At 41.6% G+C, this 72,089-nt stretch overlaps 1 pseudogene across 1 annotated transcript; it reads right to left on the minus strand.

The window, feature by feature from the left end:
* Positions 1-15,791: 15,791 nt before the first annotated feature.
* Positions 15,792-44,534, minus strand: LOC148146492 (Ig heavy chain C region-like; annotated as a pseudogene). Its single transcript, XR_015760768.1, has 7 exons — positions 44,528-44,534; positions 34,897-35,205; positions 33,635-33,703; positions 22,290-22,595; positions 19,232-19,537; positions 16,632-16,940; positions 15,792-16,186 (listed from the first exon to the last, which is right to left on the minus strand). The product of XR_015760768.1 is annotated as an Ig heavy chain C region-like (transcript).
* Positions 44,535-72,089: the final 27,555 nt, after the last annotated feature.

The raw sequence follows: 72,089 nt of genomic DNA on the forward strand, positions 1-72,089 counted from the left end.
TCAGTGTCCTTTTCTTCTCAAGCCTTTTTTAAATAGAATCCGCACAGTATGGAAACAGGCCACTTGGCCCAATAAGTCCACACCAACCCTCCACAGAGTAACCAATCCAGATGCATTCTCCTACCCTTTTACACTACTCTATCCAAATCCCTCATGATTTTGAACACTTGTAAAATGTCTTATTTATCTTCAGTTCTCCAAAAAGAGCAGCCCGAGCTTCTTCAAACTATCCAAATAGTTGTCCAGTTGCTCATCTCTGGTACCATTCTTGTGTACCTTTTGTGCACCTTCTCAAATCCCTTCCTGAAGCGTGCTGAATAAATACTAGACATGAGGGTAAAGCAGGACTGTTTATAACCATTTGTCATAATTTCCTTATTTTGCATGCCACGGTCCTATTTATAATATTCAGAATCCTAATGATATCTTCAATCTGCACTGCCAACTTCATAATTTGTGTGCATACACACAATATGTATAAAATGCATTAAATATTAGACTGGGATCATTTAAGGAAGCATTGATCCTTTTATCGAAAGAATTTAGCTTGTGTATAAAATGAACAAGGAACAATCCAGAAACGTTCTGAGTTGGAGGAGGGCTGAATTCAATGGGCCAAGAGGGCATTTGAGCAAAAATCTGGGCAATGTTCAGCTTCAGCTGTACAGTACAGCTTAACATTTCCACAAGCAGGAAATGGTGGCAAAAACAATACTCTAATTCCCTGCATGATGCTGCAAAGGATATGGATTATTGTTAACCCCAGTGAGAACTATACTAAATATAGACAGTTCAGAGGGGAAAAAAGATTAAGGGAGACTGACAGCTAACTTTAAAACGGAATCTAAAAGTCATCATTACTCACAAACAGTGAAAGGGTAGCAATTGAATGAGTGGGGCCAATTATCATGAATCCCCTGTTTAAAATTCACAGGTGCAGGGGCCTGGCTGTGGTATTATGAAGAGGAAGTTCATGCCCAGTTCATGGTGAAAAAAAGTAGTTGAGACTTGGATGAGATGACGTTTGACAGAATTTTAGAAAGGCTAAAATAAATCAAAATTGTTGATACTGGAAATCTGAAGCAAAAATGAAACTGCTGGAGAATCTCAGCAGGTTTGGCAGCATCTGTGGCGGGAGAGCAGAGTTAATGTTTTTGAGTCCTGTGACACTTGAGCATCTCCAGCTGTTTCTGCTTCATTTAGAAAGGCTGATTGTCATTGAGTGTTGATAACTGACAACAACTGAATTGGAGACATCTGAGGATACAGAGAAGAGGAGCATTGAAGCTGCCGCGGTAATATCCACAACAACCTAATCCTGTTCAAATAGAGGCATGGAATCAGAGACTGGAGAATCACAACATTTAAAATATTTTTGATCAAACTTGTCTGGATAAATCCAGCAACCAGATTCATCTTAGTGGTGGGAAAGCTTCTAATGAACTGTAATCTCAGCCTCAAGCAACAATACTGGGGAATCATATGGACTAACTCTATATGCTGACTAGAAAATCTAATGTGTAGCCTGTTTACCTAAATCATCTGATGACGGTTTATAATTCTGAATCTTCAGTTTTCTTGGGTATTTAAGCCGGTTTAGAAACGTAGAAAATAGGAGCAGGAGGAGGCCATGCAATCTTTCGAGCTTGCTCTGCCATTCATCACGATCATGGCTGATTGTCCAACTCAATAGCCTAATCATGCTTTCTCCCCATAACATTCGATCCCATTTGCCCCAAGTGCTAAATCAAGCTGGCTCTTTATTTGTAGTTGAAAGTGCTTGCCTGAAGTGTCTTAATTTGTCCTTACGTTCAATTGAAGCTGAGAAACAAACACGGAGTCCAAACTCTGTCCAAATTCTGAGGAAGTTGACAATTTAAGTTCACGAGAAAAGAAAGTGACAGTCAAAAAGTAAGTTTGATCCAATGTACGACCATGTTATGCTTCAGCATGTGTTCAGTCTCTTTCTGAACCTGTGCCAACCTTCAAAGTTTAAGTCTGTAGGATGTTGCTTGATTGAAACAGCATTTCCTCAATCAATATTATGTGTAGTGAGATTAGTAATTCCCAGGTTATTCCCACATATCTCCCCATGTGATTATACCAACTCTTTCAGGTCATTTCGATTTTCATCTGGAAGGTAACTCAGCAGTTTATTCCAGTTTTCCAGAACTTCCTCGCTGTTCAAATTAATTTGAGGAATGTCTAATTCACAATTATCTTGATTAGCTTTCGAACAGAATACATCTCTTCAAGCCACAGAATGGTCACAGAAATAGGTGGAGCAGTAAGCCATTCAGCACCTTAAGCATGCGCTGCTGTTCAAAATGATGATGGCTGATTATCCAACTCAGTATTCTGTTCCATTATTCTTTGATCCCTTTAGTCCGAAAAAAAATCTATTATGTTTTGGACTCAATCAATTTCTATGACAGTGAATTCCAAAGAGTCGCCACTGTCAGGGTGAAGAAAAGTTTCCTCATTTTAGTCCAAAATGCCCGAGCCAGTCTCCTTAGACCGTGAGCCCTGGTTCGGGACTCCCCAGCCGTGGAGAACATCCTTCCTGGTTATCTAATTCTGGACATAAACACTGGCTTGTGCTGCATCTTGTGATCTTCGCCTGGGTCATGTATGGGGAGGGTTGTTCTCTGTATTGCCATACTTTGACAGTGCAAGTTAACCTCTTGCTGACAGCAAGCTGGAAGCAAGGTAGCCATTTGTTGCTAATAAAGAGATAGGACTGAGTGCTCACTGCCCATATTCAAAAGGGAAGAATGACCTACTGAGGAGAGATATTAGAGAACTTTTTATAGCTTTAACGGTGTACACTGATAGAAATTACTGACTCCAGTAGAACACACAGGGAATCAGCAAAGGTGACCCAAAGTGCTGATTCCTAATTACACATATTACACTTTCCAAATGATAACAGCCCATTGCTTGAGAGGTTTTGCTTTTTTTTAAATTAAAATGTTCAGCGATGTATGACACACCTCTGGAGTAGGTGGGACAGGAATCCAAGTCTACTAAATCTAATTTAGGAACTTAAGCCAACTGACCAAGGGAAGGGAGACTATCATCAGAGGTCTGTTTTGCATCTCATACAGAATTGATGCAATTGATACTAATTGATACTGCCACGGCAATGCAATCCTGAGATAATCCTGCTCATCAGACGTATATGAGGCATTAAACCAAAGCCACTCTGCCCTCTAAAGGGACCCTTATTACTTTGAATTAAAGTGAGATTATATCTGGTGTCCCGGCCAATATTTATTGCTCAATCCCGATGAGCAGACCATCTGGTCATCATCTCCTTCCTGCTTTTCTCACGGTACACAAATTAGATATCACATTTCTGACATGTGACTACATGATCAAAAGTACTTCGGTTGTTGTATAGAGTATATCTGATTGAAAATTGGCTTTGTCAGAACCTGCATGTATTATTACTCAACTTGGCTGTTCATTTTTCACTCTCTTGACCTTCTGTTGTAAGAAAGCGCTCCTTTCCAACTTCCACCAAAGGAGAATGAGACAAAGCTCAGTGCTTTAACATTTCACTTTGTACTAACATCTGGATCAAACTGAAATACCATTCAATGCAAATATAAAACGAACTGAACCAGTTTTAAAGGATTAAGACAAATTATATTTTTCACCAAAGGAGTGTTTGGAAATATTTCAATAGTTCTCATTGTGTCAAGTACAAGCAAACAGTGGAGTCTGTTGCAATCTATTTTATCTTGTCTAAAGAATAGGCGGAGGAAAAGCATTGCAGGCTCTTTAAATTCGAGAATGAGGAAAGGAGTACAGTGTGGAACAGTGACTAACGGCAGGAAAATTATTCTTCAGATTAGAATAGATATGTAGTGGAATATATTAAATGATAGAATGAGAGAAGCTAAAGTGGGATATTGTCAGCGGAATGTTTTATAAGCTTGTTAATATCGGGTCAGTCAGGATCTTAATGAATGGTGGAACAGGCTCTAAGAGCCAAGTGACATATTCTCATTTACTGTTCATACCTCGAAAACATTTTGCTAGTTACTCGAACGGAGGTGTTAAACACATTTTAAACTGTTACATGGGAACATGCTGATATTTCCGTCTATGATTCCCTGGGTTTGATAGTATGTAGTTGACAAAGGCCCCAGGGGTTCTGCACTTGTTTCAGAGATCTGGAAAGAGATGTTTAGGATACTCTGAGGTGGCATTAAGATGTTATATAAATGCGCAACTGTTCTACTCTGCTAGGGTAGAGAGGATTTTCCTCTCAATCAAACCTGTGCATCATTTGACTTCAATCTGCTTTTCTTTGTTGCATTATTGTATGGAGTTTATTCTCTTAAGTCAATAGCCTGGGCTTTTCCAAACTTTAAGAGGTTTTTACTCACATTGGTGAGTTTCTATATCCCATGAGATAGATTCATTGCAATCAGTAATGGGAAATATAGCAGATCAAATATAATGTTGTTAATTGTGATTACATCTGTTAACATGGATAACTATGTGCTGTCCATGAACCTCAAGATTTAAAAGCCTTTTCAGTGGAGCCACTGCTGTTTTAACCAATGCGCTATACTGGTGAACTCACTGATTCTGAAACCTCTATAATCTGGGACAATGATGAAATAGAAACTGACTGGAACTGCAACTTATCAAGAAACCTCGTGACCTGCGAGAGGTTGGGGCCGAAGCTCAGATCACAGAGGCACTGCAAACCCAAACACCCACTGACACAGTTTCTCAAGGTGAATTATGATGTGGTTCTACACTATTCGGTTCTGATCTCTGTGGTTTGTGGAAAAAAATGATATCTGCTAGAAGACAACTACAAAGCTCTCTTGCGATAATGTGACACAGAATCAAGTGAAATTTGGAGTTCTCCTTATGGGGCTTCTTTCATCCTTTCAAGTGGCAGCTGAATTTGGTGATCAGGTATCAGTTACTATCAAATTGGATGAAATCTTGATAGTGATTCCTTTATTTACATTTCCCTATCTCTGAGGTTTGCCCCATTTCTTTATTAAAGGGCCAATGTGTGTGAGATCTCTTTAGTGCTGTCCATAGGATAGCCGTGCTCCTGCCACTGTGTAACTTCATATTGATATCTGCCTTTAAAAACAATCTGAATCTATGGTCATATACTGGTGTCGGAACTAACCGGGATTCATAATAGAATGACTAATTCTTCAACTGCTGCAAACCAATATGGGCTAGATTTTCAAACTGTCATTATCACAAAGGTGCTTTTGGTGCCACATTCAGTATTCAGAATGACAATTAGGTTTTCTATTAGTGCAGAATTTCTCTCTATTACTTTAAATAATAGTGTGATGTGTGTATGTGCATGTGGTTTGTTTCTATTTATTTCTGTTCCTCAATGGCTTTGAAATTGTTGTTGTATAGGATCAAAGGCAAAGTAATGTCTCCACAAGGACATCGTTGCTGGTTTTCCTCTGAGACCAGAGCCGAACTTTACAAGTTCATTGTAGGCCTGATACATTATAGTTAAGTTTCACCTCTGCCAGCTGGTACAACATGGAAATTTGAGTATTGATGAAAATAAAGTTTTTTTATTTAAGTCTTTAATATTATACTTATCAGGACACTCTCAAGAATTCCAATGGAAAGGGAGAAAGCATTTAATCTATTTGGGTAATGAGTGCTGATTGGTAAAGGCATGGAAAGTGGACCAGGTGATGGTTGGCAGTTAACTGCCAATGCTTGTTGTGATTCGACTAAATTGGTGATGGCCATTCTCTGCCTCATTTGGCATGACAATACCTTGACCACTTAGGCAACCTGCCAATTGAAAACATAACAAAGTTCAGTTGCCAACTGTCCATCACCATCTGACCAGGCCATTTTTCCATTGGGAACATCTCGATCAATCATTGTGCACTTTCCAAAGCATCAGAACTCTTTTCTTGTTCAGTATAAAATGCTGTTTCCCTTTATGTCAAAATATTTCTGTATTTGCAAACAATCGTTTGAATTTGAGAACCTTTTGTTAATGGAGTATCCAACATCCAGCTGATATGATTAAAATGGAATCTAGTTTTCGAATTTGAAATGATTTAACCCCCTGACAAGCCCACTTTGTTCATGAAGATCCTCTTTGAATATTGTATCAGTCTGGCTGTTGAAAGGCAGCTTTGGAAAGTTGTTTACTTTAGTCAATTTCTATTTAATGAATTGCTGAAACGGTGCAAAATGCATTCTATTGCATTTACAAAACTAAGATATCTTGTGAAATCAGGAGATGTGCACAGTGCAAATAAAAATCCCATTTACTGCTGGCCTGGACAAGACTGGTAAACTTCAACTTGTGCTTATAGAGAAAGGACTGAGATCTGAAGTGGCTCATTATCATCTAATGTGTTGAGTTTAAACTTATGTCTATCTCTAAATTCTTCAAAGCCTTGATCCACGCTGTCTCTTGTACCCCTTATATACACACTCTGTTCTTTGGTTCTCTGATTGCTTTATATCTTTTTGTCCATGAGTATGGCCAAGCCCCCTTAATTAGCTGTACTTTACTGATAAACTTCCTCAGATGCCCTCTGGTACTCATTCTCTCTTTGAAAGCTTGCTTAAAAGCCGGTTTCATGTTTTTGTTCTTGGTCCTTACTCTTCTGATACATGCCAATAAATTTCCCCTGTTTGGCATTTGGTGCATCCTTTTCTAGTTTGGAAGGTCGAACTCGAATAAACATAGGGTTAAAGACAGGATTCTTGGCAGTGTGGAGGAACAGAGGGATCTGGGTGTGCAGTACATAGATCCCTCAAAATTGCCACACAAATGGATAGGGTTGTTAAGAAAGCATTTGGTGTTTTGGCTTTCATTAACAGGGGGATCGAGTTTGAGAGTCACGAGGTTTTGCGACAGCTCTACAAGTCCCTGGTGAGACCACACTTGGAATATTGTGTCCAGTTCTGGTCGCCCTACTGTAAGAAAGATGTAGAGGCTTTGGAGAGCATTCAAAGAAGGTTTACTAGAATGCTGTCTGGACTGGAGGGCTTGCCTTATGAAGAAAGTTGGAATAAGCTCAGACGTTTCTCTCTGGAGAGAAGGAGGAAAAGAGGAGACCTGATTGAGGTATACAAGATAATGAGAGGAATAGATAAAGTCAATAGCTAGACACTTTTCTCCAGTGCAGGATTGACTGGTACAAAGGGATTTATATTTAAGATATTAGTAGAAAGGTATAGAGGAGACGTCAGAGGTAGGTTCTTTTCGTAGAGAGTTGTGAATGCATGGAATGCATTGCCAGTGGTGGTGGTGGTGGAAGCAGAGTCATTAGGGACTTATAAGCGACTGCTGGACATGCACATGTTTATCAGTGAGTTGAGGGGTGTGCAGGTTGTTATTATATTTTACATTTGGATTAAACCTCGGCACACCATCGTGGGCCAATGGGCCTGTTCTGTGCTGAACTTTTCTATGTTCTATGTTAAAGCATCTCATATGTGTGAGTATTTAATGTCCACTTTGGCAGATTTAATTGATTCTAATTGGAATGTATCTGCCAAAGCTTTCGCAAAACTGAATCTGCAAACAGCTTCAAACTGTGCACACATCCATCATATAACATTGCTGCTCCACATTAACGTTTCAAATGCACTGCTCCATTCCAAATAGCGGAACACCCGTTCCCATTCATAGAAATTTGTTTCTGATGGATGGAAGTGGTTGTTTCTGTACTTCTGCCATTTTTATTGAACTCATCTCAAGTTACACTTAAGAATTTTACACTCAGGACAAGACTGTTTGTGTTAAGCTTTATCAATTTTGACCAGTTTGCCAGCTCTTCATGTTCTTGAATATTGGAATGGGACTGGGTTCTGTAAGCCCTCTAGGGACAGGCGGCAGGTCATTAGGTGGATAATAATAAGGGAAGGAAGGAGTTTCAGTGGCTCTCATATTTCCACCTCCGTAGTATTTTATTGATCCCAAATTAGGGAAAGGATGGCCACTCAGGTGGTCAATGTAGAGTCTGTTCCCGCCAATGCTGGCAGTTTGTTAGCAGTAGGTGGGTCCTCCATTGTGTGGGAGACCTCCTCCTGCATCCTAGAGACATGCCTGCAGGATGTCCCTCCTAATGAAGTACCTTATGGCTCATAACAGGGCATCCCATCTGCATACTGGAACAGTCTCCTGTCCATGGTGGCGATCATTACGGGAATTGGAAATCAGAGTAAGTGAGTGAAAGAAGCTGTGAGGGCTAGAGTGTTCACAACATTCCCAGGACCAGGTTGGCAGGTCCTACTGAGACCATTAATAAGTCATTAGGATCCCCCAATTGGAGCATGGACACTGGGTTACTCCTACTCCTAATAAGAGTACTGTGATTATTGCTTTTTCAGTGCTATCAAGCAAATAGTGAAGTGTGGCCATGTGATAAAATCATTTACATTCAGTGCTGAATACTTGAGACTTTTTTTGTGAGAAACTTTATAATTCTTCTCGATGTTCTTAATACACTTTTTGTTTCATACAATGGTGATTTTCTACATAGGATTACAGAGGAAAAACAGACCATTTGGCACAATCAGTTCATGCCAGCGCTTATGTTCCACTCAAGGTGTTTCACATCTTTCCTCATCTAAATGGCCCATTGTAATTCTCTATTCCCATCCCTTCAAAGTGCTCGCCTTGAAATACATCGAAACAATTGATTTCTACTATTCCGACTGGTCACATATTCCCCGTTGTCATCATTCTTTCAGTGAAGAGGTTTCTTCTGAATTCCCTTTTGGATTTCTTGAGGTACTGTCTTATATTGACAGTCTCTAGTTACGTTCTACCCCGTAGTGAAATGTTTTCTCTGTACCTTCTGTTTTCAAAACCTTTCATAATTTTAGAACTGTCAAGAGAGAAGTGAACAGCACAACAGCACACAAGGTCAAAACAGGAAATTATTTTTTACACGAATGATATGGTGAGATTATCCGTAGTGCAATCACTTTTGTCCATTTCTTTTTTGGTGCAGTTTATTTCCCCAGGTCTTTCTGTGCTACTGGTATGAAATTGAAAAGGCACCCATCCTCCATTTTAAGCTAAATGATAATAAAAAAAACAGCGTTTATATAAAATGTAACATGATTTATGAAAACATCTCTCTCGGCTTATACATATTCACAGCCATGTAGAGTTATACAGGGAGAGGCTGAATGAGCTGGGGCTGATTTCCCTGGAGCGTTGGACGCTGAGGGGTGACTTTATAAAGGTTTATAAAATCATCAGAGGCATGGATACAGTGAATAGTCAAGGTCGTTTTCTCTGGGGTGGGTGGAGTCTCATCTAAACCTCGTGAGTATAGGTTTAGAGTGAGAGGGGAAAAAGTTGAAAGTACCTAAGGAGTAACTTTTTCATGCAGGGGATGGTGTGTATGGAATGAACTGCCGCAGGAAGCAGTGGAGGCTGGTGCAATTTCAACATTTTAAAGGCATCTGAGTGTGTAGATGAATAGGAGGGTTTAGAAGGATATGGGCCAAGTACTGGCAAATGGGACTAGATTAGTTTAGGATATCTGGTCAGCATGGGCAAGTGAGACTGAAAGATTTGTTTCCAAGTTGTACATCTCTATGACTCTATGATCTACCCCTTTGCTCTTAATGTACTAGTCGAATCTCTTTGGATTATCTTTAACATTATCTCCCAAGGTTATCACATTTTCCTTTCTTGCCCTCCTCATTTCCCTCTTTACAATGTCCCTGCACTTCTTGTACTCTTCGGGATTCATTTGATCTCATTTCTCTACATCTAATATACGATTCATTCTTAATCTGAACCAGAGCCTCAATATCGTTATTCCTCCAGTGTTCCCTCCTCTTACCAGCCTTATCTTCACACCAACAGGAACATCACGCCTCCAAACTCTCGACATCTCACTTCTGAAAGCCTCACTCTTGCCGGCCGTCCCTTGAGCTGCAAACAGTCTACTCCAATCAACCCTTGAAAGTTTTTGTCTCATACTATCAAAATTTGCCCTCGTCCAATTAAGAACTTTAACTTATATATAATGCCAATCCTTTCCATAAATATTTTACAACTAATCGAATTATGACCCCGGCCCCAAAACGCTCCCCTACTAACCATTCAGTCACTTGCCCTGCCTTATATCACAAGAGTAGGTCAGGTTTGCTCCTTCTGTGATAGTTACATCTGCATATTAATGAAGAAAATTGACTTTAGCACTTACCAAATTCCTCACCATCCAAGCTCTTAAGACCATGGCTGTCCCACTTTATGTTTGGAAGGTTAAAATTTGCTATTATTCCAATCCTATTATTCTTACATATAAATAAGATCTTTCGACATATTTGCTACTGAATTTCACTCTGACTACCGGGGGGACTATTACAATCGCATAAAAGTAATCATGCTTTTCTTATTTCTGAGTTCCATCCACATAGCTTCACTCGACCATCCCTCAGAAATCCCTTGTGTTAGAACAGTAGTAATGTTTCGCCACAAGAAAAATTGACTCCAATCTCCTTCGAGCTCTTCCAACTTCTGCCGTACCTTTGATGATGGGAGGGGCTTTGAACATTAATTATTCAATTTATTGGTGATGGTTAGTAGCTGAAAATAACGATACTATGGGTGACTTGGGTGATGGGAAATAAACGGTTACATTGTGTGGAAGGAAAATTCTGGATAGAAACAAGAATTTTAGAAACGAACTCCATTCTGTCTGCCCAGGTCTTGCCTACACCGCTCTACCTCCAGATTACTTTCCTTTTATTTGATGAGTTCAAATTAATCTCAGCCGCTGTTTTGAACTTGTTAACCATTTGTTAACGGGTGTTTGCCGTTTCAGAATGTAGGTTGCCTTATCGTGTACGTTCTCAGAGTTCAGTGTTTGGAGTCCTTGTTGGTTCAACCTGTGCTTTGATCTATAATGCAAAATTACAGAAAAATATTAATAGCAATTTAAAATAAAATGTTAGGATATTGGAAGAACAGCTAAGAGCTTCAAAGCTTGACAGACGGCTTGTGGGAAAGGACATGGAAAGCAGCAGGGTTTCCAGAACTTCTAATCTCTGCCTTCCCTGATCGAAATCTTCCTGTGATTTATAATTATTGAGGATTGTTATTCATTAATATCGGTGTGTCAGATAGATCTCAGTCTCAGGGAGGGGTGACGTGCATCTTTGTTTTGTGATGAACTCAGGGGAACATACAATAGTAAGGGGGTAAACCCAAAGGGGTGCAGGAGCAGAGGATCCCCCGTGTGTATGTGCACAAATCAGGGAATGTACCATGACACAAGGACAGAAGAGCAAATAAACCCGACTTCATCACCCTACGCTGTAGAGAACAAACACACAGCAATTATGTTAAACTGAAATAAAACAGTCTCTTGTCTCACCTGGAATGTTGCATCTAGTTTCAGGTGCCACGTTTTTGAAAAAAATGCAAAGTTATGAGATTGGGTGCGTGACTGATTCACAACACTATTCCCGGGATGATACACCTCACCAACTCTGAGAAATTGGGACTGTTCTCCTCTGCTGATAGTCTCCAGACTCTGTGACCAGTTGCTATGATTGGTTCTCAATTCCGTCTTGCGTCATATAGATCTCAATGGCTGAATATTTCAGGTACTCATGAGCTGTGCCTTGCCTGATCACAGCGACCTCTGATTTATTATTTTTGAGGGTTGCTGTTCAGTAATATCCCTGTATCAGACAGATCTCTGTCTCATTTCCTGGGATTTGACAGGTATGGTGTGTCAAGTAGATCCCAGGAATTGTGCTCCATGAGATTTATGTGTGAGAAAAACTCCAGCTCTGAAAATCCACCCTTGGATTGTGCACGTGTTGTGTCTGAATAACTGACTGAACGTTGACATTTTTGGCTGATGAATGTTTCGTTGGGCGCTTTAGGTGGCGATTTCTGCATTACTAACCCAGGCTTCCCTGACATTGGGAGTACTTTTAGTTTAGACAGTGTAGAGTAAACTTTCAAACTCCGTTGTCTGCCTTTTTTCGGCTTCTGGTGGAGCCTATAAAATTATCATGAGGTGACCCGAGGCCGTGACCCTTGGTGCATAAGGGAAATGTTCTCTAATCTTTCTGCCTCTGGAGTGTTCCATCAGGCATATCGTGTGAAAGATGTATTTACATTAGTGGGCTGCATGGTAGCGCAGCATTAAACTAAATAACTGGATGTAACACAACCAAACAGAACAAGCGAAAGTATTTGGCTGGGAAAGGAGTAGGATGTGGGAAAATGTATTATTACTGACTGGCCTTGAAGAAAGAATTAAGCAAACTCAAGGTTAGTGCATATTCATTCGAGATTTATTAACCATTTCAAAAAGCATTTTTATCCAAAAGATTGATGTAAAAGCTAACAGAAGTGAATATAATGGCTGGATGCCGCATTGAGACGAGAACACATGCGCTGTGAGCTGGGAATTTTCATACATCAGTAACAGTCACAAGTCACAAAGGCTCATCAGAAAGGGTAGGCAACCATTCTGAGTAAGGAACAAATAAAAACAAAACAAACGGGCTTCAAACAACTGGGAAGCTACAAATTCTTCCAACCACAACCATCTCAAAGATATCAAAGTAAGAAGGAAAATCCATCAATAATTGTCTCAGTTACAGGTTGATAAACTGAAGTAATCTCACTGTTAGAGTCTGCAACAGGACAGATTGGAGATTGGGAATTCAGAGACCTTGATCAGCAGATCAGGAAAATCAAAGGGGTCCACAACTCATTCACTTAACCTGGAAAAGAGAGAGAAAGCAATGATGCAGATGTTTATGATCAGGGACTTTCAGATTTAATGTTTATTGAATGGCACACTTAGAGATTTCACAAAACATATTGGGCTGCTTGGCGTGAAGAAAGATGTGATTATTCTCACCTTCACCAGAGTGACGGCAGCGCTGTAGAAAATACTCAGGAAGAACAAGGTGATGAACGTGGAAGCAGTTGTCCAGATGTTGCTGTTATCATCCTCATAGTCTTCAATCCAGGTGCGATCTATTGAATCTATGAATATAAAGCCGAGAGAACGCATTGAGATTGTTTATTGATCCAGATCGATCTATCTGCATCCAAGTCATGTAATTGGAGACCATTACATCTTCATAAAGCAGTCAGGGATTTCTCAAGTGTGACTCTTATCTGTATCTATGAGTGCGTTATTGACTCAGCAAGAAATTACAAATACTAACTGCACATGTTCTTTCTTCATTGTCCATGTCAGAACGTTTTAAATTATTTTTCTTTTCATCTATTATTTAAGGATATTATTATTTGAGGAATGCTTATTACGAATGATGATTTTAATTATATCATTATATTTTAAATATAGGCTGTGACAGCACTTTAGTTGAAAATTGTGGCCATCACTGAATAAAAGTTCAAATGTGATTCTCGTCTTTTGTATTGATGACCAATTGCTTGGCAAATCATGAATATAAGTGACATCACAGTCAGGACATTGCTTCATATTTTTGTTTGAAGGATCTGTATATTTAGGAAAATGTTTTTGTACGTGTGTCCCTTAATTTATTTGATCTACTGCTTGGTGTGTTTGGCTTTCCTTTAATGTTTGTGTATGTGGTTATAAGAGTCTCTTACTTCACTCTAGCCCATGTTGGAGTCTGTGCATGAATAAACATATTCCTTTTCCTTTACTGCTGGTGTGCTCATGTGTTTGTGCACCTTAATTTTGGTCTTTTCACATTGTGTAAGATCATCATGCTGATATGCCACTTCGTTGCTGCCTATGCTTATCTTGTAATGTCTTTGTGAGTGTTCACTTTTCATGAGTGCTATCTAAAATGTGTGCTTATGTGCCAGTTTCAGATCCTACCTACACTGGGTTATTTTCATGTTTATGCTTAATAAATGTTAGCATGCAATGTTATGTTTTGATGGATGCTTATATTTAGATGATGATGTTTGCTTGTGTGGCAATCTTTCCCAAACCATCTCCTGATCAGCTTGTTTGTGCTATTGTTTGTGGATGCTTGCTGATCCTTGTGCCCATTATCCTTATTTAATAAACGCCCGTCTATTTGTTCATCTATGCACTTGTGTGTCTGCATGTGAGACTCTGAATTTGTGTGTTCGTGTGATATTGTATACATGCTGATCAATGTGGTTTAATAATAACTAATTAAGCTGCCTCTGTCATCGTATGTTTGTGATTCTGAAAATGGGAAAATAATAATATTAATGTTTATCTCTGTGCACCTACGTGCCTGTGTGAGTTGACATGTGGGAGGACATTTTTCAGATTTTGTATCTGTGTGTTCATGTGTGTATGTCTGTACGCATTGTGCTGTATGAATGTATATGTATTCATGCCCATTTGTGTGTTACCGTGTGTCGATGTTTCTCATGGTTATGTGTGAGTACTCCTGTTCATTTGTACAAATGATTTTCTTTCGGTGTATGTGAGTTTTTGTATGAGCAGAGGTGGGTGTTCAAGTACCACTTGCATGTGTGGCTCTGTGCGAGTATGCGTGTGTGACATCTTATCTATATGCACATTGGAGTGTGCACATAAATATGTGTCTTTAGGTGAGAGCCCGTATATGTGTCATTACGTGTGTATTTGCGATCATCTCTCTGTATCTGTTCTTATACCAGACTGCAATTTTCATTATTCTAATATATTGTTCTAATTTTAATGCATTGCTCATAATTAGATTTGACCTTGGTGTTACAGGAAACATTTCCCATCGTCGTGCAGAGATAAGCGTTTTATGAGCAACTCTTCTGTTGCAGTGATAGAACTTCTGTCTCTGAGAGAAAAGGCGTGAGTTCAAATCCCCACTGCTCCAGAGATAACATTTCTGAATATGTTTATTAGAAAATGTCTACTTGTGTTCTGTATGTGAAACAAAATGATATCAGGTATTCGAATACCAGAATTGATCCCATGTGCTCCAGAAAACTGAGACAAAACTATGGAATTCAAACTGGGACGATGCAAACACCAGTTTTGGATTATGGGAATCAATGTTAATCATTTGTTAACAGAGCCAAGCGTGTCTAACATGCTTCAAAGGTATTGTTTTGGATGGAAATGTTAAATCTTTGGACAGTAAGCAAGAAGTTGACTGTCCCTGTTAACAACTGGGTTACGTTACAGAGGACATGCACCATGAAAACTCTGCACAGGGAGCAAGAGGACAGACCATTCATCGTTCCCCTCCCCTCTTGCTCCACAACAACTTATCTGTTGATTCTCTTTGGTGTAAAAGTGAAGATACATTCTGTCAACTCATGCGCTGGCGCAAGATCCCTGGCAGTTCCCCAGAAACAAAGGTTACATTCAAACTGTTCTGCACTCTTTACGATTGGTATGTTCCAATCAAATTTAATTTTAAAGTGTCTTAAATTTACATTTCCAATTGGTGCAATTTGACACTTTAAAACTGACATGAATTTTGTAAGAATGTCCAATTGGGGGAATCAAAAACATCAAGTTCAAAACTCGTGCCCTACCCTTGACATAAAATGGACATTGTCAGATTTTGTCACAGAGGGATTTCGGATGGATAACGTTCTTGGCGGAATCCTGCAATGAGTGAGCTTTACTCTATCTCTGACCCAGGGTGTATCTGAGCAGAGAACATTAACTGCACAAGACACTCGTTCTAGACCTGTTAATAATCCACTTTAACTACACAGATGGAATGTAAGTCAGAGTGGGAAACAACTAATTCAGTATTTAACTCACAACTGGAGGAAAAAAAAACACTTCATTACTTCTGTTGAATTATTAAATGCAACTTTGAGATTTTTATTGACATGAATTAACAGTGTCCATCAGTGCAAGTGAAATGTTTACAAAACTCGGTTTTTTACCGCTGGATTTATCGACTGTTCTGTTGATGATCTTCAATGGAATCGCTTCATGTCCCACCACACAGGAGTAAGAAGCACCGCTGGCCCACTCCTCCGCTGTAATGGATAACAGGCTGTAGATGAAGAAGGAGGTGTTGTCACTCTCCGCCATCACCTCGCTGTTCTTGTAGTTACTGGGATTCACCGGCTTGTCATTGTTTGTCCACTTGATGAAGATCTCTCGGGGAGAGAAACCTCTCACTAAACAGGTGAGGGAGAGAAACCTCTGAGCGGAGATTTCTTCTGTTGGTGGCAGGAGGACCGACACTGATGGCTCCAGCGGATTAATCACTGCAGAATATTTGAGACAAATATAAATCAACCAAAAAAATCCTGAACCAATATCACAATTTCACTAAATATTATAATACGCCTGTTTAATTGGGATTTATTCACTTTCGATTTCTAAAGGAGCAGAATGGTACGCATACAGTTCAGTAAAAAAAGGGAAGTTTAATGTGAAAGTTGTCTCCAAGTTTCCAACCCACAACAAGAGCATTCTGTCCATTTGTCATTGCTGATGGTGACGTCACAACCCAGGCTTCTTCCCACCTTATCTGACTTAATCAGAATACAATATCCTTTGGTCCATCATTTTCTGAATCAGCTACTTAGCTATCAGATGCATCATTAATGCCCCCAACGGTGTTGGTTCATTACCAATCAAAGCCTGTCATTGATGTTACTGGATCTGGATTACACATGGGATCCTTTGTGCTTTAATCTCACCGCTCACCTTTCTCCTTGTGGATGGAGTCTCTCAGCGGAGTCGTTAGATTCTGATGGTACACCACACATTCAAAAGTAACGCCAATCAGCCAGGCTTCAGTAGAAATGTCTAATTTGCTGATCACGCTGTCGGGATTCTGTCCAGGCTGCTCAGCAATCTCTGATTTCAGAGGCGTCTTTTCTTGTTTCCAGGTCACATTGACTCCAGAAGGAAGATTGGACACAATGCAGGTTAATGTCACCGTCGCCTCCAGTAAGACTTGTTCTACTGGTGGTGGGAGGATTTTAACGGTGTTAGGGTGGCACTCGGTATCTTCTATGAAACAAAAATCAAAGTCAATGAAAAATGCCCATTTCTGATACAAACAGCCAATCTTCAGATTACTCCTTCACAGGGTGAAGACACCACCTTCAAAATGGCAACTCCAACTATTGCTGAAACGATGCTTACTATTGTTGATGTATTTTGATCTGTGAAACATTTGTGATTACCTATAACATACCCTGTGTAATTATTCCGAAAGAACACTGGCTTTGTAACAAGTGAAACCTGTGAAAAAAGTAAAATCTTCAAAGATACCATCATGTAACCCATGGAATGACCTTTCTTTCAGAGTTTGTCTCTCACCTAAGACCATCCATTGATACTTGTGACAAGAGTAATCTGAATATAATGAGTTCATTTCCATGTTCATAATCTTTAGGTGCAAGTGCTGCTGGTCACACTGACTGCCAAATCAAATCCCAAATTTTGGACAGATTATAATAAATAATAATTATTCTCTTTGCAGAGTTCTAAAGTGTTACAGAAGCAGTGAACAGCCATGGAAATTCTGTTCATTATATTTAACATGATTAAAAATACTTTGCGTTATTGGTGTGATGTCATTCTCTAATTTATGTCATTGTTCCTCGTGGGCTGTGTTTGGAATAGATCTGAAAACAAGACATTGAGTACAGCATTGGATATCGAGAAGGACACCCATCTCCTTAAGTCTTTCCCTCCATTCAGTTAGTTCATAACTGGTCTGTACTTTCACTTTATTTACCAAGCTGCATTTTTTAATTTCTTCATAGAGCAGGAGAGAAAATAAACAAACAAAAGCGTCTGAAATTAATCTACAAACGCGATGGAAATGTCACTAATTTTATAGACATCCACTACTCACTGTGTAAACATCGCCACCCCAAACCAGGCTAAATCAGCCTGTCTCGAGTTCCTAGTTCATTCATCCCTATTGTAGCATTCCCACCAGAATTTATTCTCCTGCCTCATCCACTAATTACAGAGAGCATCTTAAAGAAGCTCAGTGAGATCACGTTTATCCCAGTTCATCAAATGTGATACCCACTTGGTCTGTGGTCTGATCCCATAAATGAAGTTTAAGAGCTCAGTACCAGATAAAAATCGATGTCGTACAATGTCCAATAAACAGGTCATTCCTGAGCAGGGAATGAAGCATTGAACGCATTTTGATTTATTTTCAAGTCAGGGTCACTGCATATTTTAACCACGTCAATTTGATAGAGCATCAGAATAAGGCTGTTCGGCCAATCCAGAGTTTAGATCAGAATGATGCTGGAAAAGCACAGCAGGTCAGGCAGCATCCGACGAGCAGGAAAATCGACATTTCGGGCTAAAGCCATTCTCCTGCCTTCTCCCCATACCAAACAAGAGCCGATCTATCTCTGGCTTGAATACACACAATGGCCTGGCCTCCACAGCCCTCGGCAGCAACATGTTCCACAGACTCATCACCCTCTGGCTGAAAGAATTCCTCACCATCTCAGTTCGAAACGGTGCCCCTTTGACCCTGAGACTGTGCCCTTGGGTCCTAGTCTCGCCTACCAGTCAAACACTTATTCCACATTCACTCGACCTCAGTCTCTCAGTATTTTCTATGTTTCAATCAGATATCTCTCCAATATCCCCCTCCACCCCAAACTTATCCTTGAAGCAGCTACCAGGCAAGGATTCAGCACTTGTGGGCGGCACGGTGGCACAGTGGTTAGCACTGCTGCCTCACAGCGCCAGAGACCCGGGTTCAATTCCCGCCTCAGGCGACTGACTGTGTGGAGTTTGCACGTTCTCCCCGTGTCTGCGTGGGTTTCCTCCGGGTGCTCCGGTTTCCTCCCACAGTCCAAAGATGTGCAGGGTCATGTGAATTGGCCATACTAAATTGCCCGTAGTGTTAGATAAGGGGTAAATGTAGGGGTATGGGTGGGTTTCGCTTCGGCGGGTTGGTGTGAACTTGTTGGGTCGAAGGGCCTGTTTCCACACTGTAATCTAATCTAATCTAATCTAATCTAATCTAATCTAATCTAATCACTCTGAATGCCTCTCCCAGCATGGTCAGGCAACAAACTATTTAACAAAGCTCACTGTCTATATATCTATCTTCAACAGAGAGGAAACATGCTTTTCTGACTTGCCAAAAGGTTGAATTATGAGCAATGCTAATGTAACACTCAAACTGAAATGAGATACGTGGCATGTTGGGAAACGAGAAGCTGTACCGTGCTGTTTACTACGCCTGATAAATTAGTGTGTTTGATTCACATCAGAGTTCAGAGTGATTTGTAGCTCTCTCAGTCTGTGTCTCTTACCCTGGAGTGCGGTGATGTTTTTACTTTGAGTGCTCTCTCCATGAGTGACCTGGCAGGTATAGACCGCACTATTGTACAATTCACCAGAAGGGACCATCAGCCGACTCGTCACCGAGAAGTTCCCGTTCGCCTCACACACGGGAGACGTGAAGAAGCCAGAATCCAAGGGTCGGCCATTTTTCAACCAACTCACGGAGATTGACTTCGGATGGAACTCGATGATTGAACAGACGACGGTTGCAAACTTGCTGCTTGCGATTTCTTCACTGGAGCTCACAGCTAGGAGAAGAGTTGGTGGGAGAATGTCTGGACAGTTAGGAAATACATCGCATACATTATCCGACGAATTTCATAACAAATACAATCAGTTCTCATATATCAAGGTTTCTTGTGGTTAATGGACACAAGAATCATAATTGTGCAGAGTGCTGGAGAAGCTGGGATCCACACAGAAAGATCAGCAGGACAATGTGAAAGGCTAAACTTAGAGGACACAGCAAGGGAGTCAAGGAGGCACAGAAACTATAGGCCGGTAACATCAGAAGGGAGATAGCAACGTTGGATGGTATTCGTTTTAATGACAGAGTCTGATGAACAAGGCAGACGAATTACTGGCATAAATGAAGAAATGATGCCGTTGCTATCACGGAGACATATTGAGAGCCGGGCAGGAGTGGCTATTCAATATTCCAGCATTTAGTGCCTTCAGGCGAGACAGGGAAAGATGGAAAATGATGGGGGTGGGGGTGTGCGGTACTGAATAAAGCTTCTGTCGCAATTCTGACAAGAGTATTTTAGGCTGTAAAGAGAAATGAAATCATGGATACCTCCTCAAACAAAGGCAAATGGACAGTACTTCATAACCAAAACACAGCAAACATAACTATTGGGAGAGCAGGATAGACCTTACTATTGGTCCAAAATACCAAGTGCAAATACATTGGCAAATTTCAGAGACATGTAAATTAAATACGGGAATGAGAAATGAGGTTTTTCACTTCCTCAGCATAGGCTTGGATATTCATTTTGTCAAAAGTTTAGAGGGAGCACAATTCTGAAAATGCCTCCAGGAGAATATTTGAACAAAGTATGTGTTTAATACAGAGAATTTTAATCCAGACCTTGCAAGAGAGGGGTGAACCGGAACTTAACTTTAGGGAGTGAAGTCGACCCAGTGGGTAAAACATCAATGGTGGAGCACTTTGCAGACAGTGATCGTAAATCAGTTCGATTTCAGATTGTACTGCAAAGGAATAGAAATTGGCCCAAAGTTCTGAAAAGGGGAAGGACAGTTTTAGTAAGATCAGGTAATGACTTGACCAGAGTGGACTGGAAGCTGACACTTATTGGTAAATCTGAGTTAGAGCAGTGTGACACATTTAAGAAAGAGATAGGAAAATCGCAGGGAGGGCATTTCCCAGGAAGCCACTGCGTGGGACCAAGAATGCAGTGGGCTCTGGACACCAAAGGGCATGGAGGGGGAGATAAAGAGAAACAAGGGAGGCTTTCGGTCTATACTGAAATCTCAAAACAATAGAAACTAATATGGAGTACAGAACGTGCAAGGGGGAGTTTGAAAGACAAAGGAATTAGAAGAGCAAAAGGGACCATGAGAAAATAATAGCAGTCAAAATAAAGGAAAGTATTTTTAAAAGTTACAGACTCATTCATAATAAAATAATTATTCGGGAAACAGTAATGCCCATTAAGTGTTATTATTGGAGTGGAGCCGGAGGATTAGTTTGTGGTCAAAACGAATGTGTTGTGTCAGTGTTCACTAGTAAGAGTGACAATGTGGGGACAGAAATCATGGAGGGGTGTTGTGATGTACTTTCAGAAATTAGGACACATGACGTGATGTTCTGTGTTGTCTTGCTGAATGAAAAGTGGTTATATTTCCAGGGCAGATGAAAAGTATACCAAGCGGTTGAGCGATGCAAAGGATGAAATAGTTGAGTTGCTGACAATAATTTAGAATTCCTGTCTGGCCACAGCAGTTGTGCCGAGTGAGTGTAGATCAGCCAACGTTGCACTGTTATGCAGGACGAAGGAAGGGATAAATAATGAAAACACAGACCTGTCAAGCTCGTCTCAGTGGTAAGGAAACTAATGAAAACTGTCATGTTGGTAATTCATGAGCATAATGGCTTTAGATTGCAGGAGGATATAAAAGGGTTGGTTGTATGTGAAGAGAAAAGTTGCAAATGGAAATTATTCTGAATAAATGTAAGGTGATGTAATTCGGCAGAAGAATCTGTGAGGTATGACGTTTTGAATGGTGGAACCCTGGAAAGGCCTGAGGATCTTTGGTGCATGTACCCACCGATCCCTTATAGTACTGTGTCGTCTGGATAAAGGGGCTAAGAAAGTGGGAGGATATTTGCTTTTATTAGCCTAGACATTGACAATGAAGAGTGGTGAGATGATACTGGAACTTAACAAAACACTGGTTAGGCCATACTGAAGCGTTGTGTGCATGTTATGGAAGGAATGTGATTGCACTGAAGGCAGTATTGATGAGATTTGCCAGGGTCTTGCCTGGGTTGGAGGGATTTAGTTATGAAACTAGTTTAGATAGACAGGGGTTTTCCTTGGAGCAGAGGAGAATTAGGGAGAAGATTATCATGATATCTAGAATTATTTTAGGCATAGACAGGGTAAACTGGATGAAACATTTCCCCTTGATGGAGAAATCAATGCCTCAGGGGCACAGGGTAAAGGTAAGGCCAGGAGGTTCCAAGTGGATCTCAGGGGAAAACAAAATCAAACAGAGGGTGGTGTTAGCCTGGAGCTCAGCACCTATAAGTCATGTAGAGACTGAGCCCCTCATTATAAGTATGAAGTATCCTTGCAAGGGCAAGTCACACAAGGCAATGGATCGTGTGCTGGCACATGAGACTGGAATAGTTAGGTGGCTGTTATTGATAGGCGTGAATTGGATGGATCAAAGGACCTTTTTCCTGTGCTGTATAAGGTGATTCTGTGAAAACGGTTATAAATAATGCCTTCTTCATGTTAATCACAGACGATCTGTTTATCTCAGTTCCCACAACATTACCTGGACATGGCATTACTTTGCTCTTGTGTGTGCCGCTGTGTTGAACCTCACAGGAGATTTTGCTGGGGCAATCTACCGCTGACCCGGGCAGGGTTAACTGGCTGCTCAGGGTATAGGTTCCCTTCTTGTTTCTCACTGATGGGTAAGTCTTCAATCCAGTCGTGATTAGCTCCCCACCTTTCTTCCAGGTTACCTTGGTGACGTCAGGGGAATAGTCCATCGCCAAACAACCAAAGATCACAGAACCGGTGTTGTGCTCCTGACAGGAGGAGACCAGGCCATAACGCGTGGGGGGAAATGGTGTCTCTGCAATAGAATGACCAATTGAGCATGTTAGTTTCTGTTAATTTAACCTTATCAGTTACTCAAATGTATCCTCAGCTCTAAACGTTTGCCAGTATGCTCCCGCTGAAGTCTACAGCATAACTGGGGTTTATTTTTGTTTCCTACCAGTTGCTGATCATGATCATTGGTTCCCTCTTTAGAAACATGCCCTCGACCTTGACCATTACCATATAATTTCGGAAGAAGAACATCCTGATCCCACCCCAGTAACTGTTTGAAGATCTCACCAACTGACACTTTCACTGGATTGCTGTGAAGAGCAGAGACATTTCACAAAATACAAACCAAGGAAATGCAGATTCATCGAAATTCTACAGTGTGTGCAAACAGGCCATTTGGCCCAACAAGTCCACACCCACCCTCTGAAAAGTAACGCATCCAGACCCATTCCCCTACCCTATTATGCTACAGTTAACCCTGACTAATGCACCTAAACTCCCAATCACTGAATACAACATTTGCAATTCCCCCAACTTGCACATCTTTGGAGTGTGGGAGGAAACGCACACAGACATGGGGAGAAAGTGCCAACTCCACACAGACAGTCACCCGAGGCTGGAATGGAACCCGAGTCCCTAGCACTGTGAGGCAGCAGCACTAACCACGGAACCAGCGTGATGCCCCACGAGGTGCCGTGCTGCTGGAAATACCCAACAGCTGGCAGTACCCCCGGAGAGAAGTCAGAGTAAATCATAGAACATAGAACATTACAGCGCAGTACAGGCCCTTCGGCCCTCGATGTTGCGCTGCCCTGTCATACTAATCTGAAGCCCATCCCACCTACACTATCCAATGAACGTCCATATGTTTGTCCAATGACGACTTAAATGTACTTAAACTTGGCGAATCCACTGCTGTTGCAGGCAAAGCATTCCATACGCTTATTACTCAATGAGTAAAGAAACTACCTCTGACATCTGTCTTATACCTATCTCCCCTCACTTTAAAGTTGTGTCCCCTCGTGTTTGCCATCCCCATACTTGGAAATCAGGCCCAGTGAGCCTTCCTCACTTATCAATGCAAGGCAGAATGTTCTCTCTGGGAGGAAGGTCACTGCAGCAGCAGCACAGGCAGGAGCTGAGCACTGGGACGGGGAGGATGGCTGTCACGGCTGAACTCATGCCAATTGGCTGGAAGTTGAAACATCTCATTTACAATTATCTGAATTCTGGAGGCCTCTGAAAAATGGAGGACCATTAAGGTTCAGAGACTTTGGAGTGTTACAGCTGAGTATTTACGTAAATATGATTTGAGAAATGAACAAGTAATCTTTAACTTTAATAACTATCAGACTGACACACAGTTCACCACCAAACCTCATGTCTCAGACTAACCACTGCACTTACTCTGTCTGTACCTAAATTCCCACTCACATTGACAAACCCTACCCTGCTATACACCCATTCATGCCTGGAACACACAACCCCTATCACACGAAACACATCCAAGGCAATCCATATTGGTAGTGTAGCTGAGCAGAGAGATCTCGGTGTCCATGTACATAGATCCCTAAAAGTTGCCAGCCAGTTTGATAGAGTTGTTAAGAAGGCATACTTTGTGTTGGCTTTCATCGATAGAGGGAATGAGTTTCAGAACCACGAGGTTCGGCTGCGGCTGTACAAAACTCTGGTGTGGCTGCACTTGGGAGTATTGTGTACTGTTCTGGTCACCACATTATAGAAAGAATGTGGAAGCTTTGGAAGAGTTCAGAGGAGGTTTACCAGGATGTTGCTTGGTATGTTGGGAAGGTTTAATGAGGAAAGGATGAGGGTCTTGAGGCTGTTTTTATTTGAGAGAAGAAGGTTGAGAGGTTACTTAATTGAGACATAAAAGATAAACAGAGGGTGGACAGTGAAAGTCTTTTTCCTTGAATAGTGATGGCTAGCAGGAGGGGACATAGATGACAGATGCCAGAGGTTGTTTCTTTACTCAGAGAGTAGTAGGGCCATGGAACGCACTGCCTGCAACAATAGTACACTCGCCAACTTTAAGGGCATTTAAAAGGTCATTGGATAAACATATGGATGAAAATGGAATCGTGTAGGATAGATAGGCTTCAGATTGGTTCCACAGGTCAGCGAAACATTGAGGGCTGAAGGGCCTGTACTGCACTGTAATGTTCTATATTCCAGATGGACATATGATCTCAATTCCTTTCACTCATTTACACTCTTGCCGCCCTGCACCTGGCCCATGGTGAATCTGGCCCTGACTGGACCTAGCACCATCATTTTCACAACCTCTGACAAAAGCCCACTACCCACGACATGACCTCAGCCCTTGATCACTGACCTCTCACCTTATCCAAGTCAACCTGTGCACATTGCATCCCAGCTCCTTTCGCATCTGTGCTTTACCACCCACCATTTTGCCAGACTCCGAGCTTTGCATTTTGACAACACGTCCCCCTGTCACTTCATTACAGTGACCCTCCACCCCCGAAACATCCTGGCACTCTGCCCATCTCTGCACTAACCAGCCTGGCATGCTGCTCACCTCTCCATAAACCAGCCTGGCACTCTGCCCACCTCTGCACTAACCAGCCTGGCATCCTGCCCACCTCTGCACTAACCAGCCCGGCACACTGCCCACCTCTACACTAACCAGCCTGGCACACTGCCCACCTCTACACTAACCAGCCTGGCACACTACCCACCTCTACACTAACCAGCCTGGCACTCTGCCCACCTCTGCACTAACCAGCCTGGCACACTGCCCACCTCTACACTAACCAGCCTGGCACACTGCCCACCTCTGCACTAACCAGCCCGGCACTCTGCCCACCTCTACACTAACCAGCCTAGCACACTGCCCACCTCTGCACTAACCAGCCCGGCACTCTGCCCACCTCTACACTAACCAGCCTGGCACTCTGCCCACCTCTGCACTAACCAGCCTGGCATACTGCCCACCTCTGCACTAACCAGCCCGGCACTCTGCCCACCTCTGCACTAACCAGCCTGGCACTTTGCCCACCTCTGCACTAACCAGCCTGGCACACTGCCCACCTCTACACTAACCACCCTGGCACTCTGCCACCTCTACACTAACCAGCCTGGCACTCTGCCCACCTCTGCACTAACCAGCCTGGCACACTGCCCACCTCTGCACTAATCAGCCTGGCACACTGCCCACCTCTGCACTAACCAGCCTGGCACACTGCCCACCTCTACACTTGGCAGCCTGGCATCCTGCCCACCTCTACACTAACCAGCCTGGCACAATGCCCACCTCTGCACTAACCAGCCTGGCATCCTGCTCACCTCTCCATAAACCAGCCTGGCAAAGACAGGCCTCCTGCATTTCAGCTCAAACTACCCCTCACCTACCAAGCACAATTCGACCAAAGTATCCTGTGACCATTACCATTTACCTTGATGCCACCTTGCCAGACAGAGTGCATGCAAGCTTACCCAGCAGCCAGCCAACACCTCACAGCCGACCAGCCCAAACTCTCCCACATGCCTAATCTAGCCCCTCACTTGCTCACCACCTTCCAACTTTGAGCCTACTCCACCATAAAGTCAGTGAGTCATAAAGTCATACAGCACAGAAACAGTTCCTTTGGTCCAGCTCATCCATGCTGACCAGAGTTCCCAAATTAAACTAATTCCACTTGCCTGCCTTTGGCCCATATCCATCCCGACCTATCCAGTTCCTGGAGCTGTTCAAATGTCTTCTAAATGTTGGACCTATCTCTGCATTTACCACTTCCTCTGGCAGTTCATTCCAATGTTTTGGACAGTTACAACATGAAGCCCTAACTCCTGCACTCAGTGCTCTGACCAATGAAGGTACATGTGCCAAACGCCTTCAACACACTATCTACTTGAGACAACGCTTTCAAGAATCTATGAGTCTGGACCCTCAGGGTCCTCAGTGTTCAACATCACTACCCAGTGCCTTACCATGAACTCTGTAAGACTCTATGAATCTGGACCCTCAGGGCTCTGTGTTCAACATCACTATCCAGTACCCTACCATTAACCCTGTAAGACTCTATGAGTCTGGACCCTCAGGGCCCTGTGTTCAACATCACTATCCAGTGCCCTACCATTAATTCTGTAAGTTGTGACCTGATTTGTCTTCTCAAAAAACAACACGTCATATTCATTTAAATTACACTCAATCTGCCACTCCTCAGCCCATTGGCCCAGCTGATCAAGATCTCACTTTACGTTTAGATAACTTTCACTGCCAATTATACCACCAATGTTGGTGTTACGTGCAAACTTACAAACCATGTCCTATTCAATGTTTTCATGGCTTTCAACCAATATTGTACCCTGTTTGCCTTTCTCCCACATATCCGGAGCATTTTTTTAAGGATTGAAGGAATCTATCTCCTTATTGAAATCATTTAATGTTTTGTCCTCAATCAATTTCTGTGGTGGAGAATTCCAAAGGTTCACCATTCTTTTGCTGAACAGTAAACAATCAGGTTCAATGTTATCGGTGTGTTGGGAAGACTGGTGAGCAACAAGATTAATGATGATCCCATGAATGGAATAGCATTCTAGAGGGGCCGAGGGGCCTTCTTCAGCTTCCAGTTTGCATGCTGACATGTCCCTTCAGCAGCATGTTCCAAAGCTGTGATCCTTGAGGATAAGGGCGCACATGCGTGTAAATGCTTCACCTGAAAGCTCTCCTCCAAATTATACTTTAACTTGACTCTCAACTATTTCCCTGCCCGTTTCCTCTTCCTCAATCACAGCCATGGAACTCACTTCCTAACAGCGCTGTGAATGTGCTAATACCACACAAACTTCAGCAATTCAAATAGACTGATGATAACTGGTTTCTCAAGGCGATATAAAAAGTCTGACACTTCCACACCTGTCTAGGGCTTCAAACAACCACTGGAAGAATTGAAAATTATTTGAGGCACTTGTGTGTCTACACAAGATGACGTGGTTTCCTTTTGTGTGATTTGACTGTGTTTTCACTGAATGAACAGAGCTATTTCTTAATTATATAATAGGAATGAAGCTTCCCTCATTTTTAGCAGGGCAATCACACATTATATTTCTTTATTCCAGGGAGGTACAGTGTTAAATTAAAGAAATATGATGATTGGGATGTTTCAATTGGAAATTGTCAGAGATTTAAAGTTTACTTTCATGAGCAATTAATTCCAGCCTCATTGTGTCACAGTACTCACAGGAATGTCTTTCAGAAATGGTGTCTCCCTTTGTTACGGGCAGTGGAATCAGTAAATCTGGGATAGTTTTTGCTTGTTAATAAAAGGTGTTGAAGAGTTTTAGCCAAAGGGAGACCTGTGGATTTAGCTCACAAATGCTCCATGATCTAAGTAAGTGGTGGAACAGCTCTAGGGGCTGAGTGCCCTTCTCTTGCTCCTACCTTCCTATCATTGTGTCATTCATTAAGCTAGCACTGGCGGTGAACACTTTTTATTAAAATATTTCAACAAATTAATTGTTTCACACATGCTTTAGAAAACACCTTCTGTTGATTATTTGGAACGGGATCATTGACATTCTCTATTTGAGTGATCAAAATAACTTCCACCCAATTACAGCAGCCACTGCACTCTGGAGTGTGTTGTTATTTCATAATAGTTTCTTGTGAAACTACAGCTCGAGATCAGGGCGCTCCAATTCAATGATTCTCTGATATTTAATATCTCTGAACATTCGCAATTTGTTCAAATGCATCTTTTCTCTGAAGAATGTGTTTCATCGAACAGAACTTTTTTCAATGAAACAACAATCTTTAAATGCTAGAAAACCAAAATAAAGAGAGAAATTTCTGAAGAAAGTCAGCAGGTCTAGCAGCTCCTGGGGAGAGAAGGCAAGGTTAATCTTTCGCATCCAGAGACCCCCTCTTCACCAAATTGTTTTCATGTTTTTGGCACAAGAGCTCACACCTGTTGAGATAAACAGTGATTACGTTGGCTTGACTCCTGTTGGAAAAATAATTCTTAGCAGAGGTACTGGATGGTCTGAGATAGCAATTGAAGACCAACTGAAAAGCTTTCACCATCTGCAGCAAGTGTTAGATTCAGCGGAACTCCCACCATACTGAACAATCAAATTCAACTCCAGCACCGGTTTAATATAAAGTAAAACAGCCTAAGCATAATCTCATCAAATATGCTTCGAAAATGATTCATTCTGGATTAGTTATAAATGATATTGTGAGAACAGCAAGTCAAAAGCTGGGATTTCTTTGAGCACTTACTCCATTAACCCCATCTAGCGATGTCCAAAAGCTTGTGAACAAATATTGATCTGGAAAAAGCTGCTAACCACCAAACGTCTGTTTAATATCTAAGAGACACAAGTCAGGACAGCGATTGAATAGATTTCACTGGCCTCTGTGAGTGGAATTCCAACAAACACCCAGACATGTCAATCTGCTTTCTTGCACTGAAGTAACCTGATAAGAGATGGTGTTACATACCTCTCTAAAAGTTTGTAAATGAATACAGGCCACCTAGCACAGAATCAGGGACACTACTACAAATCACAACAGACCTGAACACAATGAGCTTGACAGTATCACGGAGGACACAGCCCACCGGTTTTGACAATACATAAACCATGTTAGTTATTAACACCTTCCAACAACCACGGACTGTTCCAGAATATTTGTACAATGAAAGTAACATTTCAACATTTATCCAAGAATACTTTGACAGCAGCTCCAAATTGTTCAAACTCTATGGGAACTACAGAGGAATAAATCTAGGAATTGCATTGCCATCAATTCACTCACTGGATTCCAACCTCGAACTCCCTTCCTCTTTCCCCTGTGAATGTTGCTGCACCAGACGGTCTACTTAGTTTGGAAAAGATTAAAATGTTTTGAAGTGTAATATGACCGTTGCCAGTGACATTAAAAGCTGATAATAGGTTTTCAAATAATAAGATGCAAAAAATTCTGATTCTACATTGTGCCACGGAACATGTCCTGCATAACTGAGGCACAAAGAAAATATGCAGCATATTTCCCTCTGCCTCACTCAATCAAATATCTCTTGTTTCCAACAACCAATTTCAAAATTCTTGCTATCTGCCTTTTGTTCCTGAAACGTTCATTCTGATTGGAACAACGTAGTCAGGGCTCTCAATACTGTGGCACCGAATCGAATATTGTATTTCTGGCAGATAAAAGTGGTTTTGAAGCGCGAGATGAAATTGAACTGTCTGAGATTCAGGTATCCAAACTGGACAATTTACAAATGATCAGGACCATTGACAAGTTAGTCAGACATAGCACTGAAACAAACTGCACAACAGACTTAATCCTAGAGGATACATTGCTCAACTCCTCACGTCAAATATATTCACTGTAATTGAACATTCATCAGAGGAACTAACCAGAGGATTAATGTGAACAAGAATGTGTTCACAATGAACATAAATAACCACTGAGTTAATAAACTTAATAAGTCATTGTATTTAACAAAATTATTGAGGTGGGAAATATCGCCAATTAAAGCACAGATCCGGAGGAAATGGATTATTCTCTAAATTATGTTTACATATTCTTAAAACGTTCCTTGAACTGTGGAGATTTTGCATGCACTGCATAAAGTCAATACTGCATTCCAGTGTGGAAAGCATTTCTCTGGAAGGAATTAGGGCAAGGTCATTTTCTTGTTAACTGCTTTTAATGAACGAAAATGTTTAAAAAGGTATGAATTGAAAACATGCTTCTGTCTGGAGTTGCCCGCTTTAGCGGTTGTCTAAATAAATGTGGGCACTGCTGCCTCACAGATCCAGGTACCCAGGCTCGGTTCCAGCCTCAGTTGACTGCCTATGTGGAGTTTACACAATGTCCACTGTGTCTGTGTGGATTTCCTCCCACAATCCAAAGATGTGCATGCTCATGTTATATCGTCCATAGTGTTAGGTGCATTAGTCAGGGGTAAATATAGAGTAGGGGAATGGGTCTGGCTGGGTTACTCTTCAGAGGGTCGGTGTGGACTTGTTGGGGCAAATGGTCCGATACATACTGCAGGAAATCTAATCTAAATGATTAGTTAAGTGTGACAATGTGAGCAGATTCCTTCCGATCGCTACATTGCAATAAATCGGTCAAGTATATTAATTAAAATAAATATTACTCTATTTTCAGTGTCTGAATAAACAATGTGCTCTGTTATCCTCTAGTTCATGTCTCTGCAAATTTGTGAACTCTGCATACGTCTGAACACATCGATGTAAAATGAATTCTCTGCATTTGCAGCAAGTACTCCCATGGTTATAAGAATAGAGTTCCTACAATATGGAAGCAGGCCATTTGGCCCAACAATTCCACACTGACCCTCTGAACAGTAAGTAGTCCACCCAGACCCATTCCCCCTAATTTATATTTACTCCGACTAATGCACCCTAACCTTCACATCACTGAACACTATGGCTGTGCTAAATTTCACAATCACCTGACCTGCACAACTTTTGGACTGTGGTAGGAAACCAGAGCGCACGAAGGAAACCCTCGCAGACACAGGGAGAATGTGCAAACTCCACACAGGCAGTTACCCGAGGGTGGAATCGAATTTGGGACCCTGGCGTTGTGAGGCAGCAGTGCCAACCACTGAGCCACCATGCTGCCCTGCGAGTTCATGGGTGGATTATTTTAAGTAATTCGAAATTTGGCCTTGGTCACATAATTCACTATAGCAATTGTTTCCTAAAGAATGAATCTTCAGTTGATATTCTGTTGTAAAATGTAACTATTTATTTAAAATGCACAAATTGGCAACACCTAAAGCACTGTGCAGATTAAATAATTCAGTTAATGTTTTATTTTTATCCTGCAAATCCAGTTTAATCAGGGACATAACAATGAATTAACTCAAGTTACATGTGAAACTGATCAAAGCAGTGAAACTGATCTGTTCTTCATAGAATTGAGCAGAATTTCCAAATGGTCTTTGCCAATGATCTTTTCCAGCCAGAAAAATATGTATGTAGTGTACAGCAGAATTGAAAGGTGTTTCTTGATCAATTATAACACAGTCATGGCATTGTTGCTCAAGAGCAAGAACTAATCGAACATTAGACTTTTGAAATTCTATTTATATTTCTCTATGACTTGTAAACTGTTTAAAGACAGACCTTGTGATTGAACTAGATAGTTGAGTTCTGAATTTGGATTGTAAAGCATGGATTAGATTAATCCTTAATTATTTATTTTAAGTAAAAATTGCGCCTGAAGGTATCTGTTTTCCCTTCATTTCTAAAACCTTTGCGATTTGCCTTTCACTTAATAATAGGGTTTATGAAATTTCAACTCGCATGCTGATTGCATTGAATGAGGAACCTGGAGCGGTTCACTGTCACCAAACGTGTTAACATTGCAAAAACAATGTAGAAACCAGAAACGGTTTCCCAAATATTACACATTTAATGTTACCCAAGCACAGTCCCTCCTCAACAGATCAACGATCACCAGATCACAACACGGTGTGTTTGCAGCAGAACTAGCTCTGCAAACAGTTTCAACAGAACCAAGAACATGATGTAACCTCACACAAAAAAAAAACAAATTGAAGTCTAACAAAACTGCTCAGAATCAAGCAAACTAATGATTAAATTGAATAGAAATAACAAGTCATAACAGCAAACTTGTTTGTGAGGGAACTTAACACTTAAAGCTGTAACGTTTCTGGCAACAGTTCAACTTATTTCCAATCTGCACACCCTTCTTGATCGTGACAATCCTGTGCAGCGAACAGTAGAGCGGTTGAAGGCATATATTGATTAATCAATTCATTACAAAACAAAATTACTGAATGGACAAATATTACCATATTATAATTTTAAATTAGTATCAATTACATAATCTGATCAATTCTGTAGTTTCAGATTTTAGTCCCAAATTTTATTTTGAATGAGGCTACTCAAAACAAAATTCAGTTAGCTTACAATTAGAACTGAGTTTTTTTTTAAAGTCAATGCATTAAAACTCGTTTTTGTTTCATTTCTCACACTTCCGGGTTTCTGCCTTAAGTTGTTTTTCAGACCGTTACAAATGGATGTAATGTTTTCAATCAAGCAGAGAAAGATGTGTCATATAAGTTTAACACATGCAGAAATGATTCATGAAAAACAAAAGAACTTCACAAATATTGGTAATGAAAAGGTATCCAGAGAGACAATCTCCTCACGAGAAAGAAAACACCAGTTACAGAAAGCATGAAAATGCAGAGCAATTTCACAAACTGAATAATTCAATCAACTCAATTCAACAGAATCAAGGAAAAAAACCCAGAATCCAATCAACTCAAAACAACAGATTTGAATGAAACATAATCAGAATCCAAACAATTCAATTCAACAGAATCAAATAAAACAATTTCAAAAACCAATCAACACAATTCAACAAAACCAAGTAAAAACAAAGTCAGAATATAATCAACACAGTTCAACCGAATCAACTAAAGCAAAGCCAAAATCCAATCAAATCAATTCAACAGAATCAAGTAAAACAAACTCAGAATCTAATCAACAGATTGCAATACAGCACGGCAAGAAAATTTTATGACAGTTTCTAACCTGCTTGTCATCAACAAAATTGTCAAAATAAATGTGAAAATAGAATCATGGTAAGAACATATATTCAAGAAATGAATCATGATATTTTAGCATATTTTAATCTTGTTTGGTAATATCTCGAACATCTTTGGATTCTTAGCGTTTGTTATTGATAATAAAACTCATAGTCAGGGTTTCACTGACATTAAACATTATTTATAGCTGACTGATTAAGAGACATTAGGCGTTTCAAGTAACCCAGCCACACAGAATGCCCATCTGATCAAAAAAAGAGATACACCGACCAACTGACTCCATCATCCCCATTGTAACTATTTGCTGAGTCTTAACTGAAGTCTATAATCAGTCTGAACAAAAAACAATCCGAACCAAACCAAATTCAGCACAGAATCTGAGTTTCATTTAATTCAAAAATTAGTCACATGAATAGAAAGTTTCTAAAAAGTCACTAAGAAAGTTCAAGGGCCTTACCTGAAGTCACTGTCACCATGGTCCCTTGGCCCCAGTAATCAAGATAGTCACAGTGTTACATTCTCTGGACTGGGTCACACAATAACTAGCTCTGTATAAAACAAATCAAAAATCTGCCATCATTTTAAATTTTCAGAACCACAGGCAAAATAAAGTCACGATAAATCTTCATCACATAATTGCACTATTGAACTCTGATCATTCTTGATACATTTTAATACTGTTTTGTACTTCACAGAGTAACACATGAGCTGATTCTCAAAATCCCCAACTGGTATATCGATAATTACCCAACACTTTTACAAATTAAATAGTGATACTGGCATTAAACCGCACAGAACTAATACGGCACTGCGAGTTAAGACGGTTTGTAGAAGTAATCACTGAATAGTTTCAAACAATGGAGGCTGAATAGGTTTTTGTATTGATCATAATTGCAGTGTCACCCCAGTTATAGCACTGTGAGACACATTGTGTCAAATACTATGACAGACTGTAAACTGTAAAATGCAGGGAATTTCATCACTTCCTAGAAAGCAGTGATTCAGACTCCTCTAAAAATGATTCACTGCATGATTCCAGCTTTTACGATTCATTGTATTTTAAAAGCTTGGAATACTTTTCCAGGTTTGGTCTGCGTTTAACTTGACAATCAACACGAAGAAGGTAGAAAAAAATTATACATTCGTACAAACTAGCACTACTGGATTGCGTTTAAATTGCATCTCACATTATTTCTCGCTCCTGCCATGGTAGGAATCACCAATTTGAGATAAATACTTGTCAGTGGTTTTTGTATGAGGATGTCGCTGTGCACAACACTGTGACCCACTGTAGTATCACAATGATGTAGACCAGTACACTCATTCTCTGTTGTTTACTCAAGGTCTCAATTTTCATTTGAAAGAGCCATTTAGTTCTGATCATGTTTAGAATTAATGCCATAGTCGACATAACAATTAGCAGTGATTTCCTGAGTGTCAGATATACTAAAACTAACATTTTGTCAGAGCATTTAATTGATGGAAGTGTTAGCAGTACATATGACATGCCCAAAACATTGTCCCATTGTGTCACCAGTTTGCTAGTTTAAATGGGACATTTCCTCTTTTATAGTTTTGTAAGAGGCAGCCTGAGGTCTGCTTCAGATCGCAGTTGGTATAATTGCATTTAAAACTCGTACTGACCGACAGTTTATGATGGAATTGACAAAATGTTCCCTCGAGCTGTTTTTGAATGAGTCCAGCCCTGGTTCCTCTCGCTGTGGTCTCTTGGACAGTAATAGATGGCGGTGTCTTCGATCTTCAGGTTCTCCATGTCCAACGCGAAAATGTTGTTTGAATTGTCTTTGGACGCAGTAAATCGACCCTTAATCGCTGATGCATAGTTACTGTTGGATGAACTATAGTAGTACAGCAGCCACTCCAGACCCTGTCCGGGAACCTGGCGGACCCAGTGCATGTAGCTGCTGCTAAGATCGAACCCGCTGGTTTTACAGGTCAGTTTCAGGCTGCCTGCGGGACGGTCAGTCTCTGCCTCTGGCTGGGTCAAAACAATCTCCGACTGGACACCTTTAAAAAAGAAAACAAATAAACCATGAGCATTAATGCTGATGACATGATGGCTGAGTCTTTTACATTCCAGCGGTAGACTAACATTGAGACAGTAACAAAGAGAGACTTGAACAAAAAACACTCACATGATAAAAATGTCAGCAACAAACTGAGAAAAATTGTCGATACAATCATTCTGATAAATTGTGGGAAACGGTTCTGCTAAGATCTTTCGAAACAGAGCCGACCCAGGAGTGTTGAATTACGGTCCAGTGCCAAAGGTTTATATGGCCATCGGAAGGGGCAGGCTTACAGCTTCTGCATGTTGGTTTCCTGCTGGAGGCTGAGACTGGATCCTGGTATCAGCTTGCATAGCCCGAACACATGGGATCATGTATTTACATGAGGTTTTGCTTAAACACGGACACATACACATCTTGGGATATTTCTTTTGCTGAATAGCTTCCTTGGAAGTAAATTTGAGTAGCGTCAGGTCTGTTTCACATGATAGTTGCATGTATTTTATTTAAAAAAAATTCAACTGGAAGTTAGCTCCCTTTATTTCATAATGTAACATGTAATTCATATGAAACATTTCAAAATTCAATTTAGGCAACTGAATACAGAGCGTGTCCAAAGTGATTATATTTAGAATATTCAATTATGAGTTAACTCCCTTTAATCCTACATTCCACCACAAGCAGATAAAGCTAAAAAGAACTTCAATAATATTATTAGCCAACAAAATGAATGACTTTATTTTTGCTGTCATTCAAAGTCTCTCTCACATTACAAAATAACATAACATTTCTAGTCTGCGTTACTAAATTCAGTTTAGGCAACCTAATATGGAGCATGTCTAAAGTGATTATGTTCAGAATGTGAGTGGATGTCACTAAGCAGTTTGGACCCAGAGATTAGAAGCACCTCCTTACATTGCAGAATGTCTCTCCCTGCATTTTTTTTTTTCAAATTGTTCCGACACTAAAATGCACAGTAAAGGAAAGCTGTGTGCTTTCGAAACAAAATGTGAGTCCGCAGTGATACATAACACCTAGGTAAACTTTTGAAAGAGCATCAAATGAACTAGAACAAGACAGTCCATAACTTTTTTTTTTAAAAACCCTCAACGTCTAAACCATTGCAGGTAACTGTCTGGGTACATCAGGAATGTTTGGTTAAATTAGAGAGTATTACAGTAATAATTACCACGAATGTAGGTTATAAACAGTACATTTCTCTGCTCACTGATAGCTCTGACAGGGCAGTTAACTCATAAAAATCAGCAAATATTCACGGTTACACTACACAAGTATTAACCATGTATAAAGGGCCCACTCAGTTTTAATGAGATACATGAATCAGAGAATGGTGTAACAAGTGATGTGAGTTTGAACCAATTCAATTTTGTTAATTTACTTTGAGATGATAACAAATGTTACTTCAATGTGGGATTTTGGATCCATTAACTTCATATTCAGGAGCTTTAAAGATACTCAATAAACAGGCTGAACTAACCAGAACGTCACTGCATTCAATGTCCTGTTTTCTGATAGTCATACAGTGAATGCTGTATATAGTAACTTTCATTTTTAAAGAAGAAATGCCAAGTGAAATGTGTCTATTGTGAGTTAATGGGAAAATATAGTTTGTTTCGTAGGATTTTACTTTAGTTGATTCATTTTCCCTGTAATCGGCCAGATACAATTGTTGGCAGCAATTAAGCTGACTGCAGAAAAGGTCCTTGAGTTCCCAGTTTCATTTACTGGAAGCAGATGGAGTTTCTGCAGTGGATCAGGGATATTTTGTCTCACTGTTGACCAGTTGGTGGAAAGCCAATTGCAAACCATAACCACCCACCTCCGCAGAAACAAATCGACTCATCAACAATACTGGAGAAAAGTTTATTTTCAGTTGTGTAACTTGGAGAACTCGTCACTCCTCTCATTGAAGGAAATGTTCGCAGAGTCTCAGACGCAACCTTAACATCAACAGTTCATTCAATGATCACTACAGCACTGTTTAATATTGAGAAAAATTGATAAATAGTCATAGAGTCATGTAGTGATACAGCATGGTTACAGACCCCTCGGTCCAACCAGTCCATGGCAGTCATAATCCCAAACTAAACTAAGCCCACCTGTGTGTACTTGGCCCATATCCATCCAAACATTTGATATTCATTTACTTATCCAAATGTCTTCCAAAGGTTGTAAGTATCCACCACCAGATCATCTCACACAAAAACCATTCGCTGTGTAAAAAGTTGTCTCTGATATCTTTTTTAAAGTTTTTCTCCTCTCATTGTAAAAACATGTTCCCTATTGTTGAAATCCCCCACCATAGCGAAAATACGCCAATCTCTTAGTCAAAAATTGAAATCAATCCCAGCTCCAAACATTTACAAAATATCACTATGGATCTTCCTCCAGTCCAAAAAAGATTGTCCCCTTTGATCAATGATTTATAAAATTTACTCACGTATCTACTGGAATAGACGTTTTCAAACAACTTCTTAAGTGCAAATGGTTCACATCAATCGGATTAAATTAACATTTCGTGCGCTACCCCACACACAAAATAAAACAAGTTTGTTAACATGATTTGCTCTGAGGAAGTCTACGATGGATTCTTTTATCAAACAAAATCATTTCCAATGTTGTGAGCGCTCGTCTATCTTCTGTGCAATGGTCTGAATTTTAAGTTGAGTCTGACTGCAGATGAAACTGGCTGATCTGGGTAAAAATACAGTTTCTGCCTTTCACATTGTTAATGTATATTGCTGACTTTAGTTGAATAAAGTGATGTTGTCCCAGGCATCGTCTGGCACCATTACTTTCCACATCACTTGCCAGAGGGTCAGGTGGAGTTTATTGATATGTGATATTTTTGAAACGAAAGCTTCATACATTTCCAGTATGATTCATGTCAATTAGAGCCATTCACCTTTCCACTCATGGCTTTATAAACTTATATGAGGTCACCCCCCGAACTCTCACCCTCCAGTGAGAAAAGTTCCAGTCTATCTGGATTTCCAACGGTGACTGTTCCCTCACATTCTGCTGTTTAAGATCCTCCTGCCACCCCAGGTCCACAGGCAGTGTCCCTTGATACTAGTTCAAAGAAATGAAAGGAACTTGTCCCACCATATTTTTCAATTTTCTTTGGCTTCAAGCACCATAAAAAATAAATGTTCGTGTCATTGCTGATTTATGGGAGAATTCCGTTTACATAATATCTGCTGAAATACCTGCAGTACCATCCTGAATCTGGTTCGCAGGTTCACCTGTTGTTCACAAATGCAACCAGACATCAGGGAATAGTGAACATCGCCCACACCCAACCCTCCATCCTTCCCCTCTGTACTTTCCACTTTGTGAAATCCGTGTTGTCAATAATCAGTTAAAAGAAAGTTTTTTTTTTAAACTTTCTTAATTCATGTTGCTGATCTTGGCTGAATAAAGGTATGTTGCTATCAGCATTTCTGGGGAACATGTCTGCATTTTTTTCATGTCAGTTTTCAATGATATTAAGTCAAGAATAGTCAAAATGTCCTGAGAAACAATGTTTAGAAATGGGCCTATTAGCTCCTCAGGGCTGTACCAACTGTTTGAATATTGATACAGTTCTGCCCCTACTTTTTCCCCATAAGCCAGGATTTACAACATTGGAGATCATATCTATGTTGGTAATGGATTAGACCCTACAAAATATTCCCGAATGTTTACAGTGCTATCACCTGCAGGGTTATGGACAACATGCTATAAAGTGGGTGTTCGCTGGAAGGCTCTGTCTTCACGTGATACAGGTGCCATGGGCGAAGTGATCTCTCTCTGTCGTAAAAACTACTCTAAATTCATCTTTCCTACTTTGTCTCGTTCAGAGACTCTAATTCACATGATTCATACTGGAAATATTCCAAGCATTCGTTTCAATGAGATCAATACACTCCACCTGATAGTCTGGCTCGTGATGTGGAAATTAATGGTCTAATTAATGGTGCCAGACCATGCCTGGGACAACATCACGTTATTTAACTGAAGTCAGCAATATACATTAACAACGTGAAAGGCACAAACTGTATTTTTACCCAGATCAGCCAGTTTCATCTGCAGTCAGACACAAAATTCAGACCATTGCACAGAAGATAGACGAGCGCTCACAACATTGGAAATGATATTGTTTGATAAAACAGTCCATCATAGACTTGCTGAGACCAACTCGTGAATATTGCTTGATTTCTTTTTGTGTGGGGTAACACATGAAATGTTACTGTATTCCGACTGATGTGAACCATTTGCACTTCAAGTTATTTGAAAACGTCCTTCACAACAGATATGTGAGTAAATTTTAGAAATCATTGATCAAAGGGACAATTTTTTATGGATTCAAGGAAGATCCATAGTGATATTTTGTAAATGTTTGGAGCTGTGATTGCTTTAAATTATTAACTAAGATATTGACATACAGTGCACAACTTCACAATTTGCTGTCAAATGAAACTCGCAACCACTGTGAACCAACGCCTGATGGTTCAGAATTTAACAAGGACCTAGCAAGGTTCGTGAATGGACCAACGAATGATTCATGAAATTTAACAAAGGCATTTCTGAAATGATTAATTTAGCTAGGAAGAATGTAGAGACACAAATTCACATCTCTGTTTGCATTTCAATATAATATAATTTACTTTTCTATTATATCCTCAAATACTTGTGTGTTTGTTCATATTTAATACTCTATCTTGTTCCAGTGTTAAGATAGTTTCTTTATTTATTTCACTCAAGACTGTATGCTGTATTTTTGCCTCAGTATTGACCAAACTCGGTTTGGTGCCAGCTTATATCACTTGAGCTGCTTTTTCAGGAAGTGAATCTCTCCACCTGTTATGTCAAAATAATTTGTTCATGCTTAGATCAAAATAAATCCTCTTAATATCATCCCAAATTCAGGCTCGGTTATTTTGTTTTTATTCATTGGAAATGAACAGAATATGACCGGCCTGTTCTTGGTGGAGTGGGAGAGGGAGTTAAAGTGGTCAGCCACGGGACCGTGGGGTTGGTTGGCACGGGTGTCCCAGAGATGTTCTCTGAAATGATCCGCAAGTTCGTGTCCTGTCTCCCTGATGTGGAGGAGACCACATCAGGTGGAACAGACACAGTGGATGACATTTGTGGAAGTATAGATAAATTTCTCTGGGATGTGGTAGGATCATTTGGGGTCTTGTCGGAGGTGAGGGGGGAGGTGTGGGCTGCTGAAGGGGCATGGACCTGACGAGGGAGTCGCAGAGGGAATGGTGTCTCCGGAATGCAGGTAGGGGTAGGGAGGGAAATATACCCCGAAAGATGGGGTCTGTTTACAGGTGGTAAAAGCAGCGGAGGATGGTATGATGTATGCAAGGTTGGTGCGGTGGAAGATGGGGACCAGGAGGGCTCCCTGTTGCGATTAGAGGGATGGGGTTCAAGGGCATTGTCGACCACATGGGAGGGGAAATTGCAGTCTTTGAAAAAGGAGGTTATCTGGGATGTTTTATGGTGGAACTGGTCCTCCTGGGAGCAGGTGCGGTGGAGGCAGAGGAATTGACAATAAGGGATGGCATTTTACAGGAGGTCAGGTGGGAGCAGTGTAGCCCAGGTAGCTGTGGGAGTCAGTGGGCTTGCAGTAAATGTTTAGTCGGTCACTGGAGATAGAGGTGGAGAGGTCTAGGAAAGGGAGGGAGATGTCCAAGATGGTCCCTGTGAAGTTTAGGTCAGGGTAGAAGGTTTTAGTAAAGTTGATGAACTGTTCAACCTCCTCATGGTAGCATGAGGTGGCGTTGATACAGTCATCAATGTAGCGGTGGTAAAAGTGGGCAATGGTACCAGTGTAGCTGTGGAAGATTGACTGTTTCACATATCTGACGAAGAGGCAGGCATAGCTGGGTCCATACATGGCTACCCCTTTGGTTTGGAGGAAGTGGGAGGATTGAAAGGAAATGTAGTTCAGGTTAAGCATGTACTGCTTGGGTTGGCGTGACAGGAAGAAACGGAGGGCTTCGAGGCCTACATCATGGCGTTTGGATGTGTACAGGGCCTGATATTCTGTTCTCTCTGGGGCTTATCAATAGCTTGCAGTTATTATGGAACTGCAAGTGCAATGGCTGGGAACTCGGAGAAACCAATGTTTAAGTCTTCTGCTTGAAGCAAATGTTGACCAGAACATTTAAACATCACAAAGCTCACTGTAGGAAATGACAGGGCTGTAAGTTTTAATAATATTTGAAACTTTGTTAAAAATAGAGATTTTTAGTCATAGTTTGTGAAATAATCAAGAAAATAATTAACAATTAGAACAAGCTCTTTCAAAGAGAGAGGATTTGCAAAGTTTGAAACCATACAGTGCTGTGCTTTATTTGACTTCAATGTCGGTCAGAGTTAGATACAGCCAAGGTGATCTCTCCATATATTGATTCTGTTAATCTGACACACCAACAGACCTGTCTGGACAAAATTGTATTATTTGTTTAGTTGATCAAAATTTAGGAAACAGATCAAACAGAATGTATTCGGCTGGGAAGGTGATGGATACAGAAGACAGAATCAAAAACTGGGAACATTAAATCTGAAGAAAGTGTAACAAGTAGTACAAGATCAAAGACATGACAAGGTGCATGTCGATATGTCCCAGACCTTAGTGAATCGAATGAGCTTGTTAGATGGTCGAGAGACTCGTCCAATGATGTCCTGGAATCACACCGTGAAACAGAGATCGAAAGGTCAATTTGCAAATGTCACTTCAATGTAATCACTTCATACTCTGTGTCCTAATATAGGCCACATTGGCAGATGTTTCGGCCAGATTGCATCCCCTGGGTTTATTTTCTGATCAGAAGTGAGATGTGTGGCTTGCTGCTGGCACATAAAACAGGAAGTTGTGTGCCAACTGAGAATGATATTTCAGGCGCTACTTTCCGTATTATCAGCACAAACAGTCTTCCTGCCTCTAAGGGTGAACACACACTGACAGTGTTAAGAACAAACAGGTTGTTGTTGGTCTCAACATTGTATTCAATTCCATTCCCATTTCCCAGAATGAAACAGAAGAGACACAAGATTATTTCAGCTAGAGTAAATTATCTGTCAGAGAGATAAGAAGAGTTATCATCGGGTGAAAGGAGCTAAATGACAATGTGTAGTTTCACTCATAAACCTATCTTTAAAAATAGAAAGCTTGAGGGAAGTTAATAAGTAAATCTAAGAGACAGCATTCATTAAAATTTGGAATTGTAAGGTTTAAGCAATAAAATTCAGCATGGATTTGGTGGAAATGATATCATATCGGAAGTGGTGATTCTGTTTTCCGGAGAGGCAATGAGATGTGACATCGGGTGTAAAAAGTGGGTGTAATGCTTCTAGACTTCAATCAGGTTTTTGACCAGATCTTGCATCTTTAATATGGTAAGGGTTCATGGTATCGGGTGCAGTTTGGCAAATGCATCGAATGTTTATTTATTGGCAGAAGGTAATGGTCGAAGGTAGTCATTGTGAAGACATCTTGTGTCCAGTGGCTTACTATATGACTTGGTGCTGGATCCTTTAATGTTTGCAGCGTATATGAATGGTCTAGTCAAGAATGTAGCAATTTTGATCAGTAAGTTCAACGGTGAGGTGAAAAATGTTTGGTTTTGCAATTAGTGAGGAGGAAAGCCAATGTGACATCGACGACATTGCCTGTCGGAGAGAAGAATTGAAAACAGAACATTATATTCTAAAGTCTTTGAAGTAAAGCATTTTCGAGACTAACAATTTAAGCGAATATACGATGCATTGTTGGAATCTACACAATACAAAGGATAAGCGATCTTCTGTTGTGAATATCCACATCATGGTGTGGGGGTTGGAGTTATAGTCTGGAGATATTGTGGCTAGACCATTAATTCAGGAAACAGGGGTCTGAGCCCACAGTGCTGCCACATCAAGTCGTGAATGAAAGTTGATAATTAAACAACTCATTGAAGGAATAAGCTCCACAGATATTCCCTTGCTCTGCTTTTGGAGAGCACAACACATCAGCGCAAAAGTTAAGGCTGAAGCATTCACAGCAATCTTCAGCCAGAAGTGCCAATTGACTGATCCATCTTGGCATATTCCATAGATCACCAATATCACAGATACCCGTCAGCAGGGAATTCGCTTGTCTCCATGTGAAATCAAGGCTCTGTTGGGCAGGGGTAGGGGGGTCAGGGGTTACTGCAAATGCTATGGAGCCTGACAAAATTCTGGCAATAATACTGATGACTTGTGCTAGCCAAGCAATCCCGGTACAGCTAAAACACTGACATGGACAATGTGGAAAATAGGCCAGGCACGTCCTGTGCACAGAAAATAGGTCAAACCACCCTGGCGAATTACTGCCCCATCAGTCCATGCTCAATCATGAGTTAGATGTAGGGAGGTGCTATCAAGCAGCACTAGCTCAGCAATAACCTGCGTAAATGTGGGTTACGCAAGGCCTCCTCAGCTCATGTCTGATTACAGACTTGATTTAAACATGGACAAAGAACTGAATTCCAGAAATGAGGGGAGAGTGACAGCCCTTGACATTAAGGTCACATTCGACAGAGTCTGATATTATGGAGTCGTAGCAAAACTGGTTTCAATGGGCATTAGGCGACAAACTCCCTGCTGCCTGCAGTCATAACTCACACATTCGAAGATGGCTTTGCTTGTTAGAGGTCAGTCGTCTCAGCCAAAGCAAATCTCCAACTGGAGTTCCGAAAGAAAGTGTTCTTGGCCTAAAAATGTTCAGCTGCTTCAGCAATGGCCTTCACTGCATCAGAAGGTCAGAAGTGAAATCTGCATTAATCTAGCAATTTTTGCGACTCCTCAGTCCACATTCAAACGCAACAAAATCTGGACAATATCCAGACTTGAGCTGACAAGTGACACATAGCATTCACACCACAAAACTGCAAGACAATGACCATTGACAATAAGAGACAATCTAACCAAAACCCCTGGACATTCAATAGTGTTACCATCACTGAATCCCTCACCATCAACACCATGGGGTTTATTGTTCATTAGAAATTGAGCTGGACACTCCACATAAATAGAATGATTGTACAAGCAGGCCAGAGGCTAGGAATAGGGCAGCGAGTAACTCACCCTCCTGACTCGCAAAGCCAATTGACTGTCTAAGAGACAGAGGTCAGGAGGCTAATAGCACAGCTCGCCCCTTGACTGGATAGGAGCAGCTTCAACTGCACTCAAGAAGCTTGGCATTGTCCAGGACAAAGCATCCCACTTGATCAGTAGCACATTCACAAGCGTCCATTGCCTCCAAATCTGATTCTTAGTACCTGCCATATGCACGATCTAAAATCCTACACTGCAGTAACTTAGCCACTTCCTTAGACAGTACCTTTCCACTACCACTTGCATCTCGAAGGACAGGAGCAGCAGATACAAGGGAACAGCACCACTGTAAGCTCCTCTCTAAAACACTCGGCATCCTGACATGGAAATATTCACCGATCCTTTACTGTAATTGGGTCAAAATCTGGAATTCCCTTCCTCAGGCCATTTTGAAACATGTTATTTCAGAAAGGCAGCTTACTGCCATCTGCTGAAGGACATCTACGGACAACTAAAAGCAACCACCATGTTCCATGAGTCAATAAAAAACATCGTTGAAGCTAACATGACAGTTTGATAAAGTGGTTGAGGAGGCATTATGAGTATGTAATAAGCAATCAAAAGGTTTGGAGTAAAGTTCCAGAAACAGTCCCTACCATGGTAGCTTCAATGAATAAAAGAGTATGAAATGAAAATGCTGGGATAGTGGCAGACCTACCAAAGGTTTGAAGCATGTTACATGGTTCAGTATTGTCCTTCAGAGGAGGACGTCTGACCTTCCGACCTGGCCGGACCGACCCATTCAACAATAAGGTGATGGTCCTTTCCTGTGCCGAACGTGACTAAGAAACCCATCAGGAGAAAGTGAGGACTGCAGGTGCTGGAGATCAGAGTTGACAGTGGAGTGCTGGAAAAGCACAGCAGGTCAGGCAGCATCCGAGGAGCAGGAAAATCAACGTTCCATGCATAACTCCTTCCTCATGTATCCTAATGAAGGCCTCATGCCCGAAACGTCGATTCTCCTGCTCCTCGGACGCTGCCTGACCTGCTGTACTTTTCCAGCACTACAGTCTCGACTGAGAAGCCATTTGGTTGTAATAACGTTTCTTAAGAAAGATCAACCATAATTAGCCGAGCAAGATGGCAGGCCTTCAAAAAGGTACCACCTTCTTGGGATATATGACTAACTTTTTCATAAGTCAGTGAAGAATTCAAAGAATGCAAATTATGGTGAGTCAGGCTTTTCAGACAGAGTCCGGTACACAGTTTAGATTGATGATTGGATGCAAAGTCTCCTGTGACGTTGCTGTGAACAGCAGGAGAGTTCTTGCCAGTATTGGACTCCAATATTTGTTCATGATGTAAAGTGTCAGATTGATTGCATTTCTGTTTGTGACCGCTTTCTGTGCATTTCCAATATTAGGATCACAGCGGTGATATCATGACACCAGTATTCCCAAACTCCAGTCTGATGCTGAATAGACTGGGTTTGGAATACCATCGTTTGCCCAGGGTGAAATTTCAATTTAAAGAAAGCCTGGAATCGGAAAGAAAGCCAAATGGTGACCATGTAACCCGAGTCAATGGAAAAAATACAAAAACAGCTGGTTCACGAATGACAAGGCATCTGTCACCTTTACATGGTCTGGCCGACATGCGATTCCAGACCCATTGGGAAGTAATTGACTGTGTTCTGAGTGGCTTTGCAAGCTATTCAATGGGCAATTGGGGATAGGGACTCATTGCTGACCCTAACCAGAAAGTAATACATGTAAAAAAACCTCACAACAACTACATCAATTAAATGTAATTGTTGCGGCAGTTCCTGGTGTCATTTCAAGTATTTCACGTGAATAGTCTAAAATGCACTTTGAGTGATGTTGCACCGTCTGAACAGATTACAATATAACTCAGTGGGCCATTCAGAGTAGATCCAGTTCACCATTGAAGTTTAATTGCAGAATTTTCAGCACTGCATTTTTAACCTAAATAAAAGTTTTAAATTGTGTTTATCGTCCAGAAATAAATAAAATATGATGCAATTCGTCTTCATAAATTTGTATTCACTTATGAAAAAAGTCAACATTCTTAAAATAAACTTGTTTCGATTTGAATCTTACCAACAAATCACTTCTTTCATCTGGCTTTGCTATCACCATCACTTCTTTGAAACCAATTAAGCATTTATGTAAATAAACACAGAAATAGAATTCTCAGAATAAATTACAGAACAACAAAACCCCAATTTATATTTCCCCACAAGCACAGCACACGAATTGTGGAAAAAATGCAAATAACTCAATGGATTCCAATAGTAATTGATGTTAGGACTTTTTAATACATAAGTTGTATGATTGCTGAATGACAGAGGTATCAATTATCATGTTTAGGAAAAAAAAATTATAATTAAGAGATACATTGGCACAGCTTATATTTCTGTTTCTCTTTTTCTCTCTTCCCCTCCTGCCTTCCTGCCATTTTTCTTTATAACTGATGCCTTGTTTTGCCTCTCCACAATCAGACAATGTTTTCCTTAATAACATGAAGCCAACACCTCACCAACATGTGGTCTCAGCCAAATTCAACCATTTCTTTCGAGAGATTTGAGTCAGTACAGACAGATTTTCTCAAAAATCTGTCTGAGTATTGAGTGATCTGGAAATGCTTGATTGGAATGAGGCTGCAAGACTTTACTGTGATAGTGTTTTCATTGTAACTCAGCAGTATTATTCTTGGCTGAGGAATATTTAATGGTTCAGTGCAATGCATAATTAGTCTGTAATTAACTTTTACTGCACATCTCATGGAATGCTTAATATTGTAGAGGGTGATTTATTCTGTGTCGACTCTGTGTTGTACCTGCTCTGGGAGGGTTCTTTTAGGGAACCCTGGATGCAGCTCTACACTGTGTCTAAACCAAAATGTATTTGACATGTTTGCATTGGACAGCACAATATAGAGGGAGATTTACCCAGCACATTACATGAGCTGTACAATCACAGAAAACATTTGATGTAGCCGTGTAAAGGGGCTTGTACTCCTACCCACTGTCTTTCTGATTTTGAAATGCTTGATACCAGAATAAAAAGGGAACAACACTATGCATCGAAACTTTGTTATACAAGTAGATTATCATCTACAGGCACATACATACACACATAAGGAAATCATTTATGAACAATCCCTGCAGTGTTTAATGGATGAGTGCTGAGAGAGCTTTAATATGCAATGTGTGTATTCCATGCAATGCATACCGACAATGTGTTTGATATGGTAGTTGAAATGTAGTTTTGATCTGTCTTTAATCTTTTCTGTGACAGCCGTCGTTGTGTTTGACAAATATTCAACAGAACTGGAGGACTATAAATGCAGTCACTGCATTAGAGGCAGAATGCAATGCCATCAAACAGGGAGAAAGGCGATCCCTGTCTTTTTTCATGATGAGGAGGGATTGAAGCAGCTGGGCTTCAAACATGAAGTGGAGGTTAATTTAAATGAGGCCTATATAATTCTAAAAAGACTAACTTAGTGCAAAGGTCAATGATAGGGAACCAGAAGCAGCCTGTTCAGCCAATGGGGTTTGGTCTTCCAAACAATGACATCGTGGCTGAACTGATCATCCTCACCTACACTTTCCAGCGTTTTAACTGTAAGCACTGATTCAATTACCAAATCAAATTCTGTCCATTTCAGCCTTCAAAGTACTGAATGTCCCATCCTCGACAGTGTTCCCAACATTCTGGGAGACAAAATTCTGTTCTGCCTGAAATTTGTGACCTCTAATTCAGAGATTCTACTCCCTGGTCCGAAACTCTCCCACAAGGGGAAACAACATTTCTGCATTTACACCATCACGTTTCCTGAAAATAATAGATATTTCAGAATGTCAGTACTGAATCGTCTATGTTCCATTGAGTATAGGCCCAAACGACTCAATCTCTACTTTCAACACAGTCCCTCCATCCTCAGGATCAGTCGATTAAACCTCATGTGGATTGTTTCACATTCCAGTGTACCTTTTCTTTGATATGAGTCCAAAGAATAATTCACAATATTCCAGCTGTGGTAAGAACAGAGTTTTTTTTTCAGTTTTAACAAACATTATAGTCATACAAATATCCAGCACAGAAACAGACCCTTCGGTCCAACTGCACTAACCAGATATCCCAATCTGACTGAGTACCATTTGCCAAACATTTGGCCAATCTTCCTCTAAATGTTACCTGTTCATACACCCATTCAGGTGCCTTTTAAACGCAGTAATTGAACCCGCCTCCACCACTACCGCTGGCAGCTTTCTCCATACATACACGTGAAAAGGTTACCCCTCAGGTTCTTTTCAAACGTTTCTCCTCTCACCTTAATCCACTATCCTCTAGTTTTGGACTCTCCCACTTGAGGCAAAAAGGCCTTGGCTATTCACCATATCAATGCCCCACATGATTTTATAAGTCTTGTTCAGGCTACTCCTCAGCCTCCTTTCCTCTCACTGCAGGGAAAAGAAAAGCCTCAGCCTATTCAGCCTCACCTTATACCTTTAACACTCCAGTTCCAGCATCATTCTTGGAAATCTTTTCTACACCCTCTCAAGTTTGTACCTGTCAGGCAGGAAGGAAAGGGTCGTGCGAGGGAGCCGTGGTTTAATAAGGAATTGGAATCCCTTGTTAAATGGAAGAGGGCGGCCTATCTCAAGATGAGACGTGAAGGTTCAATTGGGGCGATTGAGAGTTATAGGGTAGCCAGGAAGGACCTGAAGAGAGAGCTAAAAGCAGCAAGGAGGGGACATGAAAGGTCCTTAGTAGATAGGATTAGGGAAAACCCTAAGGCTTTCTATAGGTATGTTAGGAATAAAAGAATGACTAGGGTAGGAATAGGTCCAGTCAAGGATAGTAGGGGGAAGTTGCGTGTGGAGGCGGAAGAGATTGGGGAGACACTGAATGAATACTTTTCTTCAGTATTCACTCAGGAACAGGGCATTGTTGTCGATGAGAATACTGAGGCACAAATAAGTAGAATGGATGGCTTTGAGGTATGTAGAGAAGAGGTGTTGGAAATCCTGGAAAAGGTGAAAATAGATAAGTCCCCTGGGCCTGATGGCATTTATCCTAGGATTCTCTGGGAAGCAAGGGAGGAGATTGCAGAGCCATTGGCCTTGATTTTTATGTCCTCTTTGTCTACAAGAGTAGTCCCAGAAGACTGGAGGATAGCAAATGTGGTTCCCTTGTTCAAAAAGGGGAGTAGGGATAGCCCTAGTAACTATAGGCCGGTGAGTCTCACTTCTGTTGTGGGCAAAGTCTTAGAGAGAATTGTAAGGGATAGGATTTATGCACATCTGGATAGGAATAATGTGATCAAGGATAGTCAGCATGGTTTTGTGAAGGGCAAGTCGTGCCTCACAAACCTTATTGAATTCTTTGAAAAGGTGACGAAGGAGGTTGATGAGGGGAAAGCGGTAGATGTGGTATATATGGATTTTAGTAAGGCGTTTGATAAGGTTCCCCATGGTAGGCTACTGCAGAAAATACGGAGATATGGCATTGAGGGTGAGTTGGAGGTTTGGATTAGAAATTGGCTGGATGGAAGAAGACAGAGGGTAGTAGTTGATGGCAAAGTTTCTTCATGGAGTGCCGTCACTAGCGGTGTTCCGCAAGGATCTGTTTTGGGACCATTGCTGTTTGTCATTTTTATAAATGACCTGGAAGAGGGGTTAGAAGGTTGGGTGAGCAAGTTTGCGGATGACACGAAAGTCGGAGGAGTTGTTGACAGTGAGGAAGGATGTGGCAGGTTACAGCAGGATATAGAGAAGCTGCAGAGCTGGGCAGAAAGGTGGCAGATGGAATTCAATGTAGCTAAGTGCAAGGTGATTCACTTTGGGCAGAATAACAAAAAGATGGGGTACTGGGCTAATGGTCGGATACTTGGTAGTGTGGATGAGCAGAGGGATCTTGGTGTCCATGTACACAGATCTCTGAAAGTTGCCACCCAGGTAAATAGTGCGGTGAGGAAGGCATATGGCGTACTGGCTTTTATTGGTAGAGGAATTGAGTTCCGGAGTCCTGAGGTCATGATGCAGTTGTATAAGACTCTGGTACGGCCGCATCTGGAATATTGTGTGCAGTTTTGGTCGCCATACTATAGGAAGGATGTGGAGGCATTGGAACGGGTGCAGAGGAGGTTTACCAGGATGTTGCCTGGTATGGAAGGAAAATCGTATGAGGAAAGACTGAGGCACTTGGGGCTGTTTTCACTAGAGAAAAGAAGGTTTAGGGGTGACTTGATTGAGGTGTACAAGATGATTAGGGGGTTAGATAGGGTCGACAGTATGAACCTTTTCCCGCGTATTGAGTCGGGTATTACAAGGGGGCATAGCTTTAAATTAAGGGGGGGTAGATATAGGACTGATGTTAGGGGTAGGTTCTTCACTCAGCGAGTCGTTAGTTCATGGAATGCCCTGCCAGTAACAGTGGTGGACTCTCCCTCTTTATGGGCATTTAAGAGGGCATTGGATAGGTATATGGAGGATAGTGGGTTAGTGTAGTTTAGGTGGGCTTGGATCGGCGCAACATCGAGGGCCCAAGGGCCTGTACTGCGCTGTATTCTTCTATGTTCTATGTTCTATGTTCTATGTTCTAAGTTTCACAAAATCCCTCATAGAAATGGTCAGCCAGATTTGTCTATAATAATTCTAAATGTGGCCTCACAAATGTTCTGTACAGCTGAGACATGACATCTCGACTCCTACACTTAATGTTATGACCGATGAAGGAAAGCGTGCCAAATACCTTCTTCCCCACCCTGTCTCCCTGGAACTCCACTTTCAAGGAATGATGCATCTGCACCCTTTGGTTTCTTTGCTCAGCAACACTCCCCAAAGCCCAGCCATTAATTGTATAAGCCCTGCCCTGGTTTGCCTTACAAAAATGCAACACCTACATTTATTTAATGAAGCTTGGGTTCATGAAAGGCAGGTCATGTTTAACTGATTTATTGGAATTCTTTGAGGTTATAACGAGCGTGGTAGACAATGGGGAACTGGTGAACGTGGTGTACCGAGATTTCCAAAAGGCATTCAGCAAGGTGCTGCACTGCTGCATAAGATAAAGATGCACAGTGTGACGGGCAATGCATTAGCATGGACAGAAGAATGGTTAACTAACAGAATGCAAAAATTGGAGATAAATGGGTGTTTTTCTGGTTGACAATCAGTGGCTAGTGATGTGTCTCAGGGATGAGTGTTGAGACAGCATTTATTTACAATTGTTGGGACTGCAATAGTTTACAATTCAGACAGATTGTTTCGTGTTAGAGACCAAGTGTAGTGTGTTGTAGTTCACAGAAGCCACTTAAATGAGTGATAGAGCAAAGTGTGCAGAAGGATATAGACAGGCTAAGTGAGTGGGCAAGGCTCTAGCAGATGGAGTACAATGTTAGTAAACGTGAGGTCATCCATTTTGGTAGGAATAATAACAAAGTGGTCTACATTAAAATGGTGAAAAGTTACAGAATGCTGCTGTGCAGGGGGACCTGGGTGTTCTTGTGCATGAAACACAAAAGTATGGTTTGCGAGTCCAGTAGCTAATTAGGAAGGCAAATGGAATAATATCCTTCATTGCCAGTGGGTGGAGTTTAAAATTAGGACTTTCTGCTGCAGCTGTATGGGGCGCTGGTGTGGCCACACCTGGAGTACTCTGTACACTTTTCATCGCCTTACATGAGATGGCACTGGGGTGGGGTTTGATGAGGAGGTTGACTACGTTGATTCTAGAAACGAGGGGGTGGGTTTATGAGGAGAGATTGAGCAGTCTGGGATTATACTCATTGGAATTCAGAAGAATGGGGGAGGAGGTTTGTAAAATTATAAATGGGACAGATAAGACAGAAGCAGGGAGGCTCAAGGTTTGTGAGAAGATTTATAGCTCGAGTGCTCGTTGTTGTGGGTCTGTTCGCCGACCTGGGAATTTGTGTTGCAAACGTTTCGTCCCCTGTGTTGGTGACATCCTAAGTGCTTGGGAGCCTCCTGTGAAGCGCTTCTGTGATGTTTCCTCCGGCATTTATAGTGATTTGTATTTGCCGCTTCCAGTTGTCAGTTCCAGCTGTCTGCTGCAGTGGCCGGTATATCGGGTCCAGGTCGATGTGCTTATTGATTGAATCTGTGGATGAGTGCCATGCCTCTAGGAATTCCCTGGCTGTTCTCTGTTTGGTTTGTCCTATTCTAGTGTTGTCCCAGTCGAACTCATGTTGCTTGTCATCTGCGTGTGTAGTTACTAAGGATAGCTGGTCAAGCCAACGTCTTCACCCAAAGGGTTGTGAATCTGTGGAATCCCCTGCCCAGTGAAGCAGCTAAGTCTAACCTGTTAAATGTTTTAAAGGTGAGGATAGATTTGTGAACAGTAAAGGAATGAAGGGTTATAGTGAGGGGAGGGTAAGTGGAGTCTCAGTCCATTGACAGATGATCCACGATGTTATTGAAAGCCAGAGCTAACTCATGGAGTCAGATGGCCTACTCCTGATTGTATTTCTTAAGTTCGGATGTTGTTATGTTCCAACAGGCCTCCAATTCAAAAAGTAATGCTCGTTAACTAATAAATAAAAACTGAAATTACTATGGATGCTGTGTATCAGAAACAAAAGCAGAAACTGCTGGAAATGCTGAGAAGGTCTGGCAGCATCTCTGGCGTGAAAGGCTCACCAGTTTATGGTTCCCTAGCTTTTCCATACAACTTTCTTCAATAATGCTGCCACATTAGTACTCTCCAGTCTTCTGGCATCTCATCTATGATTATCAACAATACAAATATCTCAGCAAGGGGTCCAGAAATCTCTTCCCTAGCTTCCCACAAGGTTCTGGGAAATACCTAATCAGGTCTCCAGGATTTATTTCCATTTTTCTACTTTAAGACCTCCAACACCTCCTTTTCTGTAAAATGAACTCATTTTAAGATCACATTATTTATTTCCCAAGTTTCTTAGCTTCCATGCTCCTGTCTACTGTAAATATTGATACAAAGTATTTGCTTAGTGTCTCTGCCATCTCCTGTGGTTCCATGCATGGAAAGCTATGCTGATCTTTAAGGGCTGTATTCTCTCTTTAGTTATTCATTTAACCTTAAAATAATTTTAGAATCTTTTCGGATTCTCCTTAATTCTATTTGCCAAAGCAATTTGATGTCCCCTTTTTTTCCCTCATGATTTCCTGTTTAAGTATACTCCTACTGCCCTTATACCCTTCTCAGGATTCACTCAATCCCAGCTGTCTATATCTGATGAATGCTCCCTTCATCAATTTTCCTCATCATTGAGCTTTTCCCATGCCTTGCCCTTCACACAAACAGAAACATACCATCACTGAGCTCTCATTGTCTCATTCTTAAAGGCCTCCCACTTATCAGCCGTCCCTTTACCTGTGAATAACGCCCCCCCAACCAACTTCTCAAGGTCTAATACCACCGAAACTGGCCACACTCTAATTTGAAACTTTCATTTTTAAATCAATTCTATCCTTTCTCATCATTATTATTAAACCAATAGAATTATGATCACTTTCCCTGAAGCGTGCCCCTATGAACACCTCAGTCACTTGCCCTGCCTTGGTTCCAAACAGAAGGTCAAGTATTGCGAACTGTCTAGTAGGTGCATCCACATATTGAATACCAACGTTTTCATGTACACACTTAACCAATTTCTCCACATTCCAAGATCTTAACACTACCCCAAACTCTATTTGGAAAGTTAAAATTCGCTACCAATATCCGGTTTTCTTACAGATAGCATAATCGCTTGTAAATTTCCTACTGACTATTAGGAGGCCCATTTTACAATCCCAGCAAGGTCATCACCTCTTTCTTATTTTTAAGTTTCATCCATATAACTTCACTGGGACTGGGCAGTCTCCAAGAAATATCCTCTCTACATCCAGCTGTAATGTTCTTTCTAACCAAAAACACCACTCCATCTCCTCTCTTGCTCCTCTGTCTTTACATTCTATAGCATCTATATCCTGGAACATTAAACTGCCAGTCCTGTTCATCCCTGAGCCACATTTCTGTAATGGTAATGATATCCTTGCCCCACATTCCCATCTCTGCCCCATGTTCATCTGTCTCACATGTCATGCCTCTTACATCAAAGAAAATGCAGTTTCGCAGTCTTACCTTGGTCTTGCCAAACTGTTGTCTGCCTCGACCCCTAGAATTGCTCACCGCATCTCACCTCAAACATTTCTCTTTTCTCACTATCTTGTTGGTTCCCACCATCCCCCTTACTAGTTTAAAACCTTCAGCATACTGCTAGCAAATTTCCCCACAAGAATATCGGTCCCCTTCCAATTCAGGTCCCTCTTATACAGGTCATTTCTCTCCTTGAAGAGATCCCAATGATTGAAAAATGGGAATTCTAACCCCTGCAGCAGCTCCTCAGCCACACATTAGCTGCTCTATCTGACTGTTCCTAATCTCAATATTCCATTAGTTTGTAAACAAACCCCAACATGACATTTGCCATCTTTATTGACAGCTGAAATTAAAAACTAACTTTTTGTGGTTCGGAGATGCGGACTCCCTGCAGATTTCTGAATTCAATCTTTATCTTGCCTGTTAAAATGCATAACTTCACTGTTTCTGTCTGATTTCATTTAGTTAATCCACATTAAATTATTATGCAAAGCTCCTTGTTCACTCTCTTGTCCTACCTGTATTCCTCCGCAAACTTCTTTTTGTGTCATACTCACCACTTGTCTCCGCTCCAATTTTTGAGTCATTCGCAAACTTACCTACAATATACTCACTTTCCTCATCTTCAGTCATCAAAATACTTTGTAATTTTTTTTTGTCCCCAGAACAGATTTATGTGGTACTCCACAGATTGACATCCTGTAAAATAAAACTCTTAATCAAACTTTTCTGATTGGGATTTCAAAGATCCTCTCTCCATTTTAATACAGTACCTCCAAAGCCAAGTCTCCTTTTTTATTCAGTAATCTTATGCATGGGTGCTATCAAACATCTTCAGAAAATCAAAACATGTTACAATCACGGTTTCCTCCATTTTCTCAAAGAATTCTGATACTTTTATCAGGCAAGATTTCCATTTTGTAAAGCCATTCTCAGTTTTCTGCTGTAACATCCTTTTTTAAAGACTCCACCATTTTTTCAATAAATGATGTTCAACTAAATGGCCTCAGTCAATCTTTTTTGTGCCTTGACTTTTTTTGAGTGAAGGTGTTGGTTGAAGGATCTATTATCAGCCGTCACTTCCACCTGCTGTAGAAGCACTGTCTTTGTATCTACTGTGAAAATCTCAACAAAATGTATCTGATGTTCATCTCCTGAGAAAGCAACTCCACAAATGTTCTCGCTCATCATCTTCTGCTGGTGGTCCCAGATTTTACGAAGCAAGTCGACAAGGCTAATTAGCATCAAGTTAAGATCAATATTTGAGCAAAAATATCTCAATTCCTGGTCACGTATTTTTGTTCATCTCTTTTTAGGATATTAGCTTTGACAATATGGATTCTGTGTGAGTGGAGCTGTGAAATACCAAGAGAGAAAAAACATTAGTGGGAGTCATACAGAGACCCCCAGACTGTAGTGGTCATGTTGGAATAGTATTAAATAGGAAATTAGCCAAGCTAACGATATGGAGACATTTGTGATCATGGGTGATTTTAATCTGCATCCAGATTGGACAAATCAAATTAGCCACAATGTCTCTGGGAGGGGGGGGGGGGGGGGGCGGAATTCCTGGCCTACATATGGGATGGTTTTCTAAACCAACATGTGGATGAGCCAACTAGAGAGCTTAGACTGGATACTGTGTAATGAGAAGTGAATCATTGCCAATCTAGCTGCATGAGACTCCTTGGAGATGAGTGACCATGACATGATACAACTTTTTTATCAGGATGGAAAGTGAGCCAGCTATTTGGAGACTAGAGTGCTGAATTTTATTCAGGAAACTTTGTAGATATATAAGGCATGATTTGGCGTTGATAGATTAGTGAAAGTTACTTAAAGGTGTGACAGTACGTAGGCATTGGCAAATACCCAAGGAAATCATGGGGGAACTGCAACAACTATTTATTCCTGTCTGGTACAAAAGCAAAATGGGTCACAGGGCCAATCCATGGCTTATAAAGGAAATTAGATAGTATCCAATTGAAGGAAAAATCATAGAGACTGGCCAAGAAAATAATAGGTCTGATGTTTCAGAGCAGTTTCGATTCAGCAAAGAAGGACCAAGGGTTTGATTAAGATGGGAAAAATACAGTTCAAAAGGAAATAAGCTTGCAGGGAACATGAAGACTGACACTACAAGGTTATACAGTATGTGAAGAGAAAGATATTGATGAAGACAAATGTAAGTCTCTACAGATGGAAATGGGGAAATGTATAACAAAGGACCAAGAAACAGCTAAGCAACTGAATACATACTTTAGTTCTGTCTTCACAAAAAAGGACCGTTGTACAGGAGGTTGGTGAGGCTGCAGTTGGAGCGTGTGTTCAGTATTGGTCACCTTGCTCGAGGAAGGATGTTATTAAACTGGAAAGAGTGCGAAAAAAAATTATCAGGATGCTATTAGGACTCAATGATCTGAGTTATAAGGAGAAGCTGAACAAGCTCGAACTTCTTTTCTCGGCAGTCTTGGCAATCATGAGAGACATGCACCCTTTTTTTTAGCCAGGGTCAAGGAATCGAGGATTAAATGTCTTTCGTTTAAGACTCGAGGGGAAAAGCATAAAAGGGAACCTGAGGGGCATTTCTTTTTACACAGAGGCTGGTACGTGTATGGAACGAGCTGCCAGCGGAATTGGTTCAGTTGGGTACGTTAACAACATTTAAAGGCATTTTGACAAATACATGGATCGGATGTCGTCCAAATGCAGGGAAATGGGGTTAGCATGGTTGGACATTTTGGTCAGTATGGACCAGTTTGGGCCAAACGACCTGTCTCTGTGCTGTAGGACTCTCTGACTCGAAGATACAAATCAAGTACCAGAAATCCTGGGGTGTGCAAAATTTAGTGAGAAGGAAGAACTGAGGGAGGTCAATATTAATAGAGAAATGGTGCTGGGAAATTGAGGCGATTAAACCCAATAAATCCTCAGGACCTGATAAATCTAGATCCCAGAGTACTTAAAGAAGCGGTTCTAGAAATCATGGATGCTTTAGTTGTCAGGATTCTTTAGATTATGGTACAGTCCTTGCAGATTGGAGGTCAGCTACTGCCACTCCAATATTCAGAAAGAGAGGTGCAGAGAAACCAGGGAATTATAGACCAGTAAGATTCAGATCGGTTAGTGGGGAACATTCTCAATTTATCAAGTAGTTTATGGCAGAGCATTGAGAAAGCCGCGGCAGGATCAAACAGAGATAGCATGGATTTATGGAGAGGAAATCATGCTTGTCAAATCTATTGGACTTCTGTGAAAATGTAACTATCAGAGTTGACAAAGCGGAACTAGTAAATATGTATATTTGTATTTGCAGAAAGTGTTTGACAATGCCCCATTTAAGAGATCACTGTACAAGATTAAAGTGCATGGGATTGGCGTAAGTGTACTGAGATAAATAGAAAACTGATTGACAGAGATAAAACAGAGTAGGTCCTAAGGGGTCAGTTTCAAATTGGCAGACAGTAACTAGTGGGTTGCCACAGGGTCCCCAACTATTAACAATACATATTAATGATTTGGATGAAGGAATAAAATGTAATATCTCAAGGTTTGCAGATGATACCAAGTTGGGTGGGATGGTGAACTGTGACGAGGATGCAGCGATCCTATGGCATGATCTGGACAGATTGGGTGAGCGGGACAATCAATGACAGATGCAGTTTATTTTGGATAAATGTCAAATTATTCACTTTGGAGACAAAAGCAAGGTGGTGAATTACTACCTGACTGGCTGTAAATTGGGAGTGGGGAGTGTGCTGCAGGGCCTACTTGTTCTTGTGCACCAGTCGCTGAAGGTAAGCATGCAGGTGCAGCAGGCAGGAAAGAAGGCAAATGCTATATTGGACTTCATTGTGAGATGTTTCGAGTACAGGAGCAGGGATGTGTTGTTGCAGCTATACAGGGCTTTGACGAGGCCACACCTCAAACAATGTGTGCAGTTCTGGTCTCCTTTTCTGAGGAAGGATGCTTTTGCTCTGGAGGGAATACAGCGACGGTTTACCTGAATGATTCCGAGGATAGTGGAAGTAACGTATGAGGACAGGTTGTCTAGGTTAGGATTGTTTTTGCTGGAGTTTAAACGAATGGGAGAGGACCTCATTCTAACAGGACGAGACAGGGTAGATGCAGGGAGGATGCTCCTGATGGCGGAGGTGTCCAGAATCAGGGGACACAGATTGAAGATTCGGGGTGTATCATGTAGGATGGAGATGAGGAGACATTTCTTTACCCAAAGAGTGATGACCCTGCGGAATTCATTACCACAGGAATTAGTTGATGCCAAAGCATTGAGTGTATTGAAGACGCAGCTAGATGTAGCATGTGGGGCAAATGGGAGCAAAAGTAATGGGGAGTAAACAGGACGAGGCTATTGAGCTGGATGATGAGCCATGATCATGATGAATGGCACAGCAGGCTCCAAGGGCGGAATGGCCTCCCCCTGTTCCTACCTTCAATGTTTAAGAGGATATTGCCCTGAGAAAACCATGGACATTCTTCGTGCTTTCCCATTTACCTCAAAATATCACTCATCACCCCACCCGAAACATAATGTGGAGACATAACTTCTCAAATTTCAATGACACAGCTCCTCCCAAAGTCAAGACGTGATGGTTGAAGTGCAGCTTTAATTCTTAACACAAGATGTAATTTTCTTCTGTGATTGCTTGTGTATGTCTGTATTTCTATGTGTGTGCGCGCATGTGTATTTGTGCATGCGTGCGTGTGTCTGTGTGTGTGTGCATGTGTCTCTGTGTGCGTGTCTGTGTCTGAGTGTCTGTGTGTGGCTGTGTGTGTGTCTGTGTGTGTCTGTGTCTGTGCATATCCATGGCTATGCGTCTGTCTCTGTGAAGATGTCAGTGTGTGTGAGTGTCTGTGTGTGTGTCTGCATCTGTGTGTGTGTGTGTATGTGTGTGTGTGTGTCTGTGTCTGTGCATAGCCATGGCTATGTGTCTGTCTCTGTGTAGGTGTAAGTGTATGTGAGTGTCTGTGTCTGCGTCTGTATCTGTGTGTGTGCACGCGCGGGTGTACGTTTCTGTGTCTGTGGCATTTTGAAGCACATCATATTTCGTTGAAACCACTTTCTTTGTCAAAGGCCACCAGCATGATCCAGTTGCTGGAAGGTGCTCTAATGTATTTCAGATTGCGTGCCTCCATGCAATGTAACTTTCCTGCTTGACGAAGAGACTAATTCATAACAGTTAGTGTTTACCACCAATTTCTCACTAACAATTACAGAGTGCAATTATGAGTTATTGCCTTTAGTTTTAGCGTCTAAGGTGGTGTCTGGTCACCCTAACAGCTCACATCAAACCAATGGAAATCTCCCATTCATTTCTCCCAGCCAATAGGGACTCTCTCCATGTATAGTCGATGTTCAGGGCTGTCATACCATTCTTCAGCATTTCTTAAGCGGACCCTTTGGTCCATCACTAGCTGCCTGCCTGTAGGAATCTCACCATGCAGGAAGTAAATTCACAAGTCACATGCTTCCATTCTGTCGACATGACCAAGACACACTTGTTAGATGATTTAGGGACTCTCCATTTGAGAGGACACAGAATTCAAGAATTTGTCATGTCACTTCCAAATCTCAGCATTCCAACTGGGATACCCTCGCCCACCTCTCAATCAACCCAACAACTCCTCCAAGTCTCCATACAACAGTCTTTTCACTCCTTCCTCTTCATGTTTCAGGTCCACCAACTCCTTGCAAGGGCATCTGTACCTCTCAGATTATTCCAGACAAGACCACCGAGGGAAAAGGAGAAAGAGAGGACTGCAGATCAGAGTCAAAAAGTGTGGTGCTGGAAAAGCACAGCGGGTCAGGCAGCATATTGAAGGAGAAGAGTCAGCGTTTAGGGCATAAGGCTTTCATGGAGATTCCTGTCCAAAACACCGACTTCTCGGTCAGAAGTGAAGACTATTGTTGTGACAAGGTCTGCTGTTGGAATTGCGCAGTGAAAATCAATAACTTCATTATCATTCTAATAGAGGGCAATAATTCAACATACTTGTGGATGGATTATCTCATGTTCGAAATAAATACAAAGATAATCATTGTTATATGAATCGTGAAGGGATTGGACAACATAAACAGATTATTAACAGGGTGTCAAAGCCCCCCAAGTTAACACAGGCGAAGAAAATAAAGACGACAGATAAGCAAATTAAAACAAAATTATCAGAGACCACATTTGATTGAACGGCTCAGACAAAACATAAACAGATTGAGAACTAATGGATATTTTTAGTTCAGAGAAATTAACTCAGTTACAACAGAAAGATGAAAAACTGAAGGAATAGCATTTAGGAGCAAACACAGAAGAAGCATCTCAGTGCATTCCCAAATGTTACTAACTTGAAAAGGATGTCTTGATGAGACATTCAGGCAGATGGGAAAGTGGGAGAAATTCATTACCGGGGGCTTATAGAAAGGAGGTTTGGCAGGTAGCACATGCGTCACCTGTGGGTCATTGTGGGAGTGAGAAGAACTCCCACCAAAATACAAAAACATTTTTAATGGCCTGGGCTGCATAAAGATGGAGTTGAAAATTGCCAGAAATGTCATACTTGTCATGTAACTGGAACACCTTAGGCAGTAATAAAACCAGCACCTTTAAAACCCATCCCTGCATTTGAGGAATCTTCTACAAGGGTCTTACTTGATTGAGTAGGACACCTACAAAAGCAAAACGTGGGAATTAGTATTTGTTAACTATAATTGATGAGTCCATTCGATATCCAGAAGCCATTCTATGTGTGCAATACCACTGCTAGAAGGTTTGTGGAATAATTATACCAATGTTTAACTCGATAAAGAACACGCACAGAGATACAATACAATGGTCAAATTTTACATCAGATTTATGCATGGCAGTTATGGGTAGCTTACCCACTGCTTAACAACAAGGATGGCAAGGGAGTGTAAGAAAGGTGGGGTCAAACTTCAAACATCATTAGTGAGCATAGAGAAGACCATGTTGAGAGCTTATCGTCAAGAGAATCCAAACGACTGGATAAAGGTATTCCATTTGTATATCTTACCAGTCTGGATGCACCAAATGAACCTACCACATTCAGTCCATTTGAATGAGTGTTGGGGCATGAGCTGAAAGGATCACTGAAATTAAATAAGGAGCAATTAGTGAGTCAGAGTTCAGCGACCACATACTTAAACTGTGTGTCAAATTTTAGGGAATGATAAATTGAGTAGGGGAGTTGACTCCAATTAAGCAATATCCTTACAGACTTACGCCAAAGAAAGTTGACGTATGTTCGAAGACAGACTGAACACATGTTCCAAAAACAACAGCATCAAAGTGAGTTGCAGCAACTGGAGCTCAGCCATAGTAATGGTGCCAAAGCCAGATGGTACCCATGGTTGTGTGCAGACTATTGCAAAGATAATGCGGTTGCAGAGTCTGATTCATATCCGAGTTCAAATTGGGAAGACTGTATTGAAAAGGTAGGACAAGCAACTTAGATTTGTAATTTGGACTTGCTCAGAGGTTACAGGCAGGTACCTTTATCCGAAGGAGTGAAGACTATTTCGGCTTTTGTAACACTGAACGGACTTTACCAATTTAAAGTCATGCCAGTTGGTATGGAAAATATGCCAGCCACATTTCAAAGGATAACCAATAAAGTCATTTCTGGGTTATCCAATTGCATGGTGTACATCAACAACCTTGTGATCTTTTAGTCACACACGGGAAGAACATTTGCAGCATTTGTTGAAACTATTCAATTGACTTTGGGAGGCAGGCTGGTGAGAAACCTGGCTAAGTGTGAATTCGCCAAAGTTTGAGTCAAGTCCCTCGGCCAAGTTGTCAGGCATGGAACAGATGGCCTGGACCATAACTTTGATAAAGACAGCAGGACTATGACTCCTGGCAGGGAACAGGTTTAACAAAAGTTTGTACAAAATTGTCGTTGTGTGGTTGCTCCACTGACTGACTAATTGAAGAAGTGCGGATATTTTAGTGGACAGTAGAATGTCAGAAGGCATTTGCCAGCCTGAAAGCTATGTTAGCCACTGCCCCAGTCTCCCCTTTAATTGTACGATATTCCCCAAGGGTAATGAACCTGGAGAGCGCATCCATTAGAAATTTGAGGCGGTGTGCTGGGGGCAATATTATACAAGGTCCATTATTCCTCTCCATGTATTAAAGACTTAAGGATCTGAAACCACTCACATTCGCCCTTAATTTGGTCAAACAACTGAAGTGGAAGGTTTGTATGAAAGAGTGAAGCTACTCCTCTACTTTTCCAAATAAAGGATGAAATAAACAGCGGGCCGAATCTTACCTGCTGTAACTTGAAGTGCTCCTTATCAGTTAGATGTGTTTCTTGCAGCAAGGCTACATCGACCCCTTCCTTTCTGAGTCTTGAAAGTATCTTTTTCTCTTAATTGGTGAGTGACTCTCCTTAACGTTCCACGTGCACCATTTAAACGAGCGGTTAGCCATAGTAATCTGAAGCAGCCCATGACCCACTGGGAGAAGAACCCCACTTTTAGTGCGTCAAGTGAAAGCAGTAAACAGTTCATACAAACTTGAACATATAACTACAATAACAACCAAGTCAAAACTTCTAACAACTATTTCTACAACGAACCAACATCTAACATAAATAAGTGGAGACTTTCCGCCTTCCTGCAGAGGGTGTTCATATTACCCACTAATCCCCCATGGCTCCTCCGAGCTGAAGCCGCTCCCCAAACCCAGGCAAAACAAAGTTTTAAAAAGTTGCACGCGTCTTACAATAAGAAAATTAAAAGTGGGCATTCAATCCGTCCCATCCATACTTTGATCCGAGGCAGTCCTGGTGAAACAAAATGTAACCAACCCCACCATCCCCAAACCCCCTTTCGCATTCCGAGCTAAGTGAGAGAAACGAAAAGCAAATGATAGAAAAACAAAGGATAATGGGAGTTTAGGAAGAAAGGAGAAGAAAGAGAAAAGAAAAAAAGCGTGGTAAACCAGGCAAACGCCAGAGAACATAATTGTCCATATTATTTCAACCAGCCAGTCTATTTTTAGATATACAGGAAGTCCTTTGAGTTTTCTGGTGAGTAAAAATTAAACACAGACCCTCCATGGCTGAAACAGAATATTGCCGGATATCCTACCAGAATATTCACATCTCTCAGCCTCCTTTTTATCTTACCAAAGGAATGCCTCTTGCGGATCACAGCCAGAGAAAGATCTTCGAAAAACATAATTCCTAATCCTTTATAGATCAGAACCTACGGATCCTTCCCAGAAGCTCGAGAAGCTTACAGCACTTTTTTTCTCTGTCGTGCTGGAGTTGCACGAGGACCGAGTGGGGGCGCTGCTCTGATCCCAATGGGCCCACTCGACCCGCACCCTTTCGGCCCTGACTTCCAGCTTCAAAAATTGTATGAGCCATTTCTCCAAGAAGCTGACAAGCTGGCCTTCTTCTTCCTTTTCCGGAAGCCCGACCAGACTGATGTTCTTCTGATGGCTCCGATTTTTGAGGTCGTCGACCTACTCTACTAAGGCCCTTACCTAACATTCCAGGACTTGGACACGACCCGCCGAGGATTCTGCCATGGTTTCCGAAGCTGCTGTTCCACCTCGATGATGCGCGGCCCTAGGCGCTGGGTCTCCTACTCTTGCTTCTGCAGCTTGGTTGAAATCAGTTCCAGCCTGGTTCGGGTCTCCTCCATCGCTGAATCAATCTTCTCTTGCAGGCTCTGAACTCCGAGACCAGGCTCTACTCCACATATAAGTCCACTGGGGCGTTCGCAGAGTCCGTCTTCACAGCCGCGGGCGTATCCATCGCTGCAGTGCCCTGCTGGTTGTGATCCGCATGGTTCTTTTCCCTTAGTCATTTTCCGTTCTCACTTAAAATGGCATAGAGCAACACTGGGGATCAAAAACGACCGATTTTACCTCAAGAGGGAAGAAAGAGAGGGTGAATACATCACTTTGTCTGGGTACTAGTGCAGAGCTCAGCACGGCAGACCAACTTGATCGCCGCCATCGTGGATCTCACCCGTATAATCACTGTTAACAAACTTTTTTTGAAATGGTTTGAAGGTGTTTCTTGTAGGGGGAGACAATGGAGAACTATTGGATGTGATGTAGTTAGATATTCAGGTGGATGTTTAAGAGATCAGAAAGTGAATACTAAATAAAATTGAGCCAACGTGGTTCAGGGGCGACTTTTGGAAATTAAAAGGTAAAAGTGAAGTTGGCCTTCAGTTAAGGGAAATTGGAAAATCGAAGTAAAAGCGTTGGCACAGACTGCATGCAGTGTGGATGAGATTACACCTGTGTTTTGTACTGTTTCAAAGAATGAGAGGTGATCTCAGGGAAACTTAAAAAAAATCATCCACAGCAGACTGACTAATACAGGGGCATGGAGACGTGCAGCAGGCAAAGTTAGGGGGAACCCAAGATTTTCTACAAAAACATCAAGCTGAACAGAATAACCAGATAAAAATTAGGACCGATTTCGAAACAAAGGGGGTAATCAGTATGTGAAACTGGGGAACATTGATAGACTGTAACATGAGAGCTTCACATCTGTTTTAGTTGGGAGAAGGAAGATGCATGTACAGAATTCAAGAAGATGGACTGGGAAGCTCTCGAACAGATTCATATAAGATGCAAGTTGGGATTGTTGGTTTTGGATGATGTAAAGTCCAGATGAGTTGTATCGCAGGATGCTGTTGGAGACAAGAGAGGAAATATCCTGGTTTGAACAATAAAGGAAAGCATATTAAACATTTACTTCACTTTCCTATCTACCTGCAACTCTATTTTCAAGGAAATAGGAACCTGTATTCCAAGGACTCTTTGTTCAGCAACACTCTCCAGGATTTTATCATTAAGTGTATAAGTCCTGCTCTGATTTGCTTTTCCTAAATGTAGTACCTCGCATTTATCTAAATTTATCTCTATCTGCCACTTCTCAGTCCATTGGCCCATCTGATTTAGATTCCATTTTACTCTGTGGTAACGTTCGTAAGTGTTCACTACAACTCCAATTTTGGTCTCATCTGCAAACCTACTAGCTATATCTCCTATGTTCACATGCAAATCATTTATATAGATTACGAATAGCAGTTGACAGTCCTTTGAATACAGGAGTTGGAACGGTATGTTCAGGTTGCACAGGACATTCGTGAGGCATGTCCTGGAGGACTGTGTGCCGTTCTGGTCGCCCTGTTATATAGAAAATATTATCAAGTTTGAAAGAGTTCAAAGAGATTTGTCAGGATGTTGCTGGGAATGGAGTGTTTGAATTATAAGGACAGGCTCAACAGCCTCGAACATTTCCTACTGTAGCATAAGAGGTTGAGACGTAACCTTGTGGAGGTTTATAATATCATGAGAGGTTTCGATAATGTTAAATGGTAGGTGTCTTTTCCCTCGACTGTGGGATTGTTTTACGATAAGAGGAGGAAGTTTCTGAAAAGAAATAGCGTCATAGAGCTGCATAGCATAGAAACAGACCCATTGGTCCAACGTGTCCATGCCAGCCAGATAGCCAAAATTATTCTCCTTCTATTTGCTGGCATATGGTCAATTTCCATTTAAACCCTTCCCATTCATCTGTCCATCCAGATGCCTGTTAAATGTTGTAATTGTGCCAGCCTCAATACCTTCCTCTGGCAGCTCATTACACACGGACCATCCTCTACATGAAGATGTTGCCCATGAGAGCTCATTTTTTGTCTTTTCCATCCAACCTTAAACCTTTGCCATCTAGTTTTTGACTGCACTACCCTAGGGAAGAGACCTTGACTGTTCACTTTATCCGTTGCACCCATGATTTTACTAACCTCTAACGTCAACCTTCATCCTCTGATTCTCCAGGGAAAATAGGCTCAGCCTATTCAGCCTCTCCCTGTACCTTAAACCCTTCAACCATGGCAACCTCAGTGTAAACCCTTCTTGAACCCTTTCAAATTTGACAACATCCTTCCTGCAGAGCAGGGATATCAGATTTGCATACAATATTCCAAAAGTGGTCGAACCAATGTCTTGTACAGTCGCAATTATGTCTTCTAACGCATATACACAATGCACTGACCAATAACATATCAAATACTTTCTTCACTGTCCTTTCTACCTGCAAATCCACATTCAAAGAACAATAAACCTGTACTCCGAGGTCACTTTGTTCAGCAACACTCCCCAGGACTTTATCTGTAAGTGTATAAGTCCTGCCTTGATATGCCTTTCCAATATGCAGCATCTCACATTTATCTAAATTAAACTCTGTCTGCCACTCCTCGGTCCATTGGCCCATCTGATTAAGTTCCAGCCGTAATCTGAGGTAACCTTCTTTGCTGGCCACTTTACCTCCAATTTTGGTGTCATCTGCAAACGTACTAACTGTCCTATGTTCATATCGAAATCATTTATATAAATGACGAAAATTAGCGGGCCCAGCACCGATCCTTGTAGCACTCCACTAGTCACAGGCGTCCAGTCTGCAAAACAACCCTCCACCACCACCCTCTGTCCTCTATCTTTGAGCCAGTTCTCTATCCAACTGGGTGGTTCTCCCTGTATTCCATGTGATCTAACCTTGCTAACCAGTCTCCATGGGGAACTGTGTCGAATGCCTAACTGAAGTCGATATAGATCACATCCAGCGTTCTGCCATCATGAATCCTCTCCGTTACTTCTCAACAAAAACAATCAAATTAGTGAAACATTATTATCCACGGACGTTCCCATTTCACTATCCAGATAAAGGCTATTGCCCAGAACGACGATTTTCATGCTCATCAGATGCTGCCTGACCTGCTGTGCTTTTCCAGTACCACTCTGACCTAGACTCTGATCTGTTGCATCTGCAGTCCTCACTTTTGCCGATCCCTAATCAGTCCTTGCCTATCCAAATGCATGTAAATCCTATAGCTTATGATTCTCTCCAACGCCGTGCCCACCACTTATGTCAGGCTCCCAATCTATAGTTCTTGGCTTTTTCTTTCCATTTTGTTTAATAGCAAAACTTTAAACAATCTCATGACTTCCAGCATCTCACCTGTGGCTATTAATGTTGGCAACATCTCAGCAAGGGACCCAGCAATCACTTCCTTAGCTTCCTACAAATTTATTGGGTCCACCTGATCAGGACCTGTGAGGTGATTCATTTTTTACACAGCATGTGGTTCGTGTAGGGAGTGAACTTCCTGAGGAAGTGATGGATTGTGGGTAAAGTTATAGCATTTAAAACGCATTCGGTTAAGTACAAAAATAAGAGGACATTTGGACAAATCTGGGCCAAGCGCAGGCAGGTGGGACTAGTTTAGCTTGGGATTATGGTCAACATGGACTGTATAGGCCGATAGGCCTGTTTGCAAATACCCTGTACAACTCGATGAGTCTATGCGTGTTCGTGTGTCCAAGTATGTATCTGCATATTTCTGTTCGTGTTTGTCTATTCCTATTTGTCTATATATGTATCTGTTAACCTCTGTTTGCATGTCTATCTCTCTGTGCTTGTTACAGGTGTTCCTGCATTAGTGTGTGGATCTCTGTCTCTGCATCTCTGTGCAATGGGAACTCTTCTCGTTTTTGGTGTGAAGCACTGAAACGGGGTCAAAACCATTTTCCCTTCCTCTCCCTTTCCCTCTTTTCTTTAAAGTGATACAAGCCCACACTGGTCTGGTTTAGGTCTTTTCAATCCATTCTCACATATAAGGTTACTTGTAAGAGTAAAACATTAAAAATTCCAAATTACAGGAAGTGCATTAAAATTAATCTCATCGCCATGGAAAGTGGCTCACTCGGAATTGCTTGTATATAATTGCAATCGAAATATGCTTTAACGTGTACACTGTGTATTGGAAATACTACCCAGTGACAAACCATTTCCACATTGCAGACGGAGCACAGACTTGGGGATTCCATTTGTACCAGCTCAACACAAAAGGGAGATGGCATCAGGGTCACGACTTCTCAATTGTGCCGGGTGGAAACGGAGGTGCCATTAGGTTTAAAGTGAGAATTGCCCTTCACTGAACATTGCTCCTTACTCGGTTTTTAGGACGTGGATGTTTCAGAATCTCCACACGAGGCATCCCAGTCCTCTCCGGCTCGTACCAGTCTCTTCCCAACATGGCAGGGGGAGGGGGGATGTGAGGGAAGGGATATCGGGCACTCCATCACTCGGCTTGACCCTTACTGTCCTATTACAAGCTTTATCTCCTGGAATGGGAGAAAAGGAGGGACGGAGGGAGGGAGGGTGAGAGTGGGTACCTCTGCTGTTAGTGCTGGTGTAGATGGGGGGAGATATGGTGAGGTGTCTGGAGTGAGTCAGTCCACAGTGTCGTATCCATGCAATGTTATTAGTATGTGTGTATGTGTGTGTGTGTGTGTGTGGGGGGGGGGGGGGGGGGGGATAATGGGAAGAGAGAGAGAGAGAGAGGGAAGGTGCTGCAAGCAGCAGTGAGAGTGGTGGAGCATGAACGTTGTTCTGGGTCGCTGCTGCAACAGATATACAGTGAGTGTGAGGGAGCAAAGAGAATACGGTGACCCTTATTTTGACAGTGCCGGGAAGGTTATTGATGCTTCTCCTGTATTGCTAGACATTTCTTCAGATCGCAGATACTGCACTGAGCTGGGTGGGAACCTCGGACAATGCTCGGTGAGTCGGATAGTGTGACCCTTATTGGGAAGAGAATGGTCTCCCTCTGTGCTACCCCATTCACCAGGACCTCCGTGCCCCTGTCGACAGACTGTGGTGTAATTGCCCCTTATCTGCCATGCTCGGGGTAAACTACACAAACCAGCTCCGACATCAGAAAAACTCAACTGTGCGCCCACCGACCTTTTAAAGATGGCCCCAGTGCCAGGGATCACGGAATACCCAGAGGCATCAGTGCGATGGTGAGTACCTTCAGCCGTGATGGGTGGGGGAATAGGGCTGGCATTGAATGAGAGGGACACCATGGGGTGGGGTAGGTAGTTAATGAGGTGAGTTCGATAAGGTAGCACTAGGAAAGTAGCACGACCTTGTGCAGATAATCCCTCTGTCACACTCACTGAAAATGGCACTGAGATAAATTATGGTTCGATCCAGCCCAATGAGATGAAGACACCGTTGAGCCCAATCCCAGTTATAACGCTGCATCTGCTTGACCAATGCTCTCCATCACAGAGAAGGAGCTCGCCGTCACCTTCCCCTTGGGTAATATGGCAGGGCAGGAGACTGAGCTATCAGTGGGGAAGCACTTTGAGATACATAATCATAATTCTATTAGTTTTAAAATAGAGATGGAAAAGGATGAACTGGGTCTAAAAGGTAACGCTCTAAATCGGAGGAAGGCCAATTTTGATGATATTAGCAAGAACTTCCAAACTGGATTGGAACAGATATTCGCAGTTACAGGGCCAGCTGAGAAGAGGGAAGCCTTCAAAAAGGAAATGTCAAAATCACAGAGACAGTCTGTCCCTGTTAGGGTGAAGGGTAAGGCTGATAGGTGTAAGGAATGCTGGAGGACGGGAGAAATTGAGTGTCTGGTCACCGATAAGAGGGAAGCATATGTCAGGTAGAGAGAGCAGGAGTCAAGGATTTTTTCAGTACTCATTCACGGGTTGAGGGTATCACTGGTTGTGCCTGCATTCATTACCCAACACTAATTGCCCAGAGGGCAGTTACGAGTCACATTTCAACTCTCCCTCCCACTCTGCCGAGGACGTGGAGGTCCTGGGCGTCCTTCACCGCCGCTCCCTCACCACCAGACGCCTGGAGGAAGAACGCCTCATCTTCCTCCTCGGAACACTTCAACCCCAGGGCATCATTGAGGACTTCAACAGTTTCCTCATTTCGCATTCCCCCACCTCACCCCAGTTCCAAACTTCCAGCTCAGCACTGTCCCCGTGACTTGTCCTGACTTGTCCTACCTGCCTATGTTCTTTTCTACCTATCCACTCCACACTCCCCCCGCTCCCGACCTATCACCTTCATCCCCTCCCCCACTCACCTATTGTACTCTATGCTACTTTCTCCCCACCTCCACTCTCCTCTCGCTTATCTCTCCACGCTTCAGGCTCTTTGCCTTTATTCCTGATGAAGGGCTTTTGCTGCTCCTCGGATGCTGCCTGAACTGCTGTGCTCTTCCAGCACCACTAATCCAGTTACGAGTCACACACATGGTTGTCGGTCTGGAGTTACATGTAACCCAGGCCTGGTAAGGAGACAGTTTGCTTCCTTCAAGACCAGAAGCGAAACTGATGGGTTTTCCAAAAATCATCGTCATTTTGCTCTTACTTCCAGATTTAAAGTGACTGTCAAGAAGGGTCTAAAGCCAGTAGGAGTATACATAAGATGGAAATTTAGAGGCCACAAAGGGGACATGAGATAGTTCTGGCAAATAGGGTTAAGGAGAATCCAAAGGGACTCTACACATACATTAAGGACAAAAGAATAACTCAGGAGGGTTTTGGGCCACTTAAAGGTCAGCAAGGTTGCCGATGTGCAAAACCGCAGGAGATGGAGGCGATACTAAACAAGCGTCGTGCGTCAGTATTGACTGTGCAGAAGGATATGCAAGCTAAAGAAGTTTGGAAATAAACCGTGACATGTTGAAAAGTGCCTGTATTACAGAGAAGGAGATGCTGGAGTTCGTAAACCTGTAAAGGTGGGAAAATCTTCAGGACCTGATCAGATGTACCCGAGAACTCTGTGGAAGCGAATGAAGTGATTGATGGGCCCCTTGCTGAGATATTTGTATCGTCAATTGTCACAGATGAGGTACCGGAAGATAGGAGGCTTTGCGAATTTGGTGCGATTATTGACAACATTTAAGAAGGATGGTAAGGAAAAGCTAGTGAGCCAGACTTCAGTGGAGGGCAAGCTGTTGATAAGGATTATGAGGCACAAGGTTTGCATGGATTTTGAAAAGCAAGGACTGATAAGTGATAGGCCACATGGATCGAAGCATGGAAAGTTGAGTCTCACGAAATTGACTGAGTATGTTTGAAGAAATGACTAAGAGGATTCATTGCGGCAGAGGTGTATATTGTTGGTATGGACTTCAGTAAGGCATTTGCCAACTTCCTGCATGGTAGATTGGTTAACAAGTTTAGTTCATATGGAATACAGGGAGAACTAGCCATATGTATACAGAATTAGCCCGAAGTCAGGAGACAGAAGGTGGTGGTGAAGGATTGTTTTTCGAAAAGGAGGGTTGTTACCATTGGTGTGCTACAAGGATTAGTGCTGGCTCCACTGCTTTTCAGTATTCACATAAATCATTTGGATGTGATCATTGCAGCAATAGTTGCTACGTTTGCAGATGAAACCCAAAATGATGGTGTAGTGGACAGCAAAGAAGGTTTACCTCAAGAGTACAATGGAATCTTGGTCAGATGGGCAGATGGGCTGACAATTGGCAGGTGGTTTTTAATCGAGACAAATGGGAGGTGCTGCATTTTGGAAATGCAAATCAGGGCAGGACATGTACACTTCATGCTAACGTCCTGGGGAGTGTTGCTGAACAAAGAGACCTTGGAATGCAGGTTCATAGTTTCTTTAAAGTAGAATCGCAGTTAGGTAGGATAGTGAAGAAGGCATTTGGTATGCTTGCCTTTATTGGCCATTGCTTTTACTATATGAATTGGGT

The sequence above is a fragment of the Chiloscyllium plagiosum genome, unplaced genomic scaffold (assembly GCF_037043375.1).
Source record: "Chiloscyllium plagiosum isolate Xiang-an unplaced genomic scaffold, Cpla_swu_hap1 HiC_scaffold_21, whole genome shotgun sequence".
NCBI classification, from domain to species: domain Eukaryota; kingdom Metazoa; phylum Chordata; class Chondrichthyes; order Orectolobiformes; family Hemiscylliidae; genus Chiloscyllium; species Chiloscyllium plagiosum.